This window comes from Periplaneta americana, chromosome 13 (assembly GCF_040183065.1).
Source record: "Periplaneta americana isolate PAMFEO1 chromosome 13, P.americana_PAMFEO1_priV1, whole genome shotgun sequence".
Lineage (NCBI taxonomy): Eukaryota > Metazoa > Arthropoda > Insecta > Blattodea > Blattidae > Periplaneta > Periplaneta americana.
In genome coordinates this window covers 16,752,605-16,824,693 of record NC_091129.1, presented here as the reverse complement: position 1 = coordinate 16,824,693, position 72,089 = coordinate 16,752,605, and the positions used below count along the sequence as shown (strand labels likewise).

The 72,089-nt window shown below is 35.4% G+C and overlaps 1 long non-coding RNA gene across 1 annotated transcript; it reads right to left on the bottom strand.

Moving 5' to 3' along the window:
* Window positions 1-24,836: 24,836 nt before the first annotated feature.
* LOC138711764 (uncharacterized) lies at window positions 24,837-62,692 on the bottom strand. The gene is made up of 3 exons (XR_011335446.1): window positions 62,590-62,692; window positions 60,021-60,551; window positions 24,837-25,645 (listed from the first exon to the last, which is right to left on the bottom strand). It is a non-coding gene; the product is annotated as an uncharacterized lncRNA (long non-coding RNA).
* Window positions 62,693-72,089: the final 9,397 nt, after the last annotated feature.

Genomic DNA, 72,089 nt, shown 5'->3' with positions numbered 1-72,089 from the left:
AGTTCTGTATGACGCATACATTAGAGAAGCTGCATTGCATAACGGAGTGATCGGCGATCTGCACCAATTAGTATCGTGACCCAGTCGTAATTAATCTGACTGGAATTTCTGTCACATCACTTGAAGATTAAAAATAGAATTATTAATTAAACTTAAAATGAGAGAGAGAGATACTTCATCTCACGTAAGACAGTCCCTGTTGTAAATAATACAGAGAAATGTTTTTCTGAAACTTCGGACTTGAGGAGAAACAAAAAGACAATTCCTACACGTTTCTGTAATTATACGTGTCTTTCATAAATAGCTGATCACTCGAAATATGGACTAATTTGTACGATTTCTGACTGTGTTATACAGCCTTAGATACAAAACATGACCGCTCTCCTGCTGCGTGAATTTTCTCTAACAAGGGAACGTTCAACACTGGAAGGTTGCGTAGGACCTTCAGATTTTGCACACTGATACATCTTATTAATACAGGGACATCATTTTATTTTTACTTCAATTTTTATTGTACCTGAGTTTTTAAATGTACTTTCATTCCCACCCCTCTACTAGTAAACTTCCAACCATTCTCCACACAGAACCAAGGCCGCGTATGCAGTCAAAGTCGCCTTACGGTCATAGTAAACAGGACTGAGTTGGTGAGTATAGTACGTTCCAGAAATATGTTCGCGTTTTCCAGTCATGAAAGAGCTTTCAATATTGAATCATATTTTCGCACAGATACTGTCGTCCGTTTGCCTACGTCGTATCCCGGTTTCCTCCACCCGCTTCTGCTCGCCCGTCTGTAAGGCTAGTGGCTGGGCTGTCTCAGCTCTTTTCTGGAAACATTAATTTCTGTTAGGAACTAGATGTCTATGTAATATTATACAGCTGTTTAAAATAATGTAAATGAAAGGACCTCGTTAAGTAATTAACTTTCACGTGATTTCCCCCCTTTCTACGACTCTGCGACATAACCACTTGGACGGACAGTAGATAGCATGTCTGAATAATTTTATCTTTTCGGATCGGGCAGAAATAAAGATTGGATTTCCAGTACGTAAGGTTCTCTTTTATAGAGTACGTACAGAATTATTTCAACATCAGTTACTAGTACGAAGGACGAAACTGGTAATTGGAATTGGGTACAATAGTCTATAGTGCGATAATATGCACAAAAGAACTGAAGCCTGTATCGAAATGAACGGCTACCATTTTCAAAAATGTGTTTAAATATCCATATTATGATTATTTTTCAATTTAACTTCATTCTCTATATTGCATGCTAATGTGCTGTAGACAGTATAATATACGCTACTTAATGTATACGTCCGCATGGACAGCTCATTTCGTGAGTAAAAACACTCATTGTTAATACTGTACCGTATTTTGATTAAACAAAAACCTAATCAAAATTATCAAACTCAAAATCGCAATATTTCCTTACTTACTTACAAATGGCTTTTAAGGAACCCGAAGGTTCATTGCCGCCCTCACATAAGCCCGCCAGCGGTCCCTATCCTGTGCAAGATTAATCCAGTCTCTATCATCATACCCCACCTCCCTCAAATCCATTTATATATTATCCTCCCATCTACGTCTCGGCCTCCCTAAAGGTCTTTTTCCCTCCGGTCTCCCAACTAACACTCTATATGCATTTCTGGATTCGCCCATACGTGCTACATGCCCTGCCCATCTCAAACGTCTGGATTTAATGTTCCTAATTATGTCAGGTGAAGAATACAATGCGTGCAGTTCTGTGTTGTGTAACTTTCTCCATTCTCCTGTAAACGCAATATTTCCTAGTTTACGTAAATGGATGAACTACTTTTCTTCCCTCCTATACCTAGTAAAGTGATTTGTTTGTATATTACGTCAGTATCATCGAACTCCAGTCTTGGAAGGGGGAGCAAGCGGTGTTTCCGGTTCTAGACTTTTAATCCAAAGATATAGCCAGGTTAATATTAAAAATGTTAGTAAAAATAAAATGATGTCCCTGTACAAAAAAGCCGTGGTGTCAATTCATTACGCAAAATTTCAAAAGTTTTATCAGATGACAAGACGTGCGATTATAAACTTGATGTAGAGTTGCGGCCAGTTAATCTTCAAACAAATTCTGTATAGATAAATAATTTGGGTTTTAATAGGTTAAGTTATATCATGTTTTTTTAAATAATTGTGTAAAATGAGTAGCTGTGAACATATAATTTGATTCTGAATTAACTTTGAGTATTCTACAAGGAGAGGAAGGTCCTAACATTATAGCAATATAAAGAATACTTCTCAAGAGTTTTCTGGACTTGTAGGCCGCATACTGTATTTATAAACATGTTTCTGAATACTTTATTACAGAAGATGATTAATGTATTGAACTAATTAGTGAAGAGGCGGATGTTGTCTTATGTAGCCATTTTTTCTGTAGCGATAAAAAAGTTTAATGCTGACAACCCGTTCCCAACAAGTAGACATGTCTGGCGTCCGGGAGCGAAGTTCTGAACATTAACTTCCTCATCGCATGGCAACTACAAGAAACAAGTGACTTCTGACACGCGACCGAAGAGTGTTTCTAAGAAAATGCATTCAACGACAGAAAACTGAGTCTATGAAAAGCGTGTTCAGGGCATTTTCTTTGAAGGACAGGCTCCTACTTTTACAAACATTAGGGCAGATCAGATTTGTTATGAGGACATTGAACGTAGCCTGTAGGAAAAACATTGTGCCATTATGGAAACAGCTGAAGGACCTACAAAATCCGATGTGAAAAGTTTGTGTACACATGAAATTGGCCTACTAAAAAAAACACACCTCAATATATTATGGATGAATATTTATTAATTGCAAATGGGTTTTCACCCGGAGTTACAGGAAAAATAACTATGTATAAATAGAACACATATTGACGGAAAAACTTAAGAAATACAGACTAGGTGTATATAATAACAACAACAATAATAATAATAATAATAATAATAATAATAATAATAATAATAATAATAATAATAATTATTATTATTATTATTTATTTATTTATTTACTTATATAATTATTTATTTTTTACTTATATAATTATTTATTTATTTTACTTATTAATTAATTTATTTATTTACTTATTTATTTATTTATTTCGCTTATTTATTTTACTTATTTATTTATATATTTTATTTATTTATTTCACTTATTTATTTATTGATTTTACTTATTTATTTATTTATTTTACTTATTTATTTATTTACTTATTTATTTATTTTACTTATTTATTTTATTTATCCGTTTATTTACTTATTTATTTTACTTATTTATTTATTTATTTATTTTACTTATTTATTTTATTTATTTATTTATTTTATTTATTCATTTATTTTACTTATTTATTTATTTTACTTATTTATTTATTTATTTTACTTATTTATTTATTTTATTTATCTATATTTATTTATTTATTTTACTTATTTAGGTATTTGTATTCTTCACCTGACATAAGTAGAAACATTAAATCCAGACGTTTGAGATGGGCAGGGTATGTAGTACGTATGGGCGAATCCAGAAATGCATATAGAGTGTTAGTTGGGAGGCCGGAGGGAAAAAGACCTTTTGGGAGGCCGAGACGTAGATGGGAGGATAATATTAAAATGGATTTGAGGGAGATGGGATATGATGGTAGAGACTGGATTAATCTTGCTCAGGATAGGGACCAATGGCGGGCTTATGTGAGGGCGGCAATGAACCTTCGGGTTCCTTAAAAGCCAGTCAGTAAGTAAATAAATATGTATTTATGTATTAATTACACATGTTTACAATGTCTTCGACATCTTCCTGTACCCATTTCAGGAATTTATAGCCACTCGCCACTCATCTCTATTCTCCCAATCTCCCTCCTCTAAACCTCTCTCACTCAATGTTCTAACTATTCCTTCTGTCCAGGTTAAGTTCTGTCTTCCTTTCTTTCTTCTTCATAAATCTTTTTCGGTAATCTGCCTTCCGTCATCCTTTTTATATGGCCAAACCATCTTAACTGTGCTGTTTTAATCTCTTCCACAAAGAATCCTTTCAGCTTCATTTTTTTCCTTATAACGTTGTTCCTGATTTTTTTTCTCTCCTCGAAATCCTTGCAGATCGTCGCCAGAAATCCATTTCAGTCGAATGTAATGTATGTATTGTTCTTAATTTCAGAAGCTACTGTATGTCTCTGATCCATATGTGAATGTGCTGTTTATAATTGAATTATAGAAGTCTGTTTTTGTTTTAATTGTAATATCTCGGTCCCATAAAATGCTGTTTAGTCTTGATATTACTATCCTTTCTTTGTTTATTCTTCCATTTATGTCCTCTTCATGGTTGCCATTTTTCGTGATTTTCACTCCCAAGTATGTGTATTCTTCACAGTAGTTTATGGTTTCTTTTCCATCATCTAATATTAAGTCTTTCCAATCTGCCCCAATTGCCATGTAATTCGGTTTCTTCATATTAATGTTTAAACCGTAGTTTTCATATTCCTCTATCAATATTCCGTGTCATGTATTCTATATCTTCATAATCTTCTGCAACTATAACTGATCATCTGCAAATAATAGTGAATAAATAGTATCCTCTGTTAGTAATAATCCCATTTGTGAGCATTTCTTTTTCCAGACTGTTAAAGCATTTTGTATATATTTTTTTAATAAAACTGGTGATAAGGGGCATCCTTGTCTTATTCCTTTTGTGACATGAAATCCAGTTGAAATCTTGTTATGCATTTTAATTTTTGTGTATGATTTATCATCTAAATTTTTTATCGCCTGGATATATTGTTTATGCTCGACCATGCCGAAATGTAGTAACTGTACACCTGGTAGCAGTCCTTTAATGCATGCCATTAAAGTACAGCTACTCATTAAAGTACAGGTGTTCAGCCAATGACAACTCAGCTTACAGATGTTCAGCCAATGACAAGTCAGCTTTGTACCGTTATAAAACCGCAAGTATCGATTATTCTCGATATGCAATCGAAAGAGAATTAGCGAAAAGTCACGGAGGCTGGAAATCCAATACTGTCGCAGGTTATGGCGTTAATTGTAAATAATATTCATATAAATTCCATTTGTCATCTCGTTTTTCAATGTCGAATTCAATAATCAAGGTTATATCAAGTTTAACGGGATTACATCAAGGTCAATGACATTATTGTTCCTCGGAAAAAATCAATAATTTCGCGTCTGCGCACATCTCACAATTCACGACCTAGAACAAGGTCACTTCCGATCTTGTCAGATACAAATAAAATGTATACATCTTAATAATTTCAAGTTAGAAATATGATCGAGCATAAAAAGTCGTATGAAACTCGCCTATAATAGTAATTAAGAAGCTCGTATGAAAATTATGAAACGCGCTTGCGCTCGTTTCATAAACATCCATACTCGCTTCTTAATTACTATCATTATAGGCTCGTTGCATAATGTACTATTATTTTGTATTGTTTCAACGACTCCCATAACTTATTCCATGGCACACTATCATACGCCTTTTCTAAGTCTACAAACAATAGGTGTAGAGGTTGTTGGAAAGTTATTATTTTTTCAATCAGTTGTCTTGCATATAGGCCTATGACACATAGTTCTTCTGTAATAATAATAATAATAATAATAATAATAATAATAATAATAATAATAATAATAATAAAATTTATTTATTTACTACTACTACTATACTTCGCACGAAAACATGACGACCTTCCCTCATCCCCTTCACCAGTTAACTGCTGGCACGCGCAAGGGATAAACCCTTAGCCGAGTTGCCAATTCTTGAAGTCATTGCGATTTGCGAATGTTTTTCAAACTGTGTTCCGTGAAACCGCGATTTTCAGCGAGTCTATATCATCTTTGTAAATATACCTTAATTTATAATTACTGAAACAAAATTGGTATAAAAATGAACTTATTTTAAAAACACTCTATATTTATATTTTCACTAACATGTTTTGCCTAAATAAACAAAGAACTGCAGACTTCTATAATAAGTGTTACATTCTCATGTTATTGAAGTTCCAGAATTTTATACTTAATTAAGAATGTTGCGCTGGTAAAATTTTCGGAAACTGTGATCATTGAATAGCAATTTATAGTACAAGAGAGTAAAATTAGATTTTATCCGCTTCGCCTTGGGTGATAATTTCCACGAGCGCATAAAATCTGTTTACTCTAGTGTGCTAGGCTATACAATATTTTATTCATTACCGCTGTAAATTTAATTTTAAATTGTAGGTTTTTTCTTTGTAATGTGTTGTTGGCGAAGAAGTTCATATTTATTCATTTTAATTAATGCCAATATGTTAGTTGTCATGTAGAGAGTGATTTAAAAATATTTAATTCACTACTGTAAGTTAGAAAACTTTTATTCATTGCTGTGAATAATGTCATTATTTAGGTTGCTAAGGACGGTGAAATAAAGACCAGTTTAGATACCAGTCATGGATAAATGTATTCCTTTTACATCATTTTTTCATAACACGAAAACCATATTAAAGCACGAAAGAATACATTTGTTTGTCTGCCAGTTTAGTTGCTGATTCGATGGAAATTTTCTGTAGGCCTAAGGAACGGTATAAGATACGAAATATGATTTAATTAATTAAGGGGGCATGTACACTTCTTATACCTTAAAATTCTGTTATATAAAATATAGGCCTAATATAAAATTTAAATTTCTACACCAACTATTGAAGTTCATTCAGGTAAAAACAACCTGTAGGCCTATTAGTTTTTTTTTTAGTTATTTAACGACACTATCAATTACTAGGTTATTTAGTGTCGATGGGATTGGTGATGGCAAAATGGTATTTGGCGAGATGAGGCGAGGATTCGCTATAGATTACCTGACATTCGACTTACTGTTGAGAAAAACCTCGGAAAAACCCCAATCAGATAAATCAGCCAAAGCGGGAACTGAACCCATGACCAAGTGCAACTTCAGATCGTTAGTTAACTTAGCCAACTGAGCTACGCCAGTGGCTCTGTATTAGTTCTGAAGTTATGATTTTTAATGTAAAGTGCGGCATTGGCTGTAATAGCTGTTAAGTGGAAAACGGCATGAGCTTTTTCTTCTTCTTCCCAAACTATATTCCTTAAAAACCCTTTTCCTGGTAATTCCGAAAGTGCTGGATAGAATCGAATGACATTTTTTCCGAATTCTTAAACGTAATGTACAAATCAGGCCAGAATACAGACGTGGACAAATTATTAGCAAACGTGAAGATTTTTATTATATATTTTTACAAAATATGATTCTTCAATTCAGACTACAGTTGACATTTTTGTGTATTTCCAAATTATTAGCAAAATTGAAGATTTGTAGTGTATATTTTTCAAAATTTAACTCCTCAATTTGGACTACATTTGATATTTTTCATATTTACAAATTATTAGTAAAACTGAAGGTTTTTATTGTATATTTTTAGAAAATTCGATTCTTCAATTTGGACCACAGTTGACATTTTGGATATTTCCAAATAATTAGCAAAACTGAAGATTTTTGTTTTTGTATTTTTAAAAAATTTGACTCTTCAATGCAGTTGATATTTTTGCTAATTTACAAATTATTAGCAAAATTGAAGATTTTTATTATATGTTTTTACAAAACCTGACTCTTCAATTTAAACTACAGTTGACATTTTTGCATATTTCTGTCTTCTGTAATGCAGGAAATATGCAAAATTTTCAACTGTACTCTAAATTGAAAAGTCAAATTTTGTAAATAGAATTATCATAAAAAATCGTCAATTTTGTTAATAATTTGTCCACGTCTGTATATTTCCGCAAGTTTATTTGCTGTTGGCGATATCTCTTTCGCGTACTGTTCACATACTGTTCGACGAAGTAAATCACGCATAAAGTCGTCTATCATACCGAATTCTGTTTTAATTTGTTTATTTTCTCTTTAGTTGGTGAACCGTAATTCTTAATTTCTATGCCCTATATATATTTTTTTACCAACTCCGCCGGTTGCGTCCGATGTTAAGTGATTAAGATTTGTACTTATCAAACTACCTCAACTTTCGATTACTCTATGCATAGAATTTCTAACGTTAGACACAATATTTTAACACTTTGTTTTCTTAGCTACGCTCCTCTGCAAATAAGATATTCTGCTTTCTTCGACGGTGTTATTTGTTCTTGTGATGGTCCTCGATCTTCAAGTGAATCAGAAGGCCTGGCTGCGGATCATCTGCTCCAACACTCATTATTCATGGCCGGAATAAATTAGATAAATTGAAGCGCACAACGGTATAAAACAACACGTCGACAAATGTCTGAAAAGACACTGAGAACGGGTGAAACCAAACAGGTAGAGGCAATGACTACTAGATTTGGCAATGCTGGGATCTATTGTATTTCTGCCACGCGGCTAGGGGTTGAGTAGAGGATGGGGGTTTATGAGGGATTACCAATTCCAAGAAGAGAGGCCGTCATGTTTCCGAGCCAAGTATACTACGATGTCATCACAGCCCAAAGTCGAGCCTCCTCAATTTTCTTCCTCCAACTGTCCCTGTCCTGTGCTAATCTCCTCCAGGCAGTTGTTCCGAGATAGTCCTGAGAATCGATCGTTACCGCATCTATCCATCTATTTTTGGGTCTTCCAATTGGTCTTTTACCATGTATTTTCCCTTCTAAGATCTTCTTTGGTATTCTGTTCCCTTCCATCCGATAGACATGTCCGGCCCATTCAAGCCTCCTTAATTTGATGAAAGTAACAATATCGAAACTTCAATATAATTTATATAGCTCGTTATTATAACGTATTCTCCACTGCATATTTTCTTGCACCGGTCCAAAAATTCTTCTGAGTATTTTGCGTTCAAATATACCTAGTTTAGCTTCTGTCTCCTTACATAATGTCCAAGTTTCGCTTGCATAACAGAGAATACTTCTAATAATTGTTTTGTATATTTTAAGTTTCGTTTCCTTGTGCACACAGTTAGATTTCAATATTGCGCTTAATGCAAAATAGGCCTTATTGGCTGCAGTGATTCGACTCTGTACTTCAATTAATTCGTTATTGTTACTTGTCATTACTGTTCCAAGATATTCAAACTTCTCAATTTCTTCAAGCATATATTATTTCAATGTACCGAAGTACATATGATATTTCCATGCAGATATTCTGCGTCATCATACGATGAAAGAGTAAAGAGTTCCAACTCTTGGGTTCCCTCTAGTGGCCGCCCTCTGCACTACGTCATAGATGTCTATGAACATAGGACCGAAGTCCACACATGTGCTGAGGTGCACTACAACTAGTCACTCATAACGAGTGCACCTCAGCACATGTGTGGACTTCGGTCCTATGTTCATAGACATCTATGACTAGAGGGAACCCAAGAGTTGGAACTCAATCAGAGACAATTCTGTCCGACGCCGGGGTTGTATCTGGTGTGGCTTAGTGGATAAAGCATCAGCACATAGAGCTGAAAACCCGGGTTCAAATCCCGGCGCCGGAGAGAATTTTTCTCCGTTCCATTACTCTTTCATCGTTCTTCAAGCATGTTTATCGTCAGATTAGGAGGGTTGTATATATTCTGCTTATTTCTTATTTGTAATAATAATAATAATAATAATAATAATAATAATAATAATAATAATAATGATTTATTTAACCTGGCAGAGTTAAGGCCATACGGCCTTCTCTAACACTCAACCAGGAGTAAAGACTGCGTTACAAAAACACTACAAATTTACAAATTACACTACAATTTTACACACAAAACTGAATAAGATAATAATAATAATAAAATATAAACAACAAATAAGAAGAAATCAGACATAATATATAACATACAGAAAGAAAGAAAAAAGGATAATAATATGTGAACAGCAGGTCAAAATAAATGAGGCATACAAAAAAAAAGACAATTAATAATAATAATAATAATAATAATAATAATAATAATAATAATAATAATAATAATAAATAATAATAATAAATAAGAATAGTAATAATGATGATAATAATAATAATAATAATAATAATAATAATAATAATAATAATAATAGTAGTAATAAAATAGTGCAGTACAAAGTATACAGTGAATACAATATTTCTAAGTACACACAATAAGAAAAATTAAGATTATATATAGCTCAACTTACACATTAGAGATATAACATTATCGGAAAATATGAAAACAAAAATATAAAATAAGTTGAGTATCATTAGAACATAAAAAAAAATGTGAATACGTGGAAACATGCAATACAACACTTGTCATAATAGTAAGTTAGTTTGGCAACTCGTCATAAGATAATTTTCTAACTTGGATTTGAAAGAATTCAATGTTCGGCAGCCCTTGACTTCAGGCGGCAGAGAGTTCCAGTGACGAGAGGTAGCAACAGTGAAGGATGAGGAATACAGAGACGATGCGTGAAGTGGAATTTCTAGCGTGTTATCGCGTTGTGATCGAGTATTGTGTCATCCGTTTGGTTTTACTTGCATTAATCTGCAACCCGATTTTAGCGGCTCCTTGTTCCAGGTCTTTATACACTTCTTCTATTGCTGTCAACGACCGTCCCATAACATCCAAGTCATCTGCGTATCCTACTATTTGAACGCTTTTGTAAAATAAAGTGCTGTTAGGATCTGTACCTGTCTGTGTTATCACCCAATGTAAAGCAAGATTGAAGAGCATTGGTGCTAGAGCATCCCCTTGTTTCAGCCCATTATCAATATTAATTAGTTCTGTTGAACCACCATATATCTTCACTTGAGCCTTGGTTTCTGCCATGGTCATCTTGACGAGTCTGATTATCTTTGGATGTATCCCTTGATGGATCATAATTTTGTATAATCCTTGTCTATTAATGCTGTCATAAGCTGTTCTGAAATCTACAAACAAATGGTATAAGTTGAGATTATACTCCCAGAACTTTTCTGTCATGCCTTTAACAGTGTAAATTTGATCTATGGTCGACCTTCCTGCACGGAAGCCGGCTTGGTACTCGCCTATGATATTCTCGTAGTATTTCTCCAATTTTTTCCGGAGAATGTAAGTGAATATTTTGTACATTGTACATAGGAGAGTTATGCTTCTATAATTTTGGCACTCCAGTTTGTCTCCTTTTTTATAAATTGGGCAGATTATTCCAACTTTCCATTCACTAGGCATTTGTTCTTCTTGCCATATCTGTTTTACTAGTTTGTATATTATCTCAACCATATCTTTCCCTCCTGCTTTGATAATTTATTTATTTATTATTAATATTTGTGTGCTGAACAACAGCCAGAGGCCAATTATAGTTCAGTAAAATACACAGACAGAAGATACAAAGGTGCGATAATAAATAAATAATATCTTAAATAAACAAAAACATACATAAATAAAATTCAGAGCAAGGACAGTAAATACTAATAATAAACTAAACTATACCTTAAAAGGATCTAAATTGTGCCCATGCAAATTGGCTTATTTTATGCATCTACAGAGTGGAGAGAGAGATTTTGAATTTCTGTTGTAAAAAATTGTATGAAATCTTAAACCCTTAGTAGGAATACGAAGGCTAATATTGTTTTTAATAGACTCACAATCAATATCACCCTTGATAACTTTACAAAAAATTTATAATCAAGATTTTGACGTCTAGAATAAAGGCTACAACAGTTAAAATATTTACAGGTAATCTCATAGTTAAAGTCAGAGGAATTGGGTATAAATCGAAAAGCACATAAGGAAATAAATTTTCTAAGTATAGAATTAATAGAGATGATAATAATAATAATAATAATAATAATAATAATAATAATAATAATAATAATAATAATAATAATAATAATAATAATAATAATTCTTTATTATAGAACAAAGATAAATAATTTTTTATTATAATAATCACTATAGCACTCCCAGAAAGAGTAAGTTACATAAGGCATTCCACATAATTGCAAGACATTTTATTAAATAACAGAATAAAAAAACACAGATATCACAATAATTGGAACTTTAAATTATCTCTCTAAACAGTAATTTTTTTATTTAGTTTTTTAAGATAAGGATCATTAGCAAATTGTATGTTTGGGAATTTAGCAATTATCTTGTTGTTCATGGACATTCAGCAGCGGACATTTTCCTCACTATGTTTGTCCATTGACATTTTTCCTTGGACAATTTTTCATGTGGACATCTTTTCTTCTGGACATTTGGATTGGACATTTTAACCTGGAAGCGTTCCAAACAAAAAGCTGTTCCAGAATAATTGTTACGATATTTTTTCCCCACAAGTGAGACAGTGCAGATGATTCTGCCATAAAGCGTGAACTATGTGAGTAAATGGTATACTTTAAGAAGTATCGTCACATGCTAGTATATACAGTCACGAAGCATGAGTTTATGAGGGTACTAGGAACAATAGACTGTGCCGGTACTATTTCGCATGTCTGTAATGAGGCGATAGTAGCGAACCTAGTGGTTAGCAACTATCTATGGATGCATATTTACTACGTATTGAGCTTCGAGACTGTATATACTAGACTGTGGCATCGTGTAGCTTATTAAGGAGGTGCTAGCAAGTATGAATGAGTGATTGGTCGAGTGAATGGCGAGAGCCACGCGCTACAGACAGGACTGTGGTGTGATAAGTGTGATGTGCAAGAATTACAAGTGTTCTCTTCAATCCGGAGAAGGCAAGTGCACTGGAACTCTGTACCCTGCATTACAACTCTGCCCTGACTATTTATATCTGATCAGCAAACACTGCTTCAGAATTCGACTTCCACATTCTTCACCTCTGAGTTCATTATTAACTTTTATACGTTTTATTTCCTTTTTGATCATTTACTTTCATTAGGCTTAACCTTTTGCTTTAGGAAATGCCAAACGTACAGTACATATTATGGATTACATAAATATGGAGCAGGATTTCTCGTATATTTATTCCATGCCTTTCCCTTTATTTATTTATTTACTTATCCATTATTTATGTATTATTTATGTATTATTCATTATTTTTTATTTAAACTTATTTATACATTTATTTATATGATTTATTTATTTTTATTTATTTATTGATTCATTATATATATATATATATATATATATATATATATATATATATATATATATATATAGGTTTATATTTATTTATTTATTCATTATTTTCTATTTACATTTTTTTTGTTTATTTATTCATTATTTTATTTATATATGTCATTTATTTATTTATTTATTCATTATTTATTTACTTCTTTTCTTATTTATACAGGTGGAAGTGCATTATTTATTCATTACTTTCTATTTGTACATTTATTTATTTGATTGATTTATTTTTATTTATTTTTAATTATTATTTATTTATTTTTATTAATTTATTTACTATTTTTATTTATTTATACATTATTTTTACTTATGTATATTTGTTTATATTTATTTATTTATTCATTATTTTCTATTCACATAATTTTTGTTTATTTATTCATAATTTTATTTATATGGTTTTTTATTTATTCATTCATTATTTATTTACTTCTTTCCTTATTTATACAGGTGGAAGCGCATTATTTATTCATTACTTTTTATTTGTACATTTATTTATTTGATTTATTTATTTATATTTATTTATTTATTCATTATTTAATTTATATATATTGTATTTATTCATTCATTATTTATTTACTTCTTTACCTATTTATACAGAGTGGAAGTGCATTATTTATTCGTTACTTTTTATTTATACATTTATTTATTTGATTCATTTTTATTATTTATTTTTATTTATTTATTCATTCATTATTTTTATTTATATATATTTTTTCATTATTTTATTTTTATATATTTTACTTATTTATTTACTTCTTTACTTATTTATACAGGGTGGAAGTGAAATAACCTTGCAGACTGAAAGAGACGATAAGGTACATGTAAATGAATAGAAAACCTATATTACATTTTGTGATTAAATGCACGGTTAATTTAATTAGAAAAATTAGTTTGAAGTTTCAGCAGTCCGGCAACATGGTAACTAATACACTCTACTCGTATACAGATGTAAGAGGTCAAGGAACTCAGTGAGTCTCCGTACGTAAGCTACCAAGACGTTGCCACGCGTTCGCTTCGTGCAATAGTTTGAATTTAGAGTTTTTTAAAACTAAATTTACACGAAAACTGTACACGCTACTGAAATACGCCGAGGGATTAATTATTATTTATTAGGTTTCCTATCCATATGGACAAAAATCACGATCATACTCGCAATAATTACCGAACAAGATATTGTTAAACATTTGGGGAAAAACATTTATTTTTGAAAAAAAGAACTATGAACTTTCTACCAGTATGATATTATAATTTTTTTTTTTGTTACATACAACATGAGCGATTCGCTCTGGAAATCTGCAAGTCTATTTCACTTCCACCCTGTATATATGTATTTCAGGGGGTTATTCTTTGAGATATTTCAAAGAAAGTTTAATACAATTTTGCTCGTTTTCGCTTCTTTTTCGAGAAAAAAAATTCATATTTAAAATATCGTAGCGTGTTTTGGGGAAGTCATTGATTTAATTCCCAATTTGCCCAGATAATTTAATGATAAATGATTGAAAGAATCCTAGTTTTGTCCCTTAAATGTGTAGAAATTTTATCCGAAAAAATGTAACTTTTCGTTCTGCAAAGTAATTTTAAAATGTTACATTTGTTCTGATCAAATTATTGCATATTTAAAGGACTAAACTAATTTTTTTTCAACCGTTTATTATTATAATACAATGCTTTATTAAATTGACCATATTGGGAATTGAATCAGTGTGTTTCCAAAAACAGGCTGTTTATGTTCTATGTTGTATGTTATATGTTTCGCATAAAATAACTTTTTTCTCGAAAAAGAAGAAAAAACGAGCAAAATTGTACTGTATTAAACTTTTCTGTTCGAAATTTCTCAAAGAATAATCCCTTGAAATTAATGACATTACTTACGGTCCACTCTGTAAATTTGTTTGTTTGTTTGTTTCTTTGTTTCTTTCTTTCTTTTCTTTTCTTTCTTTCTTTCTTTTTATTTCTTTTTTCTTTCTTTCTTCCTTTATTTCTTTTTTCTTTTTTCCTTTTCCTTCTTTCTTTTTTCTTCCTTTCTTTTTTCTTCCCTTCTTTTTTCTTCCTTTCTTTTTTTCTTTCTTTTCTTTCTTTATTTATTTTTTTATTTCTTTATTTCTTTCTTTTTTCTGCTTTCTTTTTTTCCTTTCTTTTTTCTTTCTTTCTTCTTTCTTTTTTCTTCCTGTCTTTTTTCTTTCTTTTTTATTTCTTTCTTTCTTTCTTTCTTTCTTTCTTTCTTTCTTTTTCTTTCTTTTTTCTTTCTTTCTTCCTTTACTTCTTTTTTCTTTTTTCCTTTTCTTTCTTTCTTCTTTTTTCCTTTCTTTTTTCTTCCCTTCTTTTTTCTTCCTTTCTTTTTTTCTTTCTTTTCTTTCTTTATTTCTTTTTTTGTTTCTTTTTTCTGCTTTCTTTTTCCTTTCTTTTTTCTTTCTTTCTTTTTTCTTTCTTTCTTCCGTTCTTTCTTTCTTTTTTCTTCCTGTTTTTTTTCTTTCTTTCTTTCTTTCTTTCTTTTTTCTTTCTTTCTTCCTTATTTCTTTTTTCTTTTTTCCTTTTCTTTCTTTCTTTTTTTTCCTTTCTTTTTTCTTCCCTTCTTTTTTCTTCCATTCTTTTTTCTTTCTTTTCTTTCTTTATTTCTTTATTTCTTTTTTTGTTTCTTTTTTCTGCTTTCTTTTTCCTTTCTTTTTCTTTCTTTCTTCCGTTCTTTCTTCTTTATTTCTTTTTTCTTCCTGTTTTTTTCTTTCTTTTTTATTTCTTCCTTTCTTTCTTTCTTTCTTTCTTTCTTTCTTTCTTTCTTTCTTTCTTTCTTTCTTTCTTTCTTTCTTTCTTTCTTTCTTTCTCAGAACAGGGAGAAGTATGAAAATCGAATCTCTCGGATCTGCTATTCTGACTTTGGTGCATAGTGATGAAAAATAACCGGACAATTTTAAATCTGGCAATTTTCCTAAAAACATGTCCTCCTATTAAGCATTTCTGAGTAGTGTGTTGACTTTGCTAAGTTTTATAAATGTACTGATTTAATTTAGGGACACCAAATTTTCGCGAATATTTTTTTTCACGAATTTCTGCTAATTCAGTTAAGAGAATTAAAATTGTTATAGGTATGAAATACACTTGTTCCGTAGCAGAATATGAAAATCGGGTGTCCCTGAATACCCGTTCACAATTAGGGCAACTAATTGCTGCTCAAATAGCCACCATTTGCCAGTACATAGGCGTTTATTTTGTACCAGCCGTACCCGTGCGCTCCGCTGCACCTGTTAGAAATAAATATAAAGTAATTACATAATTAAAATGGGACGTTTGATCCAGGGAACAACTTTTACAACAGCGCAAGATAATCTGCTTCGCTCATTACCCAATTTTTTTTTTGCATTGCATTTATTGCATATATATTTTATGTATTTTAACACGATTCAATTGAGCATAGTTAAAATTTGAATTATAAAATAATGGATTGCTAAGCTAACGTACTATTACTGCATACTAAATCAATACACTCTCGTTGTTCGTTAATTCTCTGAGATTAAAATGAGTGTACATAAATATTATTTTAAGAAATACAGAAAACGAATGTACAAAATAGCCTATCAAATTTTCTGTGCATAAGAAGCTATTTTAATCTTACCTGTCCTCGATTTACTCAGACGTTACTGTAATAACATTATAGCATTATGTCCATCTAGAGAAACTACACTTTCCAATGGTGAAATAATAATTAATTATACAAATCGGTTAATTTAGCTTCTGATATTACTTCATACAAACGCAGAAACATTCTCTGTAGGCTTTCGATTGTTGACGTCCAAGGTCCCTGTTTCGATTGTTGTTGTCCAAGGCCCCTTATAGACGAAGTCATTTGTTATTTCATTGCACCGTCTTAGATGGCGTTATTTTAATTTTAAAACTCATTTATCTCATTAAATATCAGTCCTATCAAAATTTTGTATAGAATAAAACTTATCGGAAATTATTTCTAAAGAAACTTTTGTTATGTAACATTTTTCACAAAAATCAATAATAAGCGAGATATTTCGATTTATTTAATTCAGGCCCCCTTATAACTCCCCTTTTAAATAAAGTATTTTGAATGCCATATAGCCTAAAATCTAAGTTACAACGAACTTAATTTATATTCCAATTTTCATATAAATCGGTTCAGCCATTATCGCGTGAAAAGGTAACAAACATACAGACAGACATACAAACAAAAATTTCAAAAAAGCGATTTTCGGTTTCAGGGTGGTTAATTATATATGTTAGGACCAATTATTTTTGGAAAATCGAAAATTACCAGAAAAATTTCGGCTACAGATTTATTATTAGTATAGATTACATAATTGCAGGAAAATTGTAGGCGTGTAATTCAAAACGGATTAAAAATTAAAAATAAATTTCATATGGAAACTGACTACACTGAACAGCCATACACCACTTTCAATACATCGTATAACTTCACGTTTGCTATTGGTATGGATGACTGACTAAGCTGGGACTACGTTGTAAATAAAAAAAGTGTGGAGTACAGACAACGAAGTTGAGGAATCACCAAAAGCAATATTAATGTTTTCCACAGTCACCAATAACTAGTTATTTTAAAATGATAGACATGCATCAGCGCCATGCGGAGCAAATAGTGTTGTGACAATTGAGCAGAGTTACGCAATAAAAGACCAAGCGCCAGAAACCTGTTTCGAGATATTGGCCATTGAAACAAATCTGTTTTTTTTTATAAAACATTTTATGCAAGAAGTACTATAGGTATCCTACAAGCAAACCTCAGCTCGGACTTCTTGTGGCGCGTATGCTACACCCCTCTTACCCCTCCCCCCCTGCAACAGGCTTGAGAGCATGCTGGGAACGTAAGCATACGTCATCTGCGCGAGACAGTCACGTCCGCTGGTTTCTGCGCACTGAGTTTTCCTTGTTGGATGCCTATATAAGATTCATACTACTACAAAAAAAATGTCACAAATAATACCAAAAAAAGGCTAACTGATTTTTGATAAGAGACCAGCAGTTGAATTAATATTTCAAAGCAAAATAAATATATGTATTTTATGCAATAAACGAATTTTTGCTTATAAATAGTAGCAAAATTCAGATACCGCATTCTTGATTTTTTCCGAGTTAAATTAGCCTGCCATCAACAGATTTGTGCAAATATCTCTCTCTCTTTTTTATTTTTTTTCAAATTGTCGGTTGGTCTATTATTCATCCAATTTAGATAAAAACAGAATACGGTATTGTTCCTTAATCGATATACGGTATCATTCATTCATTCATTCATACTTTTCTGCCTAAGGGCAGGTCGTTCACTGCAAACCCAGCTTTCTCCAATCTTTCTTGTTTCCTGCCTTCCTTTTTGTTTCTGCATATGATCCATATATCTTAATGTCTATCATCTGATATCTTCTTCTGTACCGAACTCTTCTCCCGTTCACCATTCCTTCCAGTGCATCCTTCAGTAGGCAGTTAATTCTCAACCGGTGACCCAGCCAATTCCTTTTCCTCTTCCTGATCACTTTCAACATTATTCTTTCTTCTTTCCAACACAGCTTCATTTCATATTGTGTCTGTCCACTTCACACGATCCATTCTTCTCCATATCAACATTTCAAATGCTTCTATTCGCTTTTCTTCATTTCGTCGTAATGTCCATGTTTCTTCTCCATATCTCATGGTAAATAAAAAATGACATTGGCGTTTTTCTGGAGCAGCGATGCCAACCATGCGATAAATTATCGTCTAATGCGATATTTTTTTTAACCCTGATGCGATATGCGGTATCACTTATAGAATAATGCGATAATTATTGCTAATCAGGTTATTCATATTTTTCACTTTGCATTCCACAGGAAGAAATTATTACAATATTTAAACACATTTAATTTCGAGTTTATTCTATCCTTTTGATACTCTCTGGATAAACGTTTTAAATTTGTTTCTCTCTTCATCAAGATTCTCAGGGGAGAGCCCAAATTCTCCCCAGTCAGTAATAAGTTTACATTATACAGAGTGGACAAAATAAAACTGGCCCGGAAAATCTGTAATATTTACCTTTAAAAATATTTATACTTATAAGACTGTTTAAGACTGACCTTTGTTAATGAACATCACAGAAGATGCATCGAAATCACGATTTCCTGCATTGTTAGGGTCATTTCCGCGTCAGTCATACATATAAATTCATATATTTCATATCTGTTTTCCACGGGCCAGTTTTATTTTGCCCATCCCGTAGTTGGCTGATCAGTTCAACACAATGTTCTGTTCGTAGTTGCCGTTGGTATTTCGTATGTGCGATAATTGATCGAAAGTTTATTTAGCGATAATATTGTTAATATTGTATGTTTGCGATAATTTTGTAAAAAAAATCGATAACTTTTAGACTACAGTTCCTACAATTCCACAATTTTTTATCTGAAAGTCTGCAACACTATTTTGGAGTCGATAATGATACAGTTATCAAAAGTTAGGCGACTTACGACTTAAGTTTGATAAATTGGTGACATAAATGAGTACATTGAATGAGTGATACATGTGCAAGGTTGTAAGCAAGGCAGCGAAGAAAGAAACAATTTGGTCAGGAGGGAGGAAATTTTTCCGATAAAGATATAGTGGAATTTCCCTTTTTACAACACTAGACTGAAGTTTCTTGCTCTTCCTTAGTCCAACAAACATTACCACACATAGGCGCGGAATTCTTTGAAATACTGAGAGGCAGGACTTTGTACAAAAGTAAATATAGAAGGTGGGTCAAAAGTCGCTTTCCCCAATATTCTTTCTTAGGTTTTATACTTGTACACATATACAGATGTCATAACTTGAACAAACGAATAGCTGATGTAATAAGTGATGGGTTGGTAATCATGTTCATGCGTCAACTGTTTCTCCGATGTCATGTCTTGAAAACAGCCCTCGTTTTGCCGACATGCAGTTGATATGGCAACAGGATGGAGCGCCGCCTCATTTTGGTGTAGGAGTGAGGGACTTATTGAATCAGCAATTTCATGAATGGATTCGCTGACGTGGCACAACAAAATGGCCACGCAGATCATGCGACCTGACGCCATGTGATTTTTCGCTGTGGGGTGTCCTGAAAAAATTGTTTTCGCTCAGAAACCGTAGGATCTGCAGTTGCGACAGATGATTGTACAGTCATTGGTCAAAATCGATGAAAATCGTGAGTTATGTTCTACACATTTGAACATTTAACATGGGATAAGCATATTTTGGCTGTCTGTGAGAAAATTGCTCCAATGTCTGGTATTTTGAAAAGGCTTAAAAGATCTTTGCCTATATCTTGTCTCTTGAATGTATATTATGCTTTTATCCATTCTCATTTAATGTATATGTCATTAATTATTTGGGGACATAATAAGAAAACTGCTTTGAGATCTTTACAAGTTATTCAAAATACAGCTTCAAGAAATTTATTGGGTTTTAATTATTTGACTCCAGTTAAATATCTATATCAATTTTCTTTCGTTCTACCAGTTGAATCAATTATCAAATTAGGTGCTGCTATTTTCACGTACAAAGTTATTAACAATTTAATACATAGTAATATTACATTTCAGTTTAATAAAGATATATATATATATATATATACTTATTTAACAAGACAAAAAGACAATATATATTTTTCTCAGCATAGCTCCGTAACTTATGGAACGAAAGGACTTCAACCATTTTTTAACAACAAGTTTTAACCAACTTTCTTTAGAACATAGACTTTTACCAAATTGCCGGTGTTTTAAGAATTGTGTAAATATACGTTTTTGGGAAGATTATTTATTTTAATTCTCAGTTGATTTATTTATTTCATGGTTTCAAACTTTTTCTTCTTTCTGCCCAAAACTTTATGTCATCTTATCATTTGTTCTTATTTTGCTTTCTTTCTTTCTTTCATAAATTCTTGGTTATTGTTTGCTTTTCACAGACTGTAGTTTCATGACTTTTGAATTATATTGTATAATATATTTATGTGTTCTTGTATAGCCCCTACATATGAGGTATACTCGTTGGGGCATACCCAATAAATTAAAAAAAAAAAAAAAAATCAGTGTCTAAACGTTGCGAATTGTGTATCGAGAAACAGGGCCTTCATTTTGAACAAAATCTGAAAAGGAACGTGTAGTCAAATGTAAATTGAATGTAATTAAATGTAAGCATAGGCGGAGAGAGGACAGTTTCCTTGGGGGGGGAGTTCAGACAAGTTTGGGGGGCAGTGCCCTCCCATGTACCCCATAATTCCGCCTATGAATTAAGGAAGTGTTTAGGGAAAGCGACTTTTAACTCTTCCTGTATAATAAGTAGAAAAATTGTGTCCAATGTCATTATTCAGTTAACTTGCTTCAGACCGCAGGAACCTCGGTTTCCTTTCCTGTGGTTTAGAAAACCTCACCGTTGTTCTACATTGCCTCTTAACTAAAAGTGCGTTCATTAATATTTAATATTCCGTGATTTGTTCTTTAACGTTGTTAGGTCCATTTCAAGAGAAGTTACTTCACACGTGTAGCCGATATAATTAGTTGTAATTACTCCTATTAAGAGGGTAATGTAAATTTGTAACTGTCGTCTTGCAAGTAAAGAAAGCTGTCCTTAGGATACAATAACCACTGTTACCATCAGGTCTATAGTACACCACATAAGCCTTCTCATGCTGTGAAAGCCACTTACATAAAGACTAAAGATTACTTCAATAATGACTTGTCAATTAGTTCGAGTAAACAGTGTCGCTGGTGCTAATATACCGGCACGACTAGTTAACGGTTAACACAGTGATGTCTAAGCAAGCGCATTTTTCTGACCTTGACGTCGTGTGCGGGCAGCAAGCGCTAAGTATGGAAAGAGGAAGGGTTGTATATATGAATAAGCAGCCTGTTGGATTAAGAAAACAGTGGTGCACAAACTTCAAACGGAACGTGAAATTTTATGTCGTTATTTTTATATGGCTTCTTTCTGTTTGATATTACGTATATTGTCTAAAAAACAAAAGTACTAACACTGATTTCTTAGTATTGCACTTGTGTTTTAAATCTTAATAACATAATAGAGAGTTAAAGGAGGAATATTCACTTAAATTCCATAGTAGTATAATATTAAACTGTATTAAGTGGATGAAACACATCATTCATAAAGAAAGTGATATTCCAAAGAAAGAGATTGAGTATGACATGATAAGTTGGAATTTTTATTGATGGTATCTTTAGCCTTACAAAAGTAATCAATAAACTAGTTAAAACAAAATTACAGTACAAAGCAAAGTTACCTAGGTACTGTATCTATTTTAAGTGTAACTAATATTACATAACAAAACTCTTATCGCATTATGCTTTTAAGTTGATATTTGTGAGCAACTTCCTATCATCAGAATATTAAATTATTTTCTCGAAATCTGCTGAAGCTATAGAACTGACATTTTTACAACACATGGGCACGTATCTTTTGTTTATGATGTAACAGTAGTTGCTTTGTTAATTCATTTCCTTATAAACAATTTCCATGCGAATATTTTCAAAAATTTCAATACACTATCTTCAGTAATACGTATTTTCGGTATATTAGATTTACGAAAACATTCTGTAAGGCTACTAAATAAATAGGCCTATACCTGAAAATTTCACTTTTCTATACGGAAAGTTGAGAAAATATTTCTTTTGAATAAAAAAATCAAACTTGTGAAAAACAAGCATTTATTAAAACTTACATTCTTATAATGCACTTATACTTCTCAGGCAAATCTAAAAATTAACATGGATACAGTTTTAATAAGTTCTCTTCCCTTTATCTATTGAATCAGTGCTGGCCATCCCTGAATATAGCTCGACCAAGCGGCATATACCACCTCTTTCGTCTATATCTTTCCTTTCCGCTGTAAAGCGCTCAGGCTCTCCTGGGCTCTAAAGCGCGCGCTTGCTCCTGTGGGCATCAATTGACATGCCTGCGTTAACATATAGAATGGTTCTATAGTCACGCACCACTATAGGACAGCCTATCTCTATTTACAGAAAGAAGCTGATTTTGTCTCAAAAGTTGAGGTTCGTGTTTATTAATAATAACTGCAATATACGTTATGCATGGACAAGGCGAGACCAATCAGTAAAACAGGCGTGTATCTATAATTACGGGGCTGATTTGCATAAACTCTGTTGACGAACCTGTTGAAATGCATGAAAGTGCATGTATGTATAAGTGGATCCATGTTTTCTTACCAGAGTTATACAAACAACGTTATACTTTGTCACTGAGTCTTTACCTAGCACTGTTCGTAATATAAACGACCAATAGTGATTATCTTGTTTGAACACGGCAATTCTGTAATGAGTTCACAATATGGGGGTCACACTTAAAACTTATATATACAGGGTGATTCACGAGGAAAAGTAAAAAATTTAGGATACGAAATCTTAGGCCATTTTGAGTGAAAAAGTTCTTATGAACATTGGTCCGTTTTCGAACGCTGGCGGAGCTAGATGCATTTTTTTTGGTAAAACGTCTCGCCCCAATGTGAATCAGACGTTACCATATGCTGCTGACGTGAGACAAGGTCAACGATGAATGACGTAACATTGGAATCTGCATTGTGAGCGATGTAGATAGGGGAGAGTCGGGTAGTATCGGACATCGGGTAATATCGGACAGTGCGTTTCTTTCATCTACCACCATATGGTAGTACCTGAATGACATGGTTACGTTTCTCTATGCGACATCACAGAAACGTAACCATGTCAATCAGGTACTATCATCGTGTGGTAGATGAAAGAAACTCACTGTCCGATATTACCCGATGTCCGATACTACCCGACTCTCCCCTAAGAGAAGATACACAAACATACGCTATCACTTATCGGTTCACAGCAGTTCAGTCAGCTATCTACAGTACAGTAGTTATACAGGTACAGTTATCGGAAGTGTTAAGTTATGTTTTTCAAGATGCCTTATAAATTTTCGACTGCAGAATACGCCGATATTGTGTATGTTTATGGTTTGTGCGATGGAAGTTCCTTGCGTGCCGTCGCTGAATATGAACGACGCTTTCCGAACAGAAGGGTACCATATAGAAGAGTATTTACTGTCTATGGGATTCGATGAAAGACTTAGTATATTGTAGCAAAGGAACGGGGAAACGAGAGAGGCGCTATTCGACCGTATTTTGCATGCGGCATAAGAATAGCCACGTGCAACTCTCCCGAGCGATGAGCGCGATTCACGCCCGAGCGCAACAGTGCACTGAAGAAGAAGGAGGCACCTTTGAAAATTTGCAAAAACATCGACCCCGACTTCTAGAATATTAGGTATGTATGCATACGTGAATATAAACTTTAAATTTGTCCGTTATCTGTCTCTAAATGCGAGTTAGTACAATGGAATCTCAGAAGTTTTTGTGAAATCAAAGAGCCATATCTCCGTAACCGTTCGAAAACGGACCCATATTCATATGAACTTTTTCACTCAGAATGACTTCAGAATTCACATCCTAATTTTTTTACCTTTCCTCGTGAATCACACTGTATATATAAACTATATTGTCTTTATTCGAAAATAAATGCAATTCAGTTTCGAAAACAACAGCTGTTTACAAATCAAACACATTCTGCCCAGCGAATAGGGATTATGATATAGAATGGATACTGAAATAATTTTCTTGTTCCGTTTTTCTGTGCGCATGCGCTCCGTCGGCGTTTAGTTCTACTTTCAAGCGCTACAGGTCAGTATAATCGAGCACACTCTGAGTTGCTCGAAAATAGTTAAATAATCATAAAAGTTGAGACAGGATCCAACCATCGCCTACCTTGTCCTATAATCCAGTAACGGTTTTGCTTCCAATAAATTCAAGTTAACAGTTTTTCCTTATTTCTCTGTGATAAACTAGCTGTAATAATCATTTTTATGTTTACATATAATAAATTATATTATGAAATAATGTAATACATTATAAAATTATGTGTCAAATTCGTTTAATATTTGTATACAATATATAGACATAGATTTTATTTCTCATAAGATTTTTGTTCTTCCATTGTCAGTGATAAAGAATCATTAAATATTATTTTAATTGTTCATGGGGCCAACGTCTCAACTCTCATTATAAAGGAACTCTAAAGTCTATTTATTACAGATAATGACGGGTTTATTATTTCATCGGTCCAATATACAGGATGTATCAAAAGGTCAGGTCAATCTTTAAGGAGATGATTCAGGACCTTATTTGCAACAAAAAATCCTAATACACTTTTTCAATATTCATCCCCGTTTCCGAGTTACACGAATATCACGTACCGTATCTATCTCCATTTGATTCCACACCTAATGGACCTTTCTGCTTGAGAGAAGGTATGCTAATTGTTAGTTGTCTAGAACTCTAGAGCAAATGCTGAAAATGTCCCCCTCTCGCAGAAAAACACGCTCCAGCACGCCGTCTGACCTCTCGCTGCACATTATCCAATCCATGCTGATGTATCTCCATTTCAGCCGTGTTGCAACGAGCTCTTCCGTGCTTTCTCCGTTTGATACACTTTCTCCTTCATGCAGCCCCAGAGAAAAAATTTTAATGGTGTTAGATCTGGGGACCAGGCTGGCCAGCCAATGGGACCATCCCTTCCAATCCTCTACCTGGAAAATGGTGATACGTGAGATCTTTGCCCTTTATATAGAAGCAATCTTTCTAAAATGAATATTTCGAGGAATAATGTTATTTCCTACGTCAGGTCTCCTGCAGAATTCGGCGATCCAGAGGGGTGTGGCGTTTTTTAATTGGATTATTTTACGACGCTTTATCAACTGCGATGTTTATTTAGCGTCGTAGTGAGATTAAGGTAATAATACCAGCGAAATGAGTCCAGGGTCCTGCACAGAAAGTTTCCCAGTATTTGCTCTTAATGGTTGAGGGAAAAACCTAGAAGAAACCTCAACCAGGTAACTTGACCCAACTAGGATTTGAACCCGGACCCACTCATTTCACGGTCTAATCGTTACTTCACAGCAGTGAACTATAGCGTTGTCTAGCCAATAGATATGGTCTCCTGCTCTGATGGTGAGGGATTGATGTTTTGGTATTAATATTTTATTCTGGAATCCAGCAGCTTGATATGTATTATAAAAGGAATAAATTAATTTAGATGTACACAAGGAGAGAATATTTTAGGTCAAACATTTTCCAATGTGATAAATTTATTTTAAATGCTCAATCAATATGATTTATCTATTTGCAAATTTTATTATTTGCTATTACATCTTAAATAGATATGAACGTTTTCACCTGTACGGCATCATCAGATATTTGAAAATTGACGAAATCTAAACTTAATCCATTAAATTGTACAAAGTGATATGCATAACAAAGTTGATTGATTGATTAAAGTTCTCGTTAACACTTTGTTAAAAACATAAAATTTACTCTGTCACACGTTAAAAGTGTTAAAATTGTTAAAAAGGTATTTACCTTCAACAGACGGCCCGTTTCGACGCTATTTGTCGTCGTCTTCAGTGTCTCTTGAACCACTGCTGATTTTGGCTCTTGCGATGTGCAGTTGTCGATGGTAGGGGTGGGGGTGTGTTGCTCCTATGGTGGGGGTTGGTTGTCTGTATGTTAGTTCACCAATATCCAACCACGCGAGTGAAAGTGATCAAGACATCCCACAACATTAAATTTAATCAAGAATGCCTCAAACGAGACGTAATACCCAATTACATACACATAAACATACAGACAACCAACCCCCACCATAGGAGCAACACACCCCCACCCCTACCATCGACAACTGCACATCGCAGAGCCAAAATCAGCAGTGGTTCAAGAGACAATGAAGACGACGACAAATAGCGTCGAAACGGGCCGTCTGTCGAAGGTAAATACCTTTTTAACAAAGTTGATTGATTTTATTATGAGTTTTATGTAGTGGAAAACTTATTGGTAGAAATGTTCAATTTCGAATTTGTGTAATTTGTTTTGCCGAAAAATATAGTATGAAAATTAAAGATTTTTTATGTGAATATTAATACATATAACTCAGGTTACATTGTTTGTTAAAATATCACTTATTGTAAAAATAAATTAGTTAAAATTGATATAGGCCTAATTTATAAAATGTTATACTTTGTGTCTAAATAAGAACAGATCACATAGTGCTATGCAATTATTACGATGTAGTCAAATGGTGTGTGTTTATGCAATACATTTGGATCTTCTTTAGTAATCGATCGTCGAGTTCTTGGATCTGTAACATATGTATTTAATAAAAGTATTTATATCTAGAAATGTTGAAGTAACTGATAATTTTACTGTGATGAACTTAAGAAACTGTGATTGAATATGTTTTTATGCTCGACCATGCCGAAATGTAGTAATTATACACCTGGTAGCAGCCCTATTCATTAAAGTTCAGGTTTTCGATTATTCTCGGATATGCAATCGAAAGACAACGAGGGAAACGTCACGGAGGCTGGAAATCCAATACTGTCGCAGAAGGTTATGTTCTGTTACTATAATAATTAGCGTTAATAGTAAATAATATTCAAATAAATTCAATTTGTCATCTCGTTTTTCAATTCTGAACCAATTTCCAGGTTATATCAAAATCAGTTCATGTTATTCTCTAGATTACATCAAGGTGAATGACATTATTGTTCCTCGAAAAAATCAATACTTTCGCGTCTGCGCACATCTCACAATTTACGAGCTATGCACAAGGTCACTTCTGATCTTCAGTCAGATACGAATAAAATGAATACTTCTGAATAATTTTAAGTTAGAAATATGGTCGAGCATAAAAAGTCGTATGAAACTTGCCTATAATGGTAATTAAGACGCTCGTATGAAAATTATGGAACTCGCTTGCGCTCGTTTCATAAACAAACATACTCGCGTCTTAATTACTATCATTATAGGCTCGTTGCATAATGTACTATTATGTTACATGTATGAATGTTGTAATTGAAATATTGATGGGAAAACTTACTTGTTATGTAATTGAATGAATTATAAACTATTTTCCAGTGTGTTTGTTATCTTGATGTAACATAATAATGTAGGCTACAATTATTTTTAGTGAAATTTTTGTCACTTCTAAATGAAGCATTTTCGAAGTATTCTTGCCTAACAGAACGTACTTAGCTATTAGGCTCTTACACATCCACGAATGCAACTTAAATTGTTATGTGTTTCGGCAGAAAATTGTGAATAGGATTTCTCATTAATATTCTGTGAAGCACTTCTCCCGCCATAGTCTACATCATAGATTTTTGTGATATCTAATAATTAGGGAACGGAATTTGGAGTAGTAAAAGCTAGTATTGGCATCTACACAGTCATTTGTTTACAACCCTTTATACCAAGTCCTCCCCTCCATGACATACTCGCAGGTCTCTACACGTCAACAACAGGTGAACGGGACAGTTGTCGCATAAGAACCTCAACGTGCAGGTTTGCAGTTCAGAGTAGTGAAGTGCAGGTACAATGCCGAAAGTGAAACCAATATTTGTAAAACCTCCAGATCAAGTATCAAAATTCAGGAAACAATTCCCTAAATTGTCGCTTCCCCCATGTCCAGTTCCTACGATATGGGGGTCATGGTTAGAAGCTTGCAATTATTACGCACGTCACCTCCAATCTGTGAAGAAAGTGGTCCAGTCTTTCGATACCGATGACGCGGCTGCGATTCAAATACGCCAGGAACTGCTAAATGATGAAACAATCGAGAAAGAAGTCATGGATATTAAGTCAAATTTTGGATATTTCCCGGATGCCATTATTCAATTAGGAAAGTCAGGAGTAGAACTAATTGAGCAAATAAATATTATGAGGACTATTGTAAATAAACTGAGTGCAGTAGAAGGTGAAATAGGAAAATGTATTGGTGAAAAAATGAACAAAGTTTTGATTAAAAATGATGGATACGATATTCTTAGTCGGATTTCAGATGTACTAACAAAGACGTTTCCCAATGACGTCATTCAACATGTGAATTTAATTGACGTATCTTGTTTCAAGTACTCTCTAATTGTCTCTGCAGATGGAGAGCAGAGTTTTTCCATGTTACAAAATTTCCTTCCTTGCAACAGAGCAAAGTTGTATTTTGAAAATTTGAAAATAATATTTACAATTTATTATAACAATGCATAACAAGGCATAGCATTAATTGAAAATGCCATTTCGTTTGGATCTACATATTCAGAGGCGAGTTCCATACAGAAGACAACTGTCTATCAACATCAATATGTCCACTGACACGCGAAAATGCAGAGGTTGATATTTAATTATGTATATTTGTAAAGTTGTTTATTGGTGTCTTGTGCGTTGCGAAGAAAAGCACATGTAGTTCATAAAGAAATGCAGATTATGTATGTAGTCACTATATGTCATTAAACTATTCCATTTGTTTATTCTGAAATATATTTACAGACGTTGCGTGTAAGTTTGTATGAAGTGGACTGTACTCTTCCATGCGCCGTGACGCAGCTCGCTTGACAGTCACTGAGCTACGAATATCTATACTACGTTTCACCATTCTTTATAATACTCCAAATCCCTTTCCCTGCTAATAATCATAGGTAGATAGTTCGTACCAAAATAGTAGATTTCAGTTGAGCACAGCGAGGAGTAATAGATATCACTGGCGCCTCGCCCTGCTCCCGCTCGCTACAGACGATCCTCAGTTCACATAAACAACGCATAGTGGCATTCTGTGGAGCTGTGTACAGTCGTGAATAGTTTGAAGAATATTGTTAATTTATATTAATATTTTAGGTTCTGAACAAAGTGATGTATTCTGTTATTATTGTAACTTATTGTTTAAGTCAGGCCTGCAGAACTCGTAAGTAGGGGAAATATGACGTCAGCCTCACTCCACTTCTGTTGGGGATGATCGACTTCCGCGTAGAGTTATTTACCTTCTCTGGACGTCAAAGGTCCATCAGTGGCGGCATGTAATTTTCTAAAAGGATTGTTATAAATTCATTGTATTTATAATGCGTTATCTCGTTTCAAGGCTTACAATTATGCTAGATTTCCTGTCGGTAGTTTCTTTGAGATTTCTTTGCACCTAACCTCCTTTAGATTTTCGAAAACTTTCCTCCTATCATCACCTACGGAAACATAAATTTATAGCATTTAAGTAATGAACCTTGAAAGTCACTATTAATTTCAATTCAAAATGAACAAAACGAATGACATTCTTAATTTTAAAGTATATAAATAAATAATCAATATACAGTTCGTAATAATGAACTTACCCGAAAGATTGTGCATTCCATAATTCTTAATATGGCCTTTGTTGAAATGTGGTTTAGGCTAATATAGAAATGACTAGTAGGAATAAATTGGATGGGACACAGTAAACAAGCAATTCTTTCGCCTTCTTCAACAACAAAATAATCATATTCCCATTTCCTTTGGAAGTAATATTCCTTCACGAGTTTAGATTTTGCATGTTCCAGTTATCTTTAAACTGCAGTATGCGTATTATTTGTTTTTGTTTGTTTGTTTGTTTGTTTGTTAGTTATTTACTTACTTATTTACTTATTTTTCTATTTACTTATTTAGGCCTACTTATTTACTTAATTACTTATTTATTTATTTACTTATAGGCTATATACAGTATACATATCTGTTTACTTATGTATTTATTTATTTGGCTGGAGTGCGTTACAATGTTGAATGACAGCATTGACATCCGGTCATATAGCTATCACTCACTTATCAACGTACAATTTATTTATCGTCCTATTACTAGTAAAACCAGTTAAGACCAGTAATACAAGTTTTGTAAAAAAAAACAGGAATTAAAACTTTATTAATGCACGAAAAATCATAATAAATTCTTCAAATGAAGTAATTGGTTTGTTGCCTGCATGCAACATTTCGGACTTATTCCATTTTAGTAGAATACAGAGCACGGAAAGACGAGTCGGGGACTGTACTTAACTTATTTACACAAAAAGTGATTCAATCGGCTTTACTAGTAATAGGACGATATATACATAGGTAGACCTTATTACATTATATGCACACATACATTTTAAAATTTATTTTACATGTCTTTTAATTTATTTTTTCCCCTCATTCATTTTTCTCTTACTTTCTAATGGCGAAGTGCATCAACATCGGTTAAAAACGCAGTAATCATAGATTACGAAACGACGGTTAAACAGTAACCGTGGTTAAAATGTAATTTCTGTACACCATTCATAATCACCGATTACTTAAACATAGTTAGCTGACACTTCATTTAACCAGAGCAAAGTCTATGATGGTACACTGTTTCTACAAAATGACTAAAGGAAAGCATTCATACCACAGCAAAGATAATAGTCAACATCTAAAAACGACTGCGCTCACTCCGTTCTACATCGAAGTGAACATGTCCTACATTTTCGCGTTGCATTTGTTTGCCTTTGGGCGCTGTTATATTTGCGAGTTGCATTTCTTTGTTTTTCATTGCTGTTAGGTTAAAATCGTACAAAATATAAAATTGAATGCAAAAATGATTATATCCCAATGTGAGGTTAAGTATCGATAGACTTACTTAATAGATTTAAATATATTATATAATAAAGAAGGAATATCCATAAAGGAAAAGGATGCAGAAGATTAGTAGAAATGTGTATACGACCCAAGATCCCATTTACACCAGGTTACTGTTCATTATCCTAAGATCCATCCATAACCTCTCTTTGTTCAGCCAGTGACAGAGAAAGAGATATTCAAGTATTCCCTCTTAAAATACAGAAAATAACAGTTACATAGAATCTTAACATAAGGAGCTGATCAACAGAAGAAATATGACTGTTTTTGAGTTATTGCAAGTGAGCCATTTGTAGATTTTGATAAACAAAATCCCTCCTGAAATTTTCTGTCACCTAATTCCTCGTAAAGATTCTCTCTTTCCACTAAAGAAACTTCACGCCCACGCTCTATCCAAGTAATTCAAGTACTGTACAATAATAATCGTCTTCGAAGTAAACATCTGTGGCTCTGGCCGCCATTTTGCTTTACTTGCTCTACTAATCACTGGTTATCTCCTTTAACCGCTCGAAAATGGCCGGTTATAGATTACTGTGGTTAACCTCCTATTTAAGTCGTAACCGAGGTCGATCCACTGTAAAAATGCTTAACCAGAGGTTAGATGACAATTTTAACTGGTGGTTACACTAACTGACGTTGATGCACGTGGGCATAAAGGTATGTTCCTAAGGATTTTATTATCTGTTCATTTGTAATTCTTGATAACGTATTGTATACCTGCCGCCGCGAGAATGAATGTTGATGCAACCAAGCGTAACTAGAACGTCATGACCGCATTGGTAGAAAAGGTGGGTGGGGTAAGAAAGGGGAGTAAAGCAGTCTCTCTCAGGAGCTACAGTTCTGCAGGTCTGGTTTAACTAATGTTAATATTATGCATGATTCCAAAAAAAGTAAACTAATCTGTTATAAAAAATAATCATGCAAACAGAAGTGTGTAATGTTTATTTTTTTCGATTATTCTTCGTTAAATGTTGTCTTCTCGTGCTGCTATGCATTCGGTTGCGTTACAGTCCAAGTTCAACATCGGAATTACGATACGAACTTCCTAGCTGCCATTACAATAGAAACGAACATTATCTTGAAAACAATTATGGGTTTAATATTATTGTATGTGCTACATATGGGGTACACTATTAGATTCACAAAGTAGTTGTTCACCTGATGATAGTGAGAAATACTGTATCATATCGTCTTGTGACGTAGAACGAATATCTTCAGAGTACAAATATTATTATTATTTCTTTTCTGATCATAAAAGGAGCATTTCTTTTGATAAAATGAAAATTTTCATTGTTATTTGTTATAATGAGTCAAGTATCATAATAATTGTACAGGGACATCATTTTATTTTTACTAACGTTTCTAATATTAATCTGGCTATACCTTTGGATCAACAGATGGGAACCAGAAATACCGTTTGCTACCGCCTTCCACGACTGGAGTTCGATGATACTGGCGTAATACACAAACATATCACTTTAGGTAAGTACAAGAGGGAAGAAAAATAGTTCATCCATTTACGTAAACTAGGAAATATCACGCTTTTGAATTTGATGATTTTCATTAGGTTTCTGTTTAATCAAAATACAGTACAATATTAACAATGCGTGTTTTTATTCACGAACTGAGCTGTGCAAGCGGACGTATTCATTATGCAGTGTTTATTATACTGTCTACAGTACATTAGCGTACAATATAGAGAATGGAGTTAAATTGAAAAATAATCATAATATGGATATTTAAACACATTTTTGGAAATGGTGGCCGTTCATTTAGATACAGGCTTCAGTTCTAATGTGCATATTATCGCACTATAGACTATTGTACCTAATTCCAATTACCGGTTTCGTCCTCGTGTTGAAATAATTCTGTACCTAGTCTATAAAAAGTACCTTACGTACTGTAAATACAATCTTCACTTCTGCCCTATCCGAAAAGATAAAATTACTCAGACATGCTATCTACTGTCCGTCCAAGTGGTTTTGTCGCAGAGTCGTAGAAAGGGGGAAATCACGTGACAGTTAATTACTTAACGAGGCCCTTTTATTTAAGTTATTTTAAACAGTTGTATAATATTACCTAAACGTCCAATTCCTAACAGAAATTAATGTTCTGAGAAAAGGGCTAAGATAGCCCGGCCACTAGCATTTACAGAGAGGCGAATAGAAGCAGGTGGGGGAAACCGGGATGCGACGTAGGCAAATGGACGACAGTACCTGTGCGAAAATGATTCAATATTGAAAGCTCTTTCGTCACTGGAAAACGCGAACATATTTTTGGAACGTACTGTTTACTATGACTGTAAGGCTACTATGGATGTATATGCAGTCTTGGATCTGTGTGGAGGACGGTTGAACTTCATTAGTAGAAGGGGTGGGAGTGAAGTACATTAAAAAACTCAGGTACAATAAAAATTGAAGTAAAAATAAAATGATGTCCCTGTATATTTTGTATGTTATTTTTATGTGTGTGAATAACTTATTTTAGTTTGGGAGTTAAGAAGTTTGTAATTACAAGTTATTGTTTTCTTTATATTACAGTATTCGTTTATTATTTTCTTGTTCTAAGGTCGTGCCTCAACTTCGAAGTCTACTTGTGACACTATTATCCGGGACCTTTTCAATGTTATCTACTGTTATCCAAAGAAGATTCTTCGCACGGATGCTACATGACATTAAGTATTCACCAGGTTTACATTTTTTATACATTCAACCTACTCCAATGTGACTAAATCGTGCTCCACTGATTATTGGATTTACTTCAGACTCGTGGCTTCCACCGTACCGGTTAATACACGATTGCGCCAAGTACATAAACTTTACGTAAAATGTTGATACTATATACTAGGCCTGCACAAGGTTTGCGCTCTCCGAGCCGGCTCACAGCTCATGAGCGGAATGCAGGTATTAGCTGCGCTCTGTATAAGGGTGGACTGGAAGAAGGGGTGATCTCGTACAAAATATATACAAAAGAAAATACAGTACTAGTAAGAGTGTTTATGAAATGAATTCCCGTTCAGTGTTTGCAAAACTATATTGGACTATTATTAATTAACAAAGAAATATTTATTTTACAGAAATAATATAAATTCTATAACTACTTAAATGTACAATATCATTTTGTTATATTTTTGTTTTTATTTTTTATTTAGTAGGTTATTTTACGACGTTTCATCAACATCTTAGGTTATTTAGCGTCTGAATGAGATGAAGGTGATAATGCCGGTGAAATGAGTCCGGGGTCCAGCACCGAAAGTTACCCAGCATTTGCTCATATTAGGTTGAGGGAAACCCCCGGAAAAAACCTCAACCAGGTAACTTGTCCCGACCGGGAATCGAATCCGGGCCACCTGGTTTCGAGTCCAGACGCGCTAACCGTTACTCCACAGGTGTGGACATATATATATATTTTTTTTTTATTTATCAAAACGAGGTTTAATGCTGTTGGCAGCTGAAAGGAACAGTAGCCTACTGATCGTAATGACACATCAGTTACGGATGTTCGATGTCTGCCTTTATTAAAGTTGATTATAGAAAACAGTTGCTCACAAATATGAATGTTGAGCCAAACATAGCAATCATTTTCGCAGCCAGTCTGTGTAGTCGTGGATATTATTGCTAATGTTTAGTCTTGTAAAACTCAACCAGGTTAGTAGTATTATTCAAACGATCTTTAGCCCTTAGATCACATTGAAGATCAATAAGTTCGAGCTGTAAATCGTTAAATGTTAAATGTTATGTTCCGTCTCTTAGATTCCTCCATACTGTACTGTAGCAGTAGGTAAGCAACGTGAAACAGTTACTGAGAATAGGCCTACACACTGCACTCCACTAGATAATTGAGTGGTCGTTTCCCTCTCCTCTACCTATAGCAAGTCTATGTCATTCTGACGTATCTTCCTCTCCGTTTCGGCGAGCGGTAAACACCGCTTTCCCGCTCGGAAGGAGCGCGCGCGCTCGTTGAGCGCTGTTTGTGCAGGTATGCTGTATACAATTGCGCACACCGAAAGCAAGTAAATTTGAAAAGACTCCGTAATGTGGCAGCACGATTGCGCACTACGTAAAATCCTTCCGCATTGAAGAGACTCAGGTTCGACGTGACTAGCAGTCTGGTTTGTTGGGATGTGCATTGGAAGTCAACATGGATATGTCCATACAGGAGTGGGGTTAATCAAAAAAGGTAAGCATTGTGCTAATATTAGCGTTTTTAAGTTTAGTGAAAGAAACAAAATAAAGGTGACACACTGCACTAAATAAGAAAATGTTGAGAATAGAATATTGAATTAAATACGAAGAAAGTTTCTAATAGTATTAATAACGAACATTGCCTTACCTAAACAGTTACATCAACGACAAAATCTGAGCGTCAGTCTTAAAAGAAAAGCTTAACAAGAACTTTATGAAAAGCTCAACAAATTCATTCGACCTGAATTAGAAGCCCGTCATCTCCCTTCATGGTTCATTCGGATCTATGCCTTCTAAGACAAGCATTGTGCGATGTACGACGTGAACATTTATCAACCTATTGAAAGACCTTCATGAAGCTCGACTCAAACTAACTAAATTTACTGCTGACAATTAACTATTTTATTCTATTAATTGCCATGAAGCAGACTTGTTACCGCAATATGTACCGGAAATGCAGTGTTATTTACACAGTCTGCTGAAATATTTGCAGACGGAACATTTACATTTATGCACGAAATTTTCTTAATGAAATATAATAATAATAATAATAATAATAATAATAATAATAATAATAATAATAATAATAATAATAATAATAATAATGCGTTTATTTAATCTGACAGGGTTAAGGCCATAAGAACTTCTCTTACACTCAACCAAGATAAGTTGCTTACATAGTCGAACATACAATTGTATCGGATGTAAGTAATATTACATACAAATACGATTTACATACAGCGTATTCCGAATCTCACCGGACCAGTGGACATCAATGACGTCACGCTGCAGCGAAATAGGAACAAAACTGCTAGAAGGTTCAGTGGCCATCATGGCGGCTGTACTAGTTGTTGTAGGTGCTACGCTAGCAGGGTTTTGAGAAATTTCCATACTGGTCCGTTGACATGTTCGCTCATAAGCCATTAACATATTGTTTTTACGTTGTGATCATTACAGACAATACAGCAGAACACACCGCCATGACACAACAGTGCACGATGTCATTCGTCTGCTAATCCCCCCCCCCCATACAAGAATCAATCAGATTCACTGATGGCGACTGCCACCAACTGTGCAAGCTGATGGAACCGGCGGAGCATCAGTGACGTCATCGTTGAAATTCGAAACGCCGTGATGCCATCAGATTGCTTAGCGTTGAGATTCGGAATACGCTCATAATGAGATAAAAAATGGGCAGTTAAATAAAAATTTACCTAATTAGATTAAAATAAACACAGTGGAATACATATTAATATTATAATCAAATACGAATCACATAAAATCGAATTGAGAAAGTTGGTCAAATGCAATTCTGACGTTGTTAATTTTTTTTAAATAGAAATCGTAATATTGTTGATCATGGCTGAAATAGTTCCGATTTGTTTGATAGTTTAATCGCTGAGGCCGATCAAATACAATTTATTGTGACTGCGCGGCGTGCTGTTCATTTGTTTTATATTGAATGATGTTTGTGGAAGGTCAGTTCGAGGAGAAAATAAGATAAGAGCACGACATGCACTGTCGACTGTTTTTGTTTATACGGAGTCGCAAAGTTTAATTCTCAGCGGAGATTAAATCCAGATAGCTTGGCTTTTCGTATGTGATAGTGAGAATCACAGTTTATTTGGAACTGATTAATTATACAGTGTGTCCATAGAAACATTCCGTGATTATAAACTGCTATAATTTTGTAACTGTGAGTATTACGAAATTCATACCGGTGACATTAGAAATAACGGCTCAATGAATTTCAGGGGATGTGTAATTGTAATGGTTGGCGGAAAACAATAGATGCTCTTTCGCTTGTCATCGTGACATTGTTGGATACAAACAAATTGTGTTAAATTGTGTGAATATTTACATTTCAACTCATTGTGAATTCTAAAGCATTTAGAGTTATGGCGAACCCATAGGAACGTAGTTGGTGTGTATTGGAATACCATAATACAGCCGTGACGAAAATGTGACCCGCGAGCACATTGTGGCTCTCAGTGATAGCTGTACAATTCTCTTGCTTCCTACCTCCCCCAACCCCCACCCTCTCACTCACTGGAGTCAAACTCCGTTCCATTTGTATTTGTCTCTGACCTGCGAGTGGCGTATCGTCGTAATGTCTCTCTCGAAACCATGTACCTCTACAAAAACGAAAGTTTCAAGTAGGATGGGAGGCCGCATTTTTTTGCTGCCAATATGATGAGAATATTAAATGTATGATTTGTTCACAAGTATTACGAGAAAACGGTTGTATAACATAAAACGGCATTATACTGCATGTTACTGATGAAACATTGAAAGGTTAAGTATTATTATTATTATTATTATTATTATTATTATTATTATTATTATTATTATTATTATTATTATTATTATTGTTGTTGTTGTTGTTGTTGTTATCTCTGTACGTCGATCCTTTTTCAGCAGATTTACGAATAATGCGGTTAGATCTTCAATTTAAACTCACAGATTTACAATGTGATGTTAAATGAAAGCTAGATGTAAGGACTTGACAAATGTTAAACTTTTCAAATCTTTGCCAAAAAATAAATATCCGAAGTTTCGTTCTTTCGCGCGCTCTGTTGAAGCCATGGTCGCTACAACTTACGTTTGTGAAAAATTATTTTCGACAATGAAAATAGTTAAAACCAAATTTAGATCACGACTGACAAACAAATACCTTCATGATCAACTACGACTGGCAGTCAGTGACATAATTCCTGATTTTGAAACTCTGTCGCAGAGACATTCTGAAGACAGTTAATAGGTTGTGATAATGTGCCTTAAGTTTTCTTATTCATTTCTTCGTTACACGTACTAAACATTAGTTTGTAGCCTTGTACTGTATAAAACTATATTTAAGTGCTTGACGTAAGGAAAATGAAAATCCGGTAATAAGTCAGACAGTTGCTTCACTTCCCCTTTGGGTGTCCGCCTCCCTCCATAGGTGCTATGCACGTTGCAGGTTACACAGTGGCTCGGCGCACGATTACATTTTCGCCACGGCTGTTTTAGACTAACAATTCTGTAAGTCTGATGTTACCAAAAATACATTTCCTTGTTTCCAACGGTTGGTATTAACGGAAAGCATTCCATGTCTGATATTTCTTGAATTTTGTAATTCAAATTGTATATGAATAATTTCGAGGGAAAAATTGTTCCGGAGCCGGGTATCGAACCCGAGACCTTTGGTTTAACGTACCAACGCTCCACCACTGAGCTACTCGGGAACTCTAACCGACACCGATCTCGGTTAGAGTTCCCGAGTAGCTCAATGGTGGAGCGTTGGTACGTTAAAGCAAAGGTCCCGGGTTCGATACCAGGCTCCGGAACAATTTTTCCCTCGAAATTATTCAAATCAACTTTACAGGGAGTTATACCTGAAATCTTGATTTGCATAATACACGTCACTGTTCGTTAACAGAAAACCACAATTTAAGTCACACGGAGTTAGTGTGCACTCGAAGTTGGTTGCTTGACGGTTGTCAGCCCACTTTGAGGTCTGTGGATATAGAAGGAAAAATTGGATCGGTGTCGGTTAGAGTTCCCGAGTAGCTCAGTGGTGGAGCGTTGGTACGTTAAACCAAAGGTCCCGGGTTCGATACCCGGCTCCGGAACAATTTTTCCCTCGAAATTATTCAAATCAACTTTACAGGGAGTTATACCTGAAATCTTGATTTGCATAATACACGTCACTGTTCGTTAACAGAAAACCACAATTTAAGTCACACGGAGTTAGTGTGCACTCGAAATTGGTTGCTTGACGGTTGTCAGCCCACTTTGAGGTCTGTGGACATAGAAGGAAAAATTGGATCGGTGTCGGTTAGAGTTCCCGAGTAGCTCAGTGGTGGAGCGTTGGTACGTTAAACCAAAGGTCCCGGGTTCGATACCCGGCTCCGGAACAATTTTTCCCTCGAAATTATTCAAATCAACTTTACAGGGAGTTATACCTGAAATCTTGATTTGCATAATACACGTCACTGTTCGTTAACAGAAAACCACAATTTAAGTCACACGGAGTTAGTGTGCACTCGAAGTTGGTTGCTTGACGGTTGTCAGCCCACTTTGAGGTCTGTGGATATAGAAGGAAAAATTGGATCGGTGTCGGTTAGAGTTCCCGAGTAGCTCAGTGGTGGAGCGTTGGTACGTTAAACCAAAGGTCCCGGGTTCGATACCCGGCTCCGGAACAATTTTTCCCTCGAAATTATTCAAATCAACTTTACAGGGAGTTATACCTGAAATCTTGATTTGCATAATACACGTCACTGTTCGTTAACAGAAAACCACAATTTAAGTCACACGGAGTTAGTGTGCACTCGAAGTTGGTTGCTTGACGGTTGTCAGCCCACTTTGAGGTCTGTGGATATAGAAGGAAAAATTGGATCGGTGTCGGTTAGAGTTCCCGAGTAGCTCAGTGGTGGAGCGTTGGTACGTTAAACCAAAGGTCCCGGGTTCGATACCCGGCTCCGGAACAATTTTTCCCGCGAAATTATTCAAATCAACTTTACAGGGAGTTATACCTGAAATCTTGATTTGCATAATACACGTCACTGTTCGTTAACAGAAAACCACAATTTAAGTCACACGGAGTTAGTGTGCACTCGAAGTTGGTTGCTTGACGGTTGTCAGCCCACTTTGAGGTCTGTGGATATAGAAGGAAAAATTGGATCGGTGTCGGTTAGAGTTCCCGAGTAGCTCAGTGGTGGAGCGTTGGTACGTTAAACCAAAGGTCTCGGGTTCGATACCCGGGTCCGGAACAATTTTTCCCTCGAAATTATTCAAATCAACTTTACAGGGAGTTATACCTGAAATCTTGATTTTCAAATTGTATATGTTTTTCTTATTTCCTGTCTTATTTTATTACATTCCTCTTTGGAAATGTTGGTAGCCTACATAATATATTAAGAAGCAGAAAATTTTGTTTATTTGTTTGTTTTTTTTTTACTTATATACGTTCCATAGAGGAAGTGAACAGCTTCAAATACTTGGGATGTACTATAAACAGTCACATGAGCTGCTGCCAGGAAGTCAAAAGGAGGATAGCTATGGGAAAGAGAGCATTTAACCACTTCCCTTATTATCCCGAGTTAACTCGGGTTGCTTCTTCTTCTTCTTCTTTGACACTACGGCCCTTGTAGTCTAGCCTTGGCCTCCCTTAGGATCTTGGTCCATTCCTGTCCAACCAGAGCCTTCTGCCTCCATCTTCTCATGCCTAGAGTCCTTAAATCTTCCTCCACTCCATCCAACCATCTTAGTTTCTGTCTGCCAATATTGCGCCTGCCTTCTGGTTTTGTGTTTAGAATCTTTTTTGGTATTCTCTGATCATTCATCCTGATTACATGTCCTAACCATTCCAACCTACGGGCTTTGATTTCAGCAACAATATCTGGAGATTTATATTGAGTTTTCAGTTCTGTATTATATCTAATCCTCCAGTGCCCATTCTCATATTTAGGACCATAGATTTTCCTTAGAATTTTCCTTTCCCATGTCATCAGTTGTTGTTCCATTTTCTTCGACAGAGTCCAAGTTTCACTGCCATAAAGCACAATTGGTCTTACGATTGTTTTATATAATGTAAGTTTTGCTTTTTTACTTATGCATCTTGCTCTCAAAGTTTTGTTAAGGGCTCTCAGGCATCTATTTCCCCCAGCAATTTTTTGCCTCATATCCGCATCTGCAGTGTTTTCTTGGGTAATTAGAACTCCTAGATATTTAAAAGAATCTACTTCCTCATATTTCTGTCCATTTATTATAATATCTTTATTACAAATGCCACTTGGTCTTATGTTTCTCATATATTTAGTTTTCTCTTTATTAATTTTTAACCCCATGTGTTCTGCTTCTATTTGAATTTGGGTTACTATTTCATTTAGCACTCCAAGAGATCTACTCATGACCACAATATCATCCGCATAGGCCATGCACTGTCTGGTCCTATTAAATATGGTACCATTAAAATTTATATCAATGTTCCTAATGACTTTTTCAAGGCCGATGTTAAACAGAATTGTAGATGAGGAGTCTCCCTGCCTCACCCCATTTACTGTTAAGAATTTATCAGATAGTTTTGTTTGTATCTTTACCTTATTACATGTTTTGGAGAGGGTTATTTTTGTTAAATTTACCAATTTGGTAGGGATACCAAATTCTCTCATAGCCTCCAGAATTTTAAATCGATTCATGTTATCAAATGCCTGCTTAAAGTCTATAAAAAGCATATGTATGGGGATATTATATTCACTTGTCTTCTCTAAACACTGTTTGATTGTGAATATGTGATCGGTTGTACTTCGTCCTTGCCTAAAACCACACTGATATTCACCCAGGCATTCAACTGTATATGCTTTAATATAATTAGATACTATATTTGTAAAAATCTTATATGTAACATTCAGCAGCGAGATTCCTCGGAAATTGTTACAGTCCAGCTTGCTGCCCTTTTTGTGTATGGGGCATATCAGGGCTGTTCTCCATTCATCAGGAATTTCTTCTTTGTTCCAAATCGCTAATATTAATTCATATATGTAGGTCCAGAGACGCTTTCCACCTTTCTGTATCAGCTCTGCTGTTATCAGATCCTCACCAGGAGCTCTGTTATTCTTCATTTTCTTAATTACATTAAAAACTTCAAGTTTACTTGGTTCTTTTAGTTGTACTTCTGGGCCAAAATAAATGGTTTCATTTGATGATGTGTCCTCTTCAGTATTTATGTCGGGATTCATTGTTTCACTAAAGTGTTCAGTCCATCTTTTCAAGACTCCAGCCGTTTCGCCAACCAGATTGCCATCCTTATCCCGACACCAGGTTGTTCTTGGTTGAAAGCCGCCTTTAAATTTCCGAATATTTTCGAAAAATTTTCTCGAGTCATTTCTGCTGTATCTATCTTGTGTTTCCCGTAGTAAATTTTCTTCGTATTCTTTTTCCTTTCTACGGATTAGTGTCTTAGCTTTTCTTCTTGCCTCCTTAAATTCATCAACATTGTTCCTAGTATTCCTTTGGATCATTTTAATTCTGAAGTCATTTCTTAGGCTCAATGCCTCCTGGCATTCTTCATCAAACCAACCATTTCTGTTCTGAGATTTTCTATAACCTAGGATCTTCTCTGCCGCTGAATGTATGCTTCGTTTAATTTTCCTCCAAGATTCTTCAATGCTGCTATTGGTTTGACACTGACTGTCCAGAGTTTGAGTCACTAAATCCTTATATTCATTTTGACATATATCATCATTAAGTTTTCCAATGTCAAATTTTTCCATCTTTTCACCTGTGTATTTATTGGCTATAGATAGTTTTGCTCGATATTTAATGCGTACAAGATGATGATCAGAGTCGCAGTCAGCACCCCGATAAGATCGCACATCTATGATGTCTGAGGCATGTCTGGCATCTATCAGGACATGATCGATCTGATTCTTTGTGTAACCATCTGGTGATATCCATGTTATTTTATGGATATCTTTATGTGGAAAATTGGTGCTACTTATTACCATATTTTTGCTTATTGCAAAATCAACTAATCTTAATCCGTTGTTATTTGTAATATCATGCAGGCGTGTAGTCCTATTTTATGGATTATCATGTCTCTTCCTACCTTTGCATTCATGTCTCCCAAAATTATTTTAATATCATGGATAGCTGCTCTCTGATACACTCGTTCTAAACTATCATAGAAGTAGTTCTTTTCATTTTCATCCTTGTCTTCAGTAGGGGCGTGTGCACTAATTAGCGTTGTGTTAAAGAACTTGTTTCTTATCCTTAGTACGCATATACGATCATCTACTGGGTCGAAATTCAGTATCAGATGTTTAAGTTTTTTCTTAAATATGAAACCAGTACCATAAGTGTTTCTCCCATCTGATGCCCCACTATAGCATATGGTGTAGTCTTCGCAATCAAACATATCCTTCCCTTTCCAGCGTATTTCCTGCAGTGCACATATACCTATATTGTATTTCTTTAATTCATGAGTTAGATTTCTTAGGGTGCCAGGTCTGCAGAGGCTTCTCACATTCCATGTCGCTAAGTTTAAATCATGTACCTTTTTTAAATTCCGTGGTCGTCTTGTTAGGGCAGTCCGGCAATTTCCTTTGGGCTTCTCAACAGGTTTGTTTTTACAGATGTGGAATTGTCAGTCCCACGATCCAACCCCCAACCTGGAGGACCAGGGACTTGATTTTGGAGATCCAACTCCTAGGATGTTGTCTTCACCATGACTCAAGAGTTCATCCCACCCTTTCGCAGTCAGCCTACCTTACTGAGACCTATGAGTGCCGCCGTTGACCTGTTATAGGTTCCTCCGCCGCCACCCTAAGTGAAAATCCTGCGGCCGATTCTCACCACCCTGACAGACCTAATCCCAAGTTACCCCCGGGCAGCTCTGCCAAGACCTCCATCTCTCGTTTGTTCACTGACCCAGTTCGCCGAAGGGATTGGTTACCACAACCTTGAACTGGGATCACCTAGCCTCTCCTGTTCAACCCCACTCTCACCTTTCCGTGGTGGACTCTATTAAGCTGAGCTGAACTCGGGTTGCTAACATGTGTCAAAATGTATTAACCCGAGTTAACTCGTTTGAGTCCCATTGTCTACTTCATAGTGATTTTTTAAGTATGTAAGAAAATTAGTGATGCACAGTGATTCTGCAATATTAAATGACCTCTTTAAGAAAATAAAAAAAAAAATATGACACTCTTTTTCACAAAACTGGTAAAATAAATAGTAAGGGAAGAGGTTAATAGAAAAAGGAGCATCTTCTGCGGATCTCTGGAAAATAACTAACGAAGAGACTAGTGAAGTGCTTTGTGTGGAGTATGGCATTTTGTGGAGCAGAAAGATGGGCCTTACGACTAAATGAAGGGAAACGAATCGAACCATTTGAAATGTGAATATGGAGAAGAATGGATCGTGTGAAGTGGACAGACAGAATAAGAAATGAAATTGTGTGGGAAGAATGGGTGAAGAAAGAATGATGCTGAAACTGATCAGAAAGAGAAAAAGGAATTGGTTGGGTCACTGGCTGAGAAGAAACTGCCTTCTGAAGGATGCACTGGGAGGAATGGTGAACGGGACAAAAGATCGGAGCAGAAGAAGATATCAGATGATAGACGATATTAAGATATACGGATCATATGAGGAGACAAAGAGGAAGGCAGAAAATAGGAAAGATTGGAGAATGCTGGCTTTGCAATGAAAGACCTGCTCATGGGCAGAACACTTATGTATGTATGTATGTATGTATGTATGTATGTATGTATGTATGTATGTATGTATGTATGTATGTATGTATGTATGTATGAACGTTTTTATTAATTTACAGACGCAGGATTACATGACTACTAATTTATATTTCATGCCTAATCTTTCTTATGTTAAGCAATGAACTTGCGTGTAGACAATTTTGTCTCTTGTTATGTATTCATTCTGTGTCATAGCTGTATACATATAAATATTTTTGTGTTATGGCAGGACTCTTAAATTTGCCCTTATTCATTCTTATTTTACGAGTATGGATCATAGATGTCGCTATTGTCGAGAATAGTGAATCACTTAGCTCAGGGCCGGGCATGAGAGCGGCTCCATTTAGTCGGCCAGAGCTGCTCTCGCTCCGCAAGGCACTTCAATTCCAAGCCGGAGCAGAACGCTCACGCAGTGGCGGACTCACATTACAGCTACCTTCCCTGCATTAATATAACAAGAGCCACGGTTGTTCTAGTCATTCAGGCTGTCAGTACATAATAGTTAATAAGAATATTACATCAATCCATTGTACAGTACAGACTTTATAACACTCTTATTAATTTAATGGAATAAACTTCGCTCTATGCACACACACAAATCATTAGGCTTATTTACGTAACCCATACGCACACTGCTTTAACAATTACATAATGGTAGGCTATTAATAATATTATAAACATAAAGGATTACGATCAGACATAATGGTAGGAATTAATAATATAAACATATGTAATAAAGGATTACAATAATATATAATATAATATAATGTAATGTTATGTAATATAATATAATGTAATATGTAACTTTATATAATATAATATGATATATGATATAATATATGATATATGATATGAGATAAGATATGATATGATATGATATTATATGATATGAGATATGATATGATATGAGATATGATATATGATATGATATGAGATATGATATGATATGACATGATATGAGATATGATATGATATGACGTGATATGAGATATAATATGATATGAGATATGATATGATATGATATATGATATGATATGATATATGATATATGATATGAGTTATGATATGATATGAGATATGATATGATATGAGATATATGATATGATATGAGTTATGATATGATATGAGATATGATATGATATGAGATATATGATATGATATATGTTATGATATGATACGAGATATGACATGATATGATATGAGATATGACATGATATGATATATGATATGATATGAGATATGATATGATATGAGATATGGCATGATATGATATGAGATATATGATATGAGATATGATATGATATATGGTATGATATGATATATGATATGATATATGATATGATATATGATATGAGATATGATATGTGATATATGATATGATATATCATAAACTGTAATATACTATATTATGATATAACATAATACTTGTATAATTTAAAATTATATATTATTAAATGTTTAACGACTTATAATGCAATATAAATATCAAATAGATACTCTAATATAATGTATCTGAGAAACATTTTCTTTAAGTTGTATTAATTTATGTCGTTCATTACCAACATATTTGTCATATTCAGTAGCATGTTGTAAAGAATAATGCCGTTGGATATTGAACTTCTTAATCAGTTGGAGTGTTTTATGCCAAATTAAACACTTTGCTAATCCACTGCTCTCTACCAAAAAGAACTCCTCCTCCCATGATACATTAAAAGCATTGGGAGTAGCGGGCCGCTTTAGTGTATGACCGGAAGCTCGCGATCATACTGCAGAGTCACCACTGCACCGACACTGAATGACGTACAGTATGCATACGTCACAGCACTCGCAAGACCCGCTCTTTAAAGCACACAGAGCTTAATTCTCAGAATCACGTAATGTGCCCAGCCCTGACTTAGTTCGTCAGAGATCATCCACGTCCATCACAGGCGGTGGATCTACATACAACCTAATATATTATGATTATGGTGAAATGTTTGGATATTAGAGGGGAACCCGTAGAAATCCCCTGTTTTGCATGTACCACGAGATTGCCAAACACAAATGATAAGTCCATGGTAAATCGACCAAGATTTGAACCCGGCTCCTATGGCTTGGAAGGCCAACATGCTAGTACTGAGCATTCGTAGCTGTTACGTCTAAATATCAAACTGTCAATAATTTCTTTATTCTTTACGTAGTCAATATTTTTAGTAGGTCATTTTACGATCAACATCTCAGGTTATTTGGTGATAATGCCGGTGAAATGAGTCTGGGGTCCATCACCGTTAGTTACCCAGCATTTGCTCATACTGTATTGGGTTGAGGGGAAAACCCCGGAAAAATCCTAAACCAGATAACGTGCCCCAACCGGAATTCGAATCCGGGCTACCTGGTTTCGCGGTCAAACGCGGTAATCGTTACTCCACAGGTGTGGATAGTCAATGTTTATTTGATAGCTCTTCTTGAAGTATTTTGTTTTATTTAATGCGAGGCGTGTTCTTAAAGTAAGTTCCAAAAGGGTGTAGAAAGTAAACGGCAAAATATTTACAAACCATTTTTGTAGCATTGTATTCTCCACACTTCAATTACTTCTCACCATAATCTCCACCATTATTGAGGCATTTATCGAGTCGTGGCACAAGTCTTTCTATCCCCTCATTGTAGAATTCACCCGCCTGCGAACCACTCCGCAACATTTATGGAAAATTCAAGGAAAGCGAAGAAATTGTGAACCTCCTGTCCTCATGAATTTTTTCATCGACAGCACGCACCAAATCGTCATTGATCAAAGATGGCCGACCGGTATGCTGCTCGTCATGCACAGAGATGCGGCCCTCGTTGAACTTCCTAACCCATCTCCTGACCATTCCATCACTAATGGCATCATCACCAGACACCTCGCAAAGTTGATGATGAATGTCAGCTGGTTTGATGTTTCTCGCATTCAAAAAACGGATAACAGAGCGCATCTCACAGTCGGCGGGGTGCTCGATCACTTTAAACATTTCAACTGATCACAACTAACCACACACACGGACTGAAGCTCTGAAACTGCATGCACAGCTTGCCTGAGGACTGAAGAAGAAAACACGTATGTGCAAAATAACGATTGCAGCGATGCGACAGCTATAATTGAAAATGGAACTTACTTTAAGAACACGCCTCGTAGTTTGTACTAAGTGCTTCAATCATTGCTTCTATGGTTTTTTTTTAATCTTACTTAGTCAAAGTTAGAACTACTCCGTATCATTTAATGTTCAGTGCAAACTAGGATAAATGGTTCGTTACTATATTTTTTCCGCGGCCGGGTAGCTCAGTTGGTAGAGCAGCTGGCTACGGACTGGAAAGTCCGGGGTTCGATTTCAGGTGGTGACGGGATTTTTTCTCGTTCCCAAACTTTCAGAACGGCCGCGAGGTTCACTCAGTACTCAGTTCACTTGAGTACCGCGTTTTTCCAGGGGGTAAAAGGCAGTCAGGGCGTGGTATCGACCACACCACCTCATTCTAGTGCCGAGGTCATGGGAAGCATGGGGCTCAAGTGCCTTCATGGCATGTTACGGGGATGCCTTTATCTTTTACTATATTTTTCCAATTTATTTTGCGTCAGTTATGAATGTTTCTTGTTTTAATTTAAGTGTTTGTGTGCATTCAAAGTTGGGTTTCTGGCGTCTTGTCAGCCCACTTGAGTTGTGTGGATATAAAGGGGAAAAATTGGGACAGTGTCGGGTGTAGTTCCTGGGTAGCTCATGCAGTAGAGCATTCGTGCGCTAAGCCAAGGGTCACGGAATCGTTATCCGGACCCGGAACAAATTTCTCTTGAAATTATTCAAGTCTGTTTCACAGCGAGCTTTACCTGAAAGCCAGATTTGCATAATATATACGTCACTGTAGGTACGTTAACAGACAACCCCAATTCAAGTCACACAGAGTTTGTGTGCACTCAAAGTTGGGTTTCTGGCGTCTTGTCAGCCCACTTGAGTTGTGTGGATATAAAGGGAAAAATTGGGACAGTATCGGATGTAGTTCCTGGGTAGCTCATGCAGTAGAGCATTCGTGCGCTAAGCCAAGGATCACGGAATCGTTATCCGGACCCGGACCAAATTTCTCTTGAAATTATTCAAGTCTGTTTCACAGCGAGCTTTACCTGAAAGCCAGATTTGCATAATATATACGTCACTGTAGGTACGTTAACAGATAACCCCAATTCAAGTCACACAGAGTTTGTGTGCACTCAAAGTTGGGTTTCTGGCGTCTTGTCAGCCCACTTGAGTTGTGTGGATATAAAGGGAAAAATTGGGACAGTATCGGATGTAGTTCCTGGGTAGCTCATGCAGTAGAGCATTCGTGCGCTAAGCCAAGGGTCACGGAATCGTTATCCGGACCCGGAACAAATTTCTCTTGAAATTATTCAAGTCTGTTTCACAGCGAGGTTTACCTGAAAGCCAGATTTGCATAATATATACGTCACTGTAGGTACGTTAACAGATAACCCCAATTCAAGTCACACAGAGTTTGTGTGCACTCAAAGTTGGGTTTCTGGCGTCTTGTCAGCCCACTTGAGTTGTGTGGATATAAAGGGAAAAATTGGGACAGTATCGGATGTAGTTCCTGGGTAGCTCATGCAGTAGAGCATTCGTGCGCTAAGCCAAGGGTCACGGAATCGTTATCCGGACCCGGAACAAATTTCTCTTGAAATTATTCAAGTCTGTTTCACAGCGAGCTTTACCTGAAAGCCAGATTTGCATAATATATACGTCACTGTAGGTACGTTAACAGATAACCCCAATTCAAGTCACACAGAGTTTGTGTGCACTCAAAGTTGGGTTTCTGGCGTCTTGTCAGCCCACTTGAGTTGTGTGGATGTAGAGGGAAAAATTGGGACAGTGTCGGGTGTAGTTCCTGGGTAGCTCATGCAGTAGAGCATTCGTGCGCTAAGCCAAGGGTCACGGAATCGTTATCCGGACCCGGAACAAATTTCTCTTGAAATTATTCAAGTCTGTTTCACAGCGAGCTTTACCTGAAAACCAGATTTGCATAATATATACGTCACTGTAGGTACGTTAACAGATAACCCCAATTCAAGTCACACAGAGTGTGTGTGCACTCAAAGTTGGGTTTCTGGCATCTTGTCAGCCCACTTGAGTTGTGTGGATATAGAGGGAAAAATTGGGACAGTGTCGGGTGTAGTTCCTGGGTAGCTCATGCAGTAGAGCATTCGTGCGCTAAGCCAAGGGTCACGGAATCGTTATCCGGACCCGGAACAAATTTCTCTTGAATTTATTCAAGTCTGCTTCACAGGGAGCTTTACCTGAAAGCCAGGTTTGCATAAAATATATGTCAATGTAGGTACGTTAACAGATAACCACAATTCAAGTCACACAGAGTTTGTGTGCACTCAAAGTTGGGTTTCTGGCGTCTAGTCAGCCCACTTGAGTTGTGTTGATATAGAGGGAAAAATTGGGACGGTGTCGCGTGTAGTTCCTGGGTAGCTCAGGCGGTAGAGCATTCGTGAGCTAAGCGAAAGGTCCCGGGATCGATACCCGGCCCCGGAACAATTTTTCGCTTGAAATTCTTCAAGTGTACTTCACAGGGAGCTTTGCCTGAAAGCCAGATTTGTTCCTTGTTTAAATTTGATTTTTACAATATTTCTTGTCACTGTTTTTTTTTCTTAGTAGGTTTTACGACGCTTTATCAATAACTTAGGTTATTTAGCGCCTGAATGAGATGAAGGTGATAATGCCGGTGAAATGAGTCTGGGGTCCAGCACCGATAGTTACCCAGCATTTACTCATATTGGGTTGAGGGAAAACCTCGGAACAAAACTCAACCAGGTAACTTGCCCCGACCGGAAATCGAACCCGGGCCACCTGGTTTCGCGGCCAGACGCGCTAACCGTTACTCCACAGGTGTGGACTTGTCACTGTTAACAGTGTATTTTAGTAATAAACTTCTGTTGTACTATTGTATCGTTATTTAATTCAATGTTATGAATTTTCTGAATTTTCTGCAAATTTACTGCTTTGTCTATTATACTTGGCTTTTATTTACACCTCGTTCTAAATCTCTTCTTGGAGCATGTACCAAGGACGGTCGATCTGGTCGTTAAAGCACGTTTTTTAGTTGCTAGTGTAGAGTTTATGATTCTACTCTGCATGCTTAGAGATAATTACATCTTCAGTTTTGTAGCAAGAATTGAACTTGTCATAATATTATCACGTATTTGTTTCGGATTCAATTTGATGTGTCATTAGCCAGTGGTGTCTGGTGTTATTAGAAGACGATCAGCATCTGCTTTTGGATTATGTTGTCCATAGATAGTTAAAATAATCGCTTTTCTCTCTGCCCGGATTTTGTACTTCTTGGCGTATTTCACATTTTTATAGCCGTTCATTGACACTGATATTGCCAATGATGCATTTTATTTTTTCGTTCTAACTCTGTTTTCAGAATTAATCTTAAACTTCTTACACTCTCTTTTCTCAACATAATTTACATTTTAATTTGCATAACTTATGATGTTTTTATATCCCAGGAAATATGCTTCTGGTGACAGAAATTCTTCGATTTCATTCCTTGTTGTGTTGTCCATATACTTGGTTATTTAACGACGCTGTATCAACTACGAGGTATATTTAGCTCGATTGAATTAATGATAGCGAGATGAGGCCGAGGATTCGCCATAGATTACTTGACATTTGCCTTATAGTTGGGGAAAACCTCGGAAAAAACCCAACCAGGTAATCAGCCCAAGCGGGGATCGAACCCGCGCCGGAGCGCAACTGCGGATGGGCAGACAAGCGCTTTAGCCGCCTGAGCTACGCCGGAGGCTTTGTTCATATATATGATTTCATTAAACATAGTCCTCTGATTTTCTTTTAGAGATGTCTATTATATTTTTATAGTCCGATCTCTATTTTAATACTGTATATTAGTAGAAGTGCCTTTGTAACTTAATTTCATTTCTTTTCTCCGCTAACTGGAGAATTACCACGGTCGCTTTGAACCGTGCCGTTACGTTTACCACCAAATTTAACTACAGACGTGGACAAATTATTAACAAAATTGACGATTTTTATGATATTTTGTTTACAAAATTTGACTTTTCAATTTAGACTACAGTTGACAATTTTGGATATTTCCATCGTTACAGTAGAGAGAAATATGCAAAAATGTCAACTGTAGTTTAAATTGAGGAGTCAAGTTTTGTAAAAATATATAATAAAAATCTTCAATTTTGCTAATAATTTGTAAATTAGCAAAAATGTCAACTGCATTGAAGAGTCAAATTTTGTAAAAATATAAAACAAAAATCTTCAGTTTTGCTAATAATTTGGAAATATCCAAAATGTCAACTGTAGTCCAAATTGAAGAATCGAATTTTGTAAAAATATACAATAAAAATCTTCAGTTTTGCTAATAATTTGTAAATATGCAAAAATATCAAATGTAGTCCAAATTGAGGAGTTAAATTTTGAAAAATATGCAACACTAATCTTCAATTTTGGTAATAATTTGGAAATACACAAAAATGTCAACTGTAGTCTAAATTGAAGAATCATATTTTGTAAAAATATATAATAAAAATGTTCAATTTTGCTAATAATTTGTCCACGTCTGTAAATACACAATGTGGCCAACATAAGAACATGACGTTGGTGTGTGGCGTAGTTTGAGGGAGAAATTTGTTTCTCTCTCTCTCTCTCTCTCTCTCTCTCTGCCTCCTTCGTTCTGAACATTATTGAGAGATAGCACCACTGTTAGCGACATTGTGTATTTGCGTAAATATTGCCAGTAAATTATGACGACTGGCTTAGACGAGAGGCTCGCGACAGAAACAGTTTTGCTGTAGCGCATGCGCGGACCTCTCATGCAGTGAGAGCGTGATCCTTACTTGAATTTATTTTCGCGTGTACAACTGTACGTTGCAGATTAAATGATTGAGATCCCTTCTTGCTCCGGTTACAGACCTTGCATATACGAAGGTTAGTCAAGTCCGCGTATGCGCAGATAGGTAATATAATCCTGTCGCGAGCCGCACGTGATAAGTGATATGAGGTCGAGGAATGGGAGAAGGTTAGGTTAGGTTAGGTTAGCTTAGCTTAGCTTAAGTTAGGTTAGGTTAGCTTTGGTTAGGTTAGGTTAGGTTAGCTTTGGTTAGGTTAGGCTAGCTTTGGTTAGGTTAGGTTACATTACGTCAGGTTAGTTTAGGGATAGGGAAGTGACAGAAGATTTTAACATGAAGGTTATTTACATATTATGTAATATAAATGTTATCATTTTCATGTATTTGACGAAACTTTTTAATTTCAACATAAAATTTGATTTAATTCGTCCATGTAGTTTTTAAAATTATATAATATGACAGTTTTTGATTCTTAATATTGGTAAACAATAATAGACCTATAATGAAAGCGGTGAATAATTTCATGGCCCCTAAATTTTTTTTTTCGTAAAAGGCTGGGTATTTTTCTCTAGGTCACAAATAAAACAGCAACGCGTTCATAATTACGTACTTTACGCTTTGGCGAACATTAACCGGAAATTTAAACTTTCCGTCAATTTAATGATATTCCGTGAAACACACCTTTTTTCCTGTTCATTTTCTTGTTATAACCTACTTTGATATCTTACTACATCTGCATTTTCTTTTAATGCATTCAAAAAACCGCCGTTATACTAAATAAAACCTTGCACTTGATTAATGGAGTGAATTATTTAAGAATATAGTCACGAATTTCACTACCACCATTTCGATTGTGTTTTGTTTGACACGGCTCGGTACGGCCCGGTCACTAGTGGCCAGCGAGTAACATCGACTATCGACATTGCTCTGCCGTCGGTTTTATCCAGTTGTTCCCCTTTCTCTTCCATTTCTTCTTATTTTTCAGATCATGAATTTACAACATATTATTATTATTATTATTATTATTATTATTATTATTATTATTATTATTATTATTATTATTTTGCTATCAGTCTCTTTAACTTGTTAATATAGCGCTCGCATCTAGTTTCTGATTAAAAGATCACAAATCGAGTTTGATTCTTAAAAGGATAGTAGAGTTTTATGTCCTTTTTTCAATAGTGGTTGGATATGTGAGATTTCAGTTATGTTCGCATTCCGTAACCTTTAGCTGTGGAATAGTGATACAGTATGATGAATGAAGGGCCTCATTTCTTAAGCAAATCTTATAAAATGTAATAGATAAAACATGGTAATGTATCCACGACGATACTATAACAACCGTACACCCATATTCTTAAGTCTTTCGAAGGATTGAGTTGCCATTTGGTGTGGTGATAGTGAAAAAGATACTACATAATTATATCTAAAAAAAACTTTATTATTAAATACAATGTAGACACAAATATAAACAACTTTTAAAATATAAATGTGTAGAAATGGTGAACAAATAATTATTTTTAGATTTTGTAAGGACATACACTTTAAAAAATTCTTAATTGTTCCTTCATAATGATATTTGTGTGCCTGTGTATATACAATACAGTGTTACTATAAATAATCTTTCCGATTACAAACTTGAATAACTACCGTTAGGAGACACTTAGAAACATAGTATTGGTATCAATGGAAAGAGAAATTCAAATATTTTTTGTTATATTGGTGAACCCGATCGGTTTGGAAGTAAATCCCGAAAAGACAAAGTATATGATTATGTCTCATGACCAGAATATTGTACGAAATGGAAATATAAAAATTGGAGATTTATCCTTCGAAGAGGTGGAAAAATTCAAATATCTTGGAGCAACAGTAACAAATATAAATGACACTCGGGAGGAAATTAAACGCAGAATAAATATGGGAAATGCGTGTTATTATTCGTGTACAGCTCTTATCATCCAGTCTGCTGTCCAAAAATCTGAAAGTTAGAATTTATAAAACAGTTATATTACCGGTTCTTCTGTATGGCTGTGAAACTTGGACTCTCACTCTGAGAGAGGAACATAGGTTAAGGGTGTTTGAGAATAAGGTGCTTAGGAAAATATTTGGGGCTAAGCGGGATGAAGTTACAGGAGAATGGAGAAAGTTACACAACACAGAACTGCACGCATTGTATTCTTCACCTGACATAATTAGGAACATTAAATCCAGACGTTTGAGATGGGCAGGGCATGTAGCACGTATGGGCGAATCCAGAAATGCATATAGAGTGTTAGTTGGGAGACCGGAGGGAAAAAGACCTTTAGGGAGGCCGAGACGTAGATGGGAGGATAATATTAAAATGGATTTGAGGGAGGTGGGGTATGATGATGGGAGACTGGATTAATCTTGCACAGGATAGGGACCGCTGGCGGGCTTATGTGAGGGCGGCAATGAACCTTCGGGTTCCTTAAAAGCCATTTGTAAGTAAGTAAGTAAGTATATTGGTGAACCTGTCGCATATTTATTAATTTCGTTGCTAGGAGACGATATAACAGAAAAATGGCTGCAAACAAAGACAGGAGGGCATTTTGTGTGCTAGATTTTCACATATCCCAGTCTGTTGTCACTGTACAACGCAATTTTAGAAGAAAATTTGGTGTTGATCCACACAATGGGCCCAGTATCCGTAAGTGGTACCTAGACATTTTACAGTTATTGCTTCTTCCACGACTGGAACAGGACATCGAAGGTCTCATTTTTTCAGCAGGATGGGGCACCACCCCATTACCACTTATGTCAGAAACGAACTGAATACACGACTTCCAAGGAGATGGATTGGACGTGCTGGCCGTGAAGATTTAGAATGTTTGCATTGGCCTCCACGTTCCCCCAACCTCACTCCTTGTGATTTTTTTCTGTGGGGTTTTATAAAACAACAAGTGTATCAGCCGCATCACAGAGGCCATTGCATTGGTGGATGGTCCAATGCTACAACGTTTATGGCAGGAAATTGACTATAGACTTGATGTGTGTCGTGTGACTCAAGGAGCTCACATTGAGCACATGTGACTTACTTACGGTTGTGAACCAAATGTTTCTCTTTCTGTTTCATGTTTTCCAGTGAAAAATTAAAAAAATTGTTGCAGTTTCTGTTTCTGTTGATATCAGTTTCATGTTTTCTAATTTTTGCTAGTTTAAGAGTAGCACATGTAATTTAACCGAGTGGATAACAAAAATATTTGAGTTTGTCTTTCCATTGATACCAATATCAAGTTTCTTAGTGTCTCCTAACGATAGTTATTCAAGTTTGTAATCGGAAAGATGATTTATAGTAACACTGTATATGAAAATTAACGAGAAATTGCCCTCTGTTACAAAACATGGGTTATCTGAACGAAAATACGTATTGCGTTCGAATAACGACGCACATGTGTATAAATTTAGAAATGCGACAATAGACCTGACTTCATGGAAATGTAGAAGGATAAAGACAAAAACATTTGAATGTCACTGCGGTGTGAACGAACTCTTCGGACGTTGCGAAAGTACGCCGTATCACTTAGGATCGGATTTCAATTTTCAAGGTTTGGGGGTGCGTTGCTCCCGACTCAGTAAACAACAAGATGGCGCCACATATCTTTTGATAATCGTCTCAAGGCCCCATGCAGCAAATATTAAGAACACAGCAAACTGAATCATGTTTCTTCAGCAGTCTGAGGTCTGTCACTAGAAAAAATTGCATCAGTAATATCTATTTATAGATATTCAACATCAGCGCTACTTGAAATATCTGCTCATGCGCAAATCCTTAAATATGTTTTGTACAGAATCTTCACCGCCATAAATTTATCATATAATTATCATAGGTGATACTACGAGGGATCCTAAGATTATCGATAAGTTTTAGAGAGAAGTTTTATATAATATTCTTATTGAATTTGGTATTCCCAAGAAACTAGTTAGATTAATTAAAATGTGTCTTAGTAAAACTTACAGCAGAGTCCGTATAGGCCAGTTTCTATCTCATGCTTTTGCAATTCACTGTGGGCTAAAGCAAGGAGATGCACTATCACCTTTACTTTTTAACTTCGCTCTAGAGTATGCCATTAGCAAAGTCCAGGATAACAGAGAGGGTTTGGAATAGAACGGGTTACATCAGCTTCTTGTCTATGCGGATGACGTGAATATGTTAGGAGAAAATCCACAAAAGATTGGGGAAAGCGCGGAAATTCTTCTGGAAGCAAGTAAAACGATAGGGTTGGAAGTAAATCCCGAAAAGACTAAGTATGTGATTATGTCTCGTGACGAGAATATTGTACGAAATGGAAATATAAAAATTTGAGATTTATCCTTCGAAGAGGTGGAAAAATTCAAATACCTGGGAGCAACAGTAACAGATATAAATGACACTAGGAAGGAAATTAAACACAGAATAAATATGGGAAATGCCTGTTATTATTTGGTTGGGAAGCTTTTGTCTTCCAGTCTGCTGTCAAAAAATCTGAAAGTTAGAATTTATAAAACAGTTATATTACCGATTGTTCTTTATGGTTGTGAAACTTGGACTCTCACTTTGAGAGAGGAACATAGGTTAAGGGTGTTTGAGAATAAGGTTCTTAGGAAAATATTTGGGGCTAAGAGGGATGAAGTTACAGGAGAATGGAGAAAGTTACACAACGCAGAGCTGCACGCATTGTATTCTTCACCTGACATAATTAGGAACATTAAATCCAGACGTTTGAGATGGGCAGGGCATGTAGCACGTATGGGAGAGTCCAGAAATGGATATAGAGTGTTAGTTGCGAGGCCAGATGGAAAAAGACCTTTGGGGAGGCCGAGACGTAGATGGGAGGATAATATTAAAATGGATTTGAGGGAGGTGGGATACGATGGTAGAGATTTGATCAATCTTGCTCATGATAGGGACCAATGGCGGGCTTATGTGAGGGCGGCACTGAACCTCCGAGTTCCTTAAAAGCCAGTAAGTAAGTAAGTATGTCGAACTATGTAGAAACAAGAGAATTTATCTAGGAAGGTCAGAATAAACCGAATGACACGTAAACGCAGGAATATAAGTAAAATTTATATATGCGCTTAATAAAATTGCTTATATTATTTTACATACAGTTAAAATCCTAATGCTGTATGAACTCTCCCACTGTATATTGGATAATAACGAACTCATTTGTTTTAGAAACAGATTTGGCAACTTCTAAAGAAGTGCGGATAAAGTAGCGATCTACTTGGTCGACACATTGTTAAGCACTTTCAAGGTTTTTCTCACGCCATGCCAATTCTAGTGACGCGATGAGAAAAAAAAAAACTATCTGCAAATCCGCAGCTGTGTTCATTACACAAATCAATCATATACTGATATTCTTTTGATTTTATTGTTGCAGCCCGATCCTTCTTGTCTCTGGCATGTTCCGTTTCCTTTTGGCGTTTCTTGCATCTTTAGCCTATTTAAATTCTTGATCTATATTCATTCATATTTTTCTCCTCAAGGATCGGTCTTTCACTGCAAACCCACATTCTCGTCGACCTGGTTGGGGAGTTGGTATAGCGCTGGCCTTCTATGCCTAATTAATATCTGAGGACAAAAATTCGCTCCGGCGCCAGGGATTGAACCCGGGTCCTTGGTTCTACGTACCAAGCGCTCTGACCACTGAGCTACGCCGAATTCAATCCACAGCACCGGACCGAACCCCTCTCCTTCAGTGTTTCCCTTTGTGGCCTGACTCCAAGTTAGGCATATATGTTGACGTATATGTCCAATGTCAACTGCCATTATACAGGTACATCATTTTATTTTTACTTCAATTTTTATTGGACCTGTGGTTTTGAATGTACTTCACTCCCACCCCTTCTACTAGTAAACTTCCAACCGTTCACGACACAGAGCCGAGGGCGCGTAAGCAGTACTGAGTTAGTGAGTATAGTACGTTCCAGAAATATGTTCGCGTTTTCCAGTGACGAAAGAGCTTTCAATATTGAATCATATTTTCGCACAGGTACTGTCGTCCGTTTGCCTACGTCGCATCCCGGTTTCCCCCCACCTGCTTCTGTTCGCCCCTCTGTAAAGTCTAGTAGCTGGGCTGTCTTAGCTCTTTTCTGAAAAACATTAATTTCTGTTAGGAATTGGATGTCTACGTAATATTATACAAATGTTTAAAATAACTTAAATAAAAGGGCCTCGTTAAGTAATTAACTGTCACGTGATTTCCCCCCTTTCTACGACCCTGCGACAAAACCACTTGAACGGACAGTAGATAGCATTTCTGAGTAATTTTATCTTTTCGGATCGGGCAGAAGTGAAGATTGAATTTACAGTACGTAAGGTACTCTTTTATAGAGTAGGTACGGAATTATTTCAACATGAGTTACTAGTACGAAGGACGAAACTTGTAATTGGAATTAGGTACAATAGTCTATAGTGTGATAATATGCACAAAAGAACTGAAGCCTGTCGTGTTTAAATATCCATATTATGATTATTTTTCAATTTAACTTCATTCTCTATATTGTATGCTAATGTGCTGTAGACAGTATAATATACACTGCATAATGAATACGTTCGCATGGATAACTCAATTAGTGAGTAAAAACACTCGCTGTTAATACTGTACTGTATTTTGATTAAACAAAAACCTAATGAAAATTGTCAAACTCAAAATTGCGATATTTCCTAATTTACATAAATGGATGAACTACTTTTCTTCCCTCCTATACCTAGTAAAGTGATTTGTATTTTACGCCAGTATCATCGAACTCCAGTCGTGGAAGGGGGTAGCAAACGGTGTTTCCTGTTTCAATCGTTAATAGAAAGGTATAGCCAGATTAATATTAAAAATGTTAGTAAAAATAAAATGATGTCCCTGTACTCGGAGCGCACTCAGCTGAGTGACTTGTTTGGCCGGGATTCCGCAGTTACGTGCACAGTAATCTGTACAAATATATGCACTGCAGCTATGAAAATATTATAGACTTTATTAATTTGTCATACAGAATAACATCTGTAATATTGACAATTAATATTAATCAAGATTTGTTTTTTCCTATGTCCAACTTCTCGATTTTCCAGTCATACACCTAAATATTGGAGTGTAAGAGAGAAAGTGACATCATCAAATGCTCAACATTAGACACCAAGAAATCAAATTTCGTCATGTGTATTTTGCATTACCTTTATATTTGTAATCGATGTAATGACAATCACAGAATTTGATATTTCAATTCCTGAAATACTTTTTTTTAGCTCTCTCTACATATAATTTCTCTTGCGATCCAATAACACCAGACAACATATTCTTTGTGGTCTCTATTCTCTTTTTCTGCCGTTGGGTCCATCATTTCAACTAGTAGAGAACAAATTGTTTCCCAGTTAGATATAATTGTAATATGAGACTGTGTTTGTGACAATTTAAAGAAGAATCTGTGTATCTCGGTCACTGGACGATAAGTAGCTCTTAAAACTTTCATACGTCACTATGCTCCGGAATAGTTGGAAATTGCTGATAATACCTTCTTACACTGATAATTCAGAATTAGGTGACACACATCTGGTGCCTGGCCACAAGTACTACATGCTTCGCAGTGACAGAGGAAGCGATTGGAAATATTCACGTTGGTCTATAATCATTTTCTGGCATTTCTGGTAGATAGATGTACTCAGTAGTGGAGAAATGATCTGTGGTACAGCATGCTGATGTCATGTCTGAAACATATAAAAGTGATGATTGAAATAGCTATCAGTAACATCTCTAATTTTTTTTTGTTTCAAATTCAAATTTATTTACAATTTACTTTTGAATTGAATACATATGAATAGATACCCGAAATGTGCATGATGCTCGTGCTTGGGTACAGTCCAGTAGTCTACATAAATTTTACAGGGTTCAAATAATAATGATGATGATATAAATAATAATAATAATAATAATAATAATAATAATAATAATAATAATAATAATAATAATAGAATAATCGTGACAGAAATGATACAAAGATTGTAATACAAAATAATTCAATAATAGTAATAATAATAATAATAATAATAATAATAATAATAATAATAATAATAATAATAATAATAATAATGGCGGCCGGGTAGCTCAGTTGGTAGAGCAGCTGGCTACGGACTAGAGGGTCCGGGGTTCGATCCCAGGTGGTAACAGGATTTTTTTTCTCGTTGCCAAAGTTTCAGAACGGCCCCGAGGTTCACTCAGCCTCCTATAAAATTGAGTACCGGGTCTTTCCCGGGGGTAAAAGGCGGTCAGAGCGTGGTGCCGACCACACCACCTCATTCTAGTGCCGAGGCAAGAGGGGTATTCTACTCTTGTGTTTTCTTCACTGCCAGTTGCTACTCTATAGCATACACAATGGACAATTCGTACTGTGTCACTCCTCCCTGACTTCATAATACAAACCAGCATTCCTTAATTTAATTATTAGTTGAAAATATTATAAGAACAACATACTCAAACAAGTAATTGTCAAACATCTGTGTCACTGTATTTTATATTCACATATGTACTTCAGTTAATATTTTATTTTCTAGTGTGTACAGTTCAGGGGGTGCAGGTATAAGAGGTAACAGCTACCGGTCTGCCACAGACGGATTCAGGGCAAGTAGAAGGGGAAAGAAATGCCTTCGCATCCTCTCAACATGGATAAATATATTATAGGATGCGAAACTTCGGTCAGCACCATCTGGCGGCGGGGGGCTGAAATAAGATGATCAGCGCCCAACGTCGTAGGTGGTGAACATTAGAACTATGTGTTGGGTAGATTACCCAGAGTTATCTATTTATCCGTTCGAGATATTGCTCGAAGAGACAAGATGGCAGACAGAAGCTAGCTAATAAGTTAAGTGAACATAAAGTGATACTATGTGTGTATAAGCAGTGTATGTTAAACAGTGATGTTTATGGGCGTTGTAAAAATAGTGTTGTTGAATGTATTGTAAAGTAATAGTAATATAATAAATTGAACTATCTAAGTAGTTCTTGCAGACTTTTCCATTGCGCTGTACAATAAATACCCAAAGAATACAATCCCAATTATCTAACCTTTTGCATTATTTTTTTTGTCTCTGTGTGGTTATATTTTAATTGGGTAGTGTAAAATAGATCGTCTCTTTTATCTTCCTGTTGGCTCCAGTAAGAATTTTCAGTAGAAGATGTTGTGAAGAATAAAAATGTAAATGTTTTATTTTAAATTGAGTTAGTTTTGAATATCGATGAGGGTGGGAGGGAATACTTTCTGCACAGTTTAACATTTTCGTCACCAGGTGCGCTGCTAAATGCATGGAGTAATTAGTTACTCTTTTCGCTACTTGGTGCGCTGCTAGATGTAATAACGCCCCTCCTCCCAACAGGTGGCAGCAAGATCAATTTCTACAACAGCGCCTCTAGTATGTGTTACGGGAAACTCAGTAAGTTTCGCATCCTATTATATATTCATCCGTGCTCTCAACTTGTATGAAATGTCGTTTAGTGACCAGCGAGCAATGTCGACTACCGATGTTGGTCTACCGTACGTATTATCCAGTTGTTCCCATTTTTTGTTCCAAATAACCTCAGGAATCACCTTCATAACCCAGGAGAGGACTTAATGATTCACCCTTAATATCCATTATATCAGACATGCGTGTATTATGCGTGAACAGAATTGACTGTATTGTTACTTGTTAGTAGGTGCGAATTCTTATGACATGCGTTAGCTATATAATTCAAAGAGATCGGTTCTCTTACCAGAGCTGTACTAAGAAACGAAGACAATAAGTCACAGAGATTTGGTCTAACTCATCCGCCAGCTGCTTTTATAATGAGCCTCTCCTCTGAGAACGGCTACTCATAGTAAGCGTCCAACCTACCACGTGCTGGCGTTAATTTATAAGGAACACCAAAGATGGAATGAACAAAATGTATCATTTATTATGCACGTGGTATATGATGCATTCATAGATAAGCGTTTCCATGGTAACGCATGTAGACTGTCGTGAAGAACCACCATAAAGGACAATGTTGCTGGCATTTGAGTAAGATAATACACATAATTAATGAAATGTAATTGCAAGATGGAAATTAAAGAACTAATTAGATTTAATACTTAGTGATACAACGGACCTTGATCATTATTTCAGAACATTATTCAGTTCCGACAAAACTGCCCTCTCGTTTGACTTTTGTCACTGTGATGTAACGCACTTGAATCAAATAGTAGTATACGGTACATAACTTTTCCCAGTAATTTCTTTAACTGATTCGCTAAATTCTTAACTGTGGTTTTATGTAAAACATTGGGTCGATTTCTAAAATGAGGTCTAGACCACGGTCATGCCTTTAAATCGCGTTTGGATTTATAAAACGAGGTCTTTTTCATTTTTCTGAGTCTGAAACCATGGTCTGAAGCAGATACCACGACTGAGGCAGATTTAAAACCATGGCTTCATGTATACAAGATGGAAATAGTAGATCAGCTGCATGATTATCAAAGGAAAATTTGTGTCTACCAGAATTAAATCTCCGGATTAGAGTGATGAGAGACAGGAATAATCCTTTGTAACTATATAACGACGATAATTTCAGGCGAATATTTCGATTTTCGAATAAATCAACGCAAGAATGTGAAATAATAATCTGCAACGAAATGTTAAAGGCGGCAAGTTGACAATCTTTTACACCTTCTTGTTGCTTTGAGGGAAATAAGATATATTATTTTACATTAATCATACCTTTGTACTAGTGCCAACGCCATCGCTTGTACGGGATCGAAGATATTGCTTCAGTCTTCTGCTATAATGCAAATCAATATCAGCCACGGCAATTATTAACCTAGATTATATCGTTAAACGAGGAAAACGAGTCTATAATAACGATATTAAAATTTATATGACGATATTAAAATTTTTCTCTTTTCTGATTATACTATTTTAGCAATATTTAGACTTTATCATCTGATATCTTTTTCTACTCCGAACTCTTCTCCCGTTCACCATTCCTTCCAGTGCATCCTTCAGTAGGCAGTTTCTTCTTGGCCAGTGGCTCAACCAATTCCTTTTTCTCTTTCTGATCTGTTTCAGCATCATTCTTTCTTCACCCACTCTTTCCAACACAGCTTCATTTCTTATTCTGTCTGTCCAATTCACACGCTCCATTTTTCTCCATATCCACATTTCAAATGCTTCTATTCGCTTCTCTTCACTTCGTCGGAATGCCCATGTTTCTGCCTCATACAATGCCATACTCCATACAAAGCACTTCACTAGTCTCTTCCTTAGTTCTTTTTCCAGAGGTCCGCAGAAGTTGCTACTTTTTCTATTAAAAGCTTCCTTTGCCATTGCTATCCTCCTTTTGACTTCCTGGCTGCAGCTCATGTTACTGCTTATAGTACACCCCAAGTATTTGAAACTTTCCACTTGCTCTACTGCCTCATTTAGAATTCGCAAGTTTATCTTGTGTATTTTTCTTTCTATGACCGTGTTCTTCGTCTTTGAAACAAAAAAAAAATAATAATAAAGCACTTTTATATTTATTTATGCAAAATATAAACACATGGGTAATTATCTTCAAATGTAACACCTTCTTAGCTTTTGTATTGCTTTTTTCTGTAAATTAACGATAGTTTTGTTTTTCCTTAGGCAGAAAGATTTAATAAGGATCCTCAAATACTTTTCAATAAACGCATTTTTGCAATCTGAGCAAATCTTTGCCATTGCCACATTGCCTACAGAGCATGACCTGTATGTTTTGTACATAAAAAGGGGACCTATCTTCTTATAAATAGCATCGAGATCAGTTTTCCTACAGAGATGGACCCATGTATCACAGCTATAAAAATTAAAAGATACCAATAATATTAATAACCACACAAAGCAATAATTTTCAATCTCGCAAGCTGTATCTTCAGTAAAAGTTACGCTTAAATATTCACGTGGCTTTCCCCTTCAGAAATATGATAATCAAGGCTCGGAACTTGGGACTTGTGTGTCGTGCGCATGAGTAAGGTTACAGGTACAACGTACACAAAACTCGCCCTGCAAGTGTTCAGGGATAGTCTTATGTGCTAAGAAAGTGGTCACATCGAATGCCAGGAAGGCGGAGGAAGAAACCAATGGCATTCAGAGAATTACAGGTAAACGGTCTGTTTGAGGAATGGGTATTATAGAAATTTGAAAATATATTTTTTAAATTTTGGGTACAGAATTTCGTGGAGGAATTCGGAGGAAATACATTACTTTCTTCGAATGGAGAGTTTATACTTTGTAAGTTGTACCACACACAAACTAGAGACTGGAAACGGGCATCCATAGAAAGACATTGCAGTCCCTTAAATTGGTAGAAAATTTGTCCATAGCCATGGATCAAGTCGAAGAGGGACCTGGCCTAGTAGTGACACACAAATTGAAAACTATTTTCGAGAAAAAATTAGGATGTAGTTATATTTCTCAGATAAGAGATCAGATAGCAACTGCTGAAAATCGAACAGAAAACAGTGACAGTGAAAACATTCATGTCACTTCATGTGACGTGGAAATACGTTTTTCTCGTTTCAAATCATGTTTAACTAATAGCCGAAGAAGTTATGGGTTCGAAAACCTTCAAATGTACGTAGTCATACACTGTAATGAAATGTACAGAGCAGAACAGTAAATTTGATATCTTTCTCATGTTTATTCTTATTATACAGTATGCCCTATATGCTATAAAATTACGTGTTTCAACCTGACGTAATACTATCAATATGTTGTTCCCGCCAGAAACCACTTTTATAGCAGACCTGGCAGTACCTCCGTGCTGGAAGCGGGAGTTTGTTGACATTTAAGTCCGGTCGCTTAGCCAATTCAAAGACACAAGTCTCCAAGTTCCGAGCTTTGATGATAATGCTTGGTAATGCTCTGTAATGCTTGCAAAATACAATGGACTGTAAATCCAGAGACAAACAGAAAAAAGAGAAAGACAGATAGACGGATGAATGGCTGACAGAAGACGAGTAGAATACATGTATTCGTAGCAGTATAAACGGATGGATGTGTGGGAGCAGAAAGCAGGGAGAGAAAGAAGATAAGTTCAATGTTTAATTCACACCTTTTCTCTCGGAAGGGTGGGGGGATTTGTACTATACCAGGGAGGGGGTGGTGGAACCGATAACAAAAGGAACAATAATTCATATTTTACGTAACAATAGAGGCGGTTTATACAAAAGGGAACATAGAAAAATGAGGTCAATTGAAGAAATTAAGCTTATATTCCTTTTTATTTGTTTTAAATACCTAATAAATATTAATACAGGCATTAAATTAAAATGGTTAATATTGTTACCATATGGAAAACATGGTGAATATAGTTGAAACAGAGCTTCCGGGCTAAGATGCCGTGGTCTACTGGTGCTGACGTTACCAGACGTTTCGTCTACTTCTACGGCAGACATCTTCAGTGGTTAGGTATCCTCGGTCGAAGTCTTCTGCTCGGGATACCTGTAGCAACTGATGACCTGGCTGGTTGCTCGTCCTTATTTATCCTCGACCGAGGATACCTAACCACTGAAGATGTCTGCCGTAGAAGTAGACGAAACGTCTGGTAACGTCAGCACCAGTAGACCACGGCATCTTAGCCCGGAAGCTCTGTTTCAACTAGACACCGGCCGTGAAAGCCTGCATGCTAAGATGGTGAATATAATTATCCTTCTGTGGGAAATTGTCCCATAAAGCAGGTGTTAATTATCCTCTAATATAAACCACCTAAATTTAGTGGGCCTACAGGTAGCAATTAAATATAATGTAATTACTGATTCACATAATAATTTCTCTTAAAGTCAATTGAGAATTGTTTCATTAAATGCAACGGATGCACTTTCCATTGACTCCTGAACAGGTATTTTGTTGTTCTTTAGTCAACTTTCCGAAGACAGGTCTGAACATCTTAAGTGACACCAATAAGACATCACTCCTGAGGCAACTCGGCTAGGAGAAAAGAGGGTCCACACCTGTGGAGTAACGGTCAGCGCGTCTGGCCACGAAATTAGGTGGCCCGGGTTCGATTCCCGGTCGGGGAAAGTTACCTGGTTCAGGTTTTTTCCGGGGTTTTCCCTCAACCCAATATGAGCAAATGCTGGGTAACTTTCGGTGCTGGACCCCGGACTCATTTCACCGGCATTATCACCTTCATCTCATTCAGACGCTAAATAACCTAAGCTGTTAATAAAGCGTCGTAAAATAACCTACTAAAATTAAAAAAAAAAGGAAAAGAAAAGGGGTAGGGTGGCCCGTTCCTTCTCCTTCCATTGCATATATCGGTGATTAGTAACATACTACACTAATCACACTTCAGACCAGGTCCTTTACTTTTAAGAAAAGTAAACAGTGTCTGTTGTTTTGCCATCGTACACTGAAACATTTATATTTTTTATGCTAAAACTATTTTAATAAACATAATACAATAATTTTTATATTTGCTAAACCAAACTAAAACTGAAAAATACGCCCATAAAAGCACAACACACCCAACTTTTGAACTGTAACAATCAAGACTGAAAATTCAGATGGTTTAAATTTTAACCAATGAATATTGGCCCGCAGACCATCAACCTTCAAAGAAACAACTTCCTGAAAATCTAGATAACAGAATTTAATTCAGTTATTGAAATGTCATATCAAATTGAAATATAATATTGTACAATTATATTTTTTATTTAAAAAGTCTGAAATCTCCTGAGAGGAATTCCTCCCTCACATACAGTGACGACGACGTACGTGTAGTCTACGTACGTAGACACTGGCGAGAGAATAGCCCAGATGTGTTCAGAGATCTCAATATCTATTTCACTTGAACTCTCAGAATTTAATTTTCATTCCCGCTACATATTGAATTCAGAGGTGGGACAGCCCGTAAAGGTCCAAGGCCGACCGCTACATATGTGCTAAGTCATAGAAAAACTACAGAAATAAAGACAACGCATTCCTTGTACAAGACCGGTCATCACGGGTCACGTAATTTTTACAGTTGTTTTGTATTGTGGGAAATACGATAGCAGCAGCGACGGTCGTGTTTTAACAAGCTGTCTATGGAGATTGTCTCAAGTTCAAGGTTCGTGTTTCTGCTTACGTAACCCGCTGAATCCTGGCATTAGCTGCAAGCACGGCTCGCACGTGATCCTACTGCTGATAGCAGTGTGTATGCTTTATATAGAATTTATTACTTTTCCCTAACACGGCTGCAGAGTCGATGCAATTTTGATTATAACTCCTTCAAAGGTTTGTGTTGACACGGACTCTGTATCCTTCCTTCTACAGAGTCTATTTTTAGCTGATATTTGTCATGAAAGCTGAATCGAATAAAACTGCTGAACGTCGGCTTTCACGCCGTGGACAGAAGTTAAAATTCCGGCAAGTCACAGTGGAATTTGTGATGGACAAAGGTGTTGTTTGAGATAAATTTTCGTGATTCACCATTCCTCAGCTACTATTCCACACTTCCTTTATGAATATGAACAACACATTTTTACTTTTTGTCTTGTTCCGAAATAAAAATAGGTGAATATTACTAATATCTGTGCCCTAAATCTAAATTTAAAATCCAAATCGTCCCATCAAGACTATTTTCTGAGCAAAATGAATTAATTTTTTATGACTATTAGGCCTACACTTTTACTACGCCATACTACTTTTGACCAATAAAACGGTACGAAAAGACGTCTTTCAACCAATCATGGCTGCTTATCGCACAATTTTATCGCGTCCCTAGCATTTGTTTAATTTTATCGCTTTCCTAGCACTTGTTTAATTTTATCGCTTCCCTAGCATTTGTTTCTTCTTTTGCCAGCACTTCAAACTGCACTGGTCTGGACGTCAAGGAACAGAAAATTACAAACCACTCCAGTTGATGCACAGCAGTTTCAAATATGACTCGCATTGGCATTCAAGAACAAGAATTAATAAAGATCACTGGTCATAGCTATGCATCTTCCCTGAAACCCTATCTGTACTAATAATAAATCTGTAGCCGAAATTTTTCTGGTAATTTTCGATTTTCCAAAAATAATTGGTCCTAACATATATAATTAACCACCCTGAAACCGAAAATCGCTTTTTTGAAATTTTTGTTTGTATGTCTGTCTGTCTGTCTGTATGTTTGTTACCTTTTCACGCGATAATGGCTGAACGGATTTCGATGAAAATTGTAATATAAATTAAGTTCGTTGTAACTTAGATTTTAGGCTATATGATATTCAAAATACATTATTTAAAAGGGGGGTTATAAGGGGGCCTGAATTAAATAAATCGAATTATCTCGCTCATTATTGATTTTTGTGAAAAATGTTGCATAACAAAAGTTTCTTTAAACATAATTTGCGATAAGTTTTATTCCTTGAAAAATTTTGATAGGACTGATATTTAATGAGATAAATGAGTTTTAAAATTAAAATAACTGCCATCTAAGGCGGTGTATTGAAATAAAAAACAAATGACTTCGTCTATAAGGGGCCTTGGACACAACAATCGAAAGCTATGAAAGATAGCCTACGGACAATGTTTCTGTGTTTGTATGAAGTAATATCGGAAGCTAAATTAACCGATTTGTATAATTAATTATTATTTCATCATTGGAAAATGTAGTTTCTCTGGATGGACATAATTCTATAATGTTATTACAGTAACTTGTGAGTGAATTGAGGACAGATAAGATTAAAATAGATTCTTATGCACAGAAAACTTGATAGATTATCCTGTATATTCATTTCCTGTATTTCTTAAAATAATGTTTATGAACATATTCATTTTTATCTCAGAGAATTAACGAACAACGAGAGTGTATTGATTTAGTATGCAGTAATAGTACGTTAGCTTAGCAATTCATTATTTTATAATTCAAATTTTAACTATGCTCAATTGAATCGTGTTAAAATACATAAAATATATATGCAATAAATGCAATGCAAAAAAATTGGGTAATGAACCAAGCAGATTATGTTGCGCTGTTGTAAAAGTTGTTCCTCCTGAGATTCAAGAGCTCCCAGAACAAATTAAAAACTTTCTAATTCGAGTACATCCGTTATCAACACACTTTTTACATAATATAATATAATATAATATAATATAATATAATATAATATAATATAATATAATATAATATAATATAATATAAACATAATAATAAATCTGTAGCCAAAATTTTTCTGTTAATTTTTGCTTTTCCAAAAATAATTGGTAATAACAATTAAGAAATATGTTAAAGGAATTGTCATTGCACCAAATGAGTGGTCTCTGGATCAAAATGATCGCATTTTAATATTTTAAATACAATTTAAATTAAGTAACATATTAAACGATTTATCCTTCTATCAAACACGAATGTTCCCTGGATCAAATGTCCTATTTTAATTATGTAATTACTTCATATTTATTTCTAACGGGTGCAGCGGAGCGCACGGGTACGGCTAGTTTACAAATAAATGAAGAGCACCATTCGGAAATCCTGAATAAGTTATTAAATACACCATGTACATCAACGAGTTTCACTTCTTTTACGCACACGTCCAATATAACATCAACTGAACCACCAACCACTAAAACATTCAAATTTGAAAATTGTACTTTGAATAATTGTTCCTTTTAAAATTATTCACGTTTATTTTTTATTTCATCATCCTTAATTAAAATTTTTCTTGTTTATTTCATCATCCCTAATTAAAACTTCTAACATTTGTTTATATTATTTAGGTTATGTTATAGCTTCTTCTGTATGATATTATGGATAGTCACGTATCAGAGATTGTTTAATACTAAGATGAATGAAAATCGTATGTCAAGTGGCGTTGATTACTGGGATCCGGATAATTAAAGTGGAATGCAACTGTGTTAATAAAAATGAAACTGAATCAACAAAGCCTTCTTGACTAGTAACGGTCCACAGAGTTCAAGAAGATTCCATAGTTGGCACAACTGATAACAAGAAAACAGCTAATCATAACACATCACTGCCATGTAGCGTAATATTTGTAATGTTGAGATGGTACAATAATACATTTGAAGACAGTTGTATTTTCGTAAGTCAATTAATATTTTATTGTATTGGAGTACTTCGTTACTCCTAATCTTTATATACTTTCTTCTAATCGTGTAATAGTCAATTAAATCCCACTAGAGTTTTCATTTTCTCTAGATAAATCAAAACCTCTAGCGAGATTACTGTTGAAAAAACTGTTTTTATTTTTCACTGTTATTGGTAAAATTACAACATACTAGGGATTCCAAACGCCTCAAAATACTTGAAAAAATGTGTACTGGATACAAAAAATGATGTTACATAGTTTAAAACACAACAACAATAAAAATATTTCAAACGTATAATGAGAAAAAAATCTCGGAATTTGAACTTCCATTCAAAATAATTTTCTGGATGACTTATGTTTATAAATAGACCCGGGACTGTCTTTTACAAGGAACCAACAATAATCTGCAAGCATGCTGGATGATGATCTTCCTTTACATCGCCTTTCCATTTAAGATATTTACGATGAAATCTTTTCCCATGCTCGTTACTTACCATTCCAAGGTTAGGAGGAAAGAAATCCAAATAAAAATGTAGAAAGTTTATTTTGAGAGACATTTTACACTCCATTTTCTCATATGCACTTAACATGGTTTCCACAACAAGTTCTATGTAGTTGTCTGCCCTAGAATTTCCAAGGAAATTTGAGCAAAGATCTTTGAAATCGCGCCAAGCCATTTTCTTTGTAACGGAAAGTTTTTCCTCAAACAAAGAGTCAGACATAACTTTGTGTATTTGTGGACCGATGAAAATGCCCTCTTTTAATTTTCCTTCACTCAAAATGGTAAACTTTTCTTTTAAATACTGAAAACCACACCCTTGTTTGTTCATTGCGTAGATCTCACTTTGAACTGTTATGAAATTTGCTGAATAGAAGGGACCAATATCTGTTTATTTATTAGAAGTACAAAAGAACATGCAAACAACCATAAGAAACCGGAAATAAGTCACAAACTCATAAAATGCATTAGCTTTTGTTTTGATTTACATCCCCCAACCTCTGTCAGATGTTTCCTGGGGGAGCTCTTATCGAAAAGTGAAATCATAGTATATCTTAAAAACCTTACGTGATACGAAGAAAAGAGATGCATTTTCGGATTCAGCGCACACCAAACCATAAGGGACACATTGTTTTAAGTCGGAGCAAAATTATTGTTGTCCAGTGATATCATTTGCATTATTTTATTATTATTATTATTATT